The sequence below is a fragment of the Hyaloscypha bicolor genome (assembly GCF_002865645.1).
Source record: "Hyaloscypha bicolor E unplaced genomic scaffold K444scaffold_86, whole genome shotgun sequence".
NCBI classification, from domain to species: domain Eukaryota; kingdom Fungi; phylum Ascomycota; class Leotiomycetes; order Helotiales; family Hyaloscyphaceae; genus Hyaloscypha; species Hyaloscypha bicolor.
Genome location: NW_020194588.1, coordinates 46,571 through 107,518, shown reverse-complemented (window position 1 = coordinate 107,518; position 60,948 = coordinate 46,571). Strand labels below are relative to the sequence as shown.

General features: G+C 34.4%; 9 protein-coding genes across 9 annotated transcripts; 5 read left to right on the top strand and 4 right to left on the bottom strand.

Annotated features, from left to right (window-relative positions):
* The first annotated feature begins 9,655 nt into the window (after window positions 1–9,655).
* On the top strand, window positions 9,656–10,507 carry K444DRAFT_562191 (WD40 repeat-like protein). Its single transcript, XM_024876976.1, has 2 exons — window positions 9,656–10,337; window positions 10,390–10,507. Exon 1 carries the CDS (start codon window positions 9,738–9,740, stop codon window positions 10,311–10,313), a length of 576 nt encoding a protein of 191 aa, XP_024736250.1. The 5' UTR covers window positions 9,656–9,737; the 3' UTR covers window positions 10,314–10,337; window positions 10,390–10,507.
* A 4,193-nt stretch (window positions 10,508–14,700) lies between these two features.
* K444DRAFT_530224 (ankyrin) lies at window positions 14,701–15,483 on the top strand (the record flags this gene model as incomplete). The annotated part of the gene is made up of 2 exons (XM_024874885.1): window positions 14,701–14,793; window positions 15,010–15,483. Coding segments are annotated over 2 exons (567 nt in total), but the record flags the coding sequence as incomplete, so codon positions are not given.
* A 1,456-nt stretch (window positions 15,484–16,939) lies between these two features.
* On the bottom strand, window positions 16,940–19,485 carry K444DRAFT_663784 (HET-domain-containing protein). The gene is made up of 3 exons (XM_024886877.1): window positions 19,388–19,485; window positions 18,785–19,326; window positions 16,940–18,731 (listed from the first exon to the last, which is right to left on the bottom strand). Exons 2-3 carry the CDS (start codon window positions 19,272–19,274, stop codon window positions 17,050–17,052), a joined length of 2,172 nt encoding a protein of 723 aa, XP_024736248.1. The 5' UTR covers window positions 19,275–19,326; window positions 19,388–19,485; the 3' UTR covers window positions 16,940–17,049.
* Window positions 19,486–20,145: 660 nt separating this feature from the next.
* K444DRAFT_663783 (HET-domain-containing protein) lies at window positions 20,146–22,183 on the top strand (the record flags this gene model as incomplete). Its single annotated transcript, XM_024886876.1, has 7 exons — window positions 20,146–20,164; window positions 20,217–20,281; window positions 20,341–20,425; window positions 20,459–20,561; window positions 20,618–21,301; window positions 21,362–21,723; window positions 21,804–22,183. The coding sequence occupies 7 exons, from the start codon at window positions 20,146–20,148 to the stop codon at window positions 21,872–21,874; spliced, it is 1,389 nt and encodes a 462-aa protein (XP_024736246.1). The 3' UTR covers window positions 21,875–22,183.
* On the top strand, window positions 21,854–22,143 carry K444DRAFT_613323 (uncharacterized protein). Its single transcript, XM_024880323.1, has one exon. It carries the CDS (start codon window positions 21,894–21,896, stop codon window positions 22,071–22,073), a length of 180 nt encoding a protein of 59 aa, XP_024736247.1. The 5' UTR covers window positions 21,854–21,893; the 3' UTR covers window positions 22,074–22,143.
* A 12,438-nt stretch (window positions 22,184–34,621) lies between the features above and the next one.
* On the bottom strand, window positions 34,622–35,144 carry K444DRAFT_630140 (uncharacterized protein; the record flags this gene model as incomplete). Its single annotated transcript, XM_024883160.1, has 2 exons — window positions 34,622–35,050; window positions 35,112–35,144. The coding sequence occupies 2 exons, from the start codon at window positions 35,142–35,144 to the stop codon at window positions 34,622–34,624; spliced, it is 462 nt and encodes a 153-aa protein (XP_024736245.1).
* An 825-nt stretch (window positions 35,145–35,969) lies between these two features.
* On the top strand, window positions 35,970–36,811 carry K444DRAFT_723613 (heterokaryon incompatibility). Its single transcript, XM_024888596.1, has one exon. It carries the CDS (start codon window positions 36,066–36,068, stop codon window positions 36,492–36,494), a length of 429 nt encoding a protein of 142 aa, XP_024736244.1. The 5' UTR covers window positions 35,970–36,065; the 3' UTR covers window positions 36,495–36,811.
* Window positions 36,812–42,517: 5,706 nt separating this feature from the next.
* On the bottom strand, window positions 42,518–42,784 carry K444DRAFT_530284 (uncharacterized protein; the record flags this gene model as incomplete). Its single annotated transcript, XM_024874888.1, is given in 2 exon segments — window positions 42,518–42,679; window positions 42,698–42,784. Coding segments are annotated over 2 exon segments (249 nt in total), but the record flags the coding sequence as incomplete, so codon positions are not given.
* Window positions 42,785–47,153: 4,369 nt separating this feature from the next.
* Window positions 47,154–47,614, bottom strand: K444DRAFT_409824 (uncharacterized protein). The gene has a single exon (XM_024872603.1). The coding sequence runs from the start codon at window positions 47,566–47,568 to the stop codon at window positions 47,338–47,340; it is 231 nt and encodes a 76-aa protein (XP_024736242.1). The 5' UTR covers window positions 47,569–47,614; the 3' UTR covers window positions 47,154–47,337.
* Between the last annotated feature and the right edge of the window lie 13,334 nt (window positions 47,615–60,948).

Sequence of the window (60,948 nt, the reverse complement as noted above, 5' to 3'; positions counted from 1 at the left end):
GTCCTTATTTAATAACTCATATAATATTATATAATTAAGGGAGATTAAGGATATTATATTAATCGGAAATTAGCCGTATTTGCATTTAGAAATATTAAAGCTCTATAATTTGGCTTAAGATATTACTTATACTATTAATTATACTTGCCTTACTAGAGGTATAAGAAATATAGTTTTTAAAATTGCTTTTTTAAACTCTATATACTAGATAATAAGAATTAGGCTATTAGAGAATTAGGAAGCTAAAACGGAGATACTTAGTAAAATTGCAATAATTAGACTAATATAATAAAGGATATTAATACTAGTTCCAATAATCTTTAGATATAATTATAATAAATGAAACCCGTTTGGCTTCCGGTATATATTAATAAGCTTATATTCTAGAAATTTTTTTGGATAATAGGTTCTTAAACTTTATTCCGGAATAATATAAGCCTAAGGTTACTAGGCTATTAGTACGGTATTTATATAAGCTTAGTTAGATTACCTTTAATAAAATAGGGCAAATCTGGTATAAGAATTATAGGAATAAGAAACCTAGAATTATATATTTTAAAGTATATAGAGAATATAATAGCCGGAATACTTTATATCCCGTTAGTTTATTTAATACATCCTGTATATATTTCTATACTCTAAAAAGGGAAGTAAATAAGGCGGTTTATATCGAGTATATAAATAATTAGGATTAGTCTATATAGTCTATAGCTTATTAGGTTCTTATAGACTCAATTATATCCTTCCTTATTTGCAAATATTAATACGGCTCCTTTCTACTTTACTATTAGGACTTTTACTATGGTAATATCTTGCTTAATAATGAGTTTAATATTACTAGGGTATTAGATTAGAACGGAGCTCAGACCGTATCCGTTAAGTAGTTTATAGTTTGCCCCGAATTTATTATCTTACCGGGATTATTAGAGAAAGGAAATAGGCCTATTATAGACTTTCGAGCTATATTTATTAAGGCTTAGAAAGAGATAGAAATAATACTATTACTAATAAAGCCGGCCTTAACTATTTTAGATATAATAAATTTAATAATACTAGACTTAGTCTATTACTATAATATAGGCATACCTCGGAACTCTCGAACTATAGTAATAAATACCAAACTTGTACTATATCTATTATATAATAAAGATATTATATTAGAGAATTATATATTAGTCTAGAAAATAAAATAAAAGGTAATAAAGATATTATAAAGTATAATACTACTTCTTTACTTATAGTATTTATAGTACTACTACTATACTATTAGTATTAATAAGGCCGCTATTAAGGTTAAAGGTACTATATACTTAATAGAAGTTAGATCGCCAGGAGATCCTCTTTTCCGGAAACTAGATTATTCTAATAAGTATAGGTATTATTACTAATAAGTATCTAGAAAATCATAATACGAATATTCTAATCCCCGTATATTCTCGGCCGGATTTAGCTAGTACTTAGTATGCCTTATTTCTCTTACAGGCCTGAGTATAAAAGCCCGAGAGTTATTAGTTTAATAAGAAGGGAATTAATTTATTTCTCGTATATTTTTGGCGCTTTCTACTAGTTAATTATATATGTCCAAATTATAGTACCTCTGCGATATAGTAACGGTTTATATTAGAGACTTCCAGGTATTAAAAGTAAATATATCCCTAAATATAGTTAAAGTAAAAAGATTTTATCTATTATATATTTTGAGTTTATAGTAATATATTACTAACTTTAATCCAAACTCTTTAGATTTTTCTCTTTTCTTATAAATATAATAAAGAATATAACTAATATAAATATAAAAATAATAACTAAGATTACTAACTATTATATTTTATAACCGCAAATAATCTACTTAGCTATTATCTTTACTACTAATAATTATACTAATTAACCTATTCTTATAAAAGTTAGAAAGTATAACCTTAATAGTAATTATATCTTAAGTATTATTACTAGCTTATTTCCTAATATTAAGAAAAAGATCCTATCTCTAGCTATTAAAATTTCCTCGCTTAAAGATCTTAATATACTACTTATTAATATTAAGCTTTTATTTCCTAGTAATCTTAGAGAAATTATCTTTATTATTAGATATATATATAAGTTAATTAAGTTCAAATCTATAGAATATATTAGGTTTTCTGAGCCAGATACTAATTTAAGGCTTCCCTAATAGATATGGAAAGGCTTTATAGAGGAGTTTCTAAAAAGATATATAGTACGAGTTATAGAAGCTAAGATAGTTTACTAATAGATAATATAAAAATAACTAGGAATAATAACTAATATAGAACTATAATTAATCCAGTACTATCTAGATAGTAATACTTTAGTATAGTAGTTCGATTTGGTCCCCTATTAAATTATTATATTATACTATCCGAATTAATTTAGTAAGAGCTTTAAATATAGAAATTAAAGTTAGAATATTAAAATAAAACTAAATATTCTAGTTTATTAGACTAGGAAGAAGTCCTGGGCTATTATAAGCTCTGCTCCTAAATAGAGTTATTTACCTATTACTATTTCTTACTATTAAAGTACTTTTTAGCCTAATACTTCTCGTTCCAGTATACCTATCTTCCAAGACCCTTATCCTAAGTCTTATTTGCTTTCTTTTCGTTATCTTATTCCTAAGAATTACTATTACCTATACTAGATATAAATACCTTAACTTTTTCTTTTCTCGAGTTAGTTAGTAGCTTTCCCTTATATAACGAGGTATTACATTTATAACTCCTACTACTTGCGGAATTATTTAAAGGTAGCCGGCAGGACTTTACTACCTCCAAGGTTTTCCTCCTGCCCTCTTTAAACAGGTTATCTAGGGACTTTCGAATTTATATTAAATACTTGTCTTTCCCCTAATTAATAATATTTAGGACATACTTATAAAAGTCTATATATTACTCAGGCTCCTAAAATAAGAAACTCTTTATATTTTATATATAGTAATTAAGCTCATTATACTTTTACGAGATATAGAGCCGCACTTCCGTACTATTTATAGTAATACTAAATACGGTACTATTAATTAGCCGGACCTTATTACTATTATACTACTTTAGCCAGTAATTAAGGTATTCAATAATATTAATATATAATATAGAGCTTCCTAGATACTAATTCGTTACTACCCATATACTTCCAGACCCTCTAGAACTATTAACCTTAAACTCGATAATAAAGAAGAAATATATTAAGTCTTAAATATTAGCTACTATCTCATTTCCTATAGAGAGAAGTTAGGCCTATTACTAGGGAAATACTCTAATACTATTATATTCGTAAAGCATATTAGGTACTAGAATACTAACTTTTAGCTTTAATAAGATATTTGAAATAGTATATTTAGCTATTAGATTTTTATTAATATATTTGAGACTATTTAATAATTTGGGATTAGGGAAGATATTAGCCTTAAAATAATTCTTTATAGTAGGTTCTATATTACTTATTCCCAGATTATATAAATCCGTATCTTGCCTTACTTAATCTAATAACGGGCCTAGAGAATTATAGTCTCTGGCTATATAATTAACTAGATTAATAATATATTCCGGGAATTTTTTATAGGAATAGTATATATAGATATTATTTATACCCAAGTTCGTCCGTTAGTAAGAAGGCTCCTTAATAAGGCTCCTTTAACTTAAACTAGTAAAGGTACTACTAATATCTAATAGTATAATTAATAGGCCATACTAGGATATCTATAAATCGACTTATAAATTAAATCATATATTAACTTCCATATTATCTCTAAATAAGTATAATAAGGAAAATATTAGTAATATAACGAATCCGTTAGTATCCCATATAAACTTCATATTCGGTACTAACTTTATAAGTCTTCTAGGAATTAGATTACAATCTGAATAACTAAGAAAAGTATCCGACCGGTAATATCTTTCTTAGTAGGATTCTAATCCTAAAGCAAACTTGACTTACTAGGAAATAAAACTATTAATAGACTCAGGGCAGTATCTTTTCGGAATAGGACTTAATAGGAGCTAGTTAATAAAGTATTCGAGAAATAATATATACGGATACTTTAGAGAGAGAGGCTTTAGCTATTATAGTATAATCTATATAAACTCTTCTATTAGTTACTAATGGATATAAGGGAATATTATTATACCTTGGCTACCTGCTCTACTTTCTTGACCTTAATAAGCTATTATAAGTTCGTCTATATTAAGCGGGCCTTTTTTATAAGTACCGGAATAATCTCTAATATATTAATTTACCTCTTTCTAGAATATACTAGTAATATAAGATCTCTACTATTAGTAGATTATTATTAACTATAGCTTATATATCCTATAATATTTTATTAATATATCTTATTACTTTCTCTAAGGATATATAGTAGATAATATATATACCTTTACTTTCTCTTATAATAGTATCTAGTAGCTTTTCCTAATAAGTCTCAGATAGCTTTATACGAGAACTACAGATATGCTTTTTTATAACTCGGGTATTTATAATAGGCGGAATATAAAGAAGAATAAAATTTCTATTAGTACTTAATAAGGCTAGCTAAGTTAAGGGCTTCTGGAAGCTTATAGATCTAAAGACATACTAGTATATTTATATAATTAGATATGGTATCCCGATTATAGCTAGAGATAGAACAGGATTTCATTATATCTATTATAACTAGAGCTATTTTCTATAGGAATTAGTTATATAAACTATACCCAATTTGGCTAAATACGGCTCTAACCATATAAAAAAGTAATACAGGGCTCAAATTATACTAATATTATCTAAAAAACTTTAGGAATTAATTACTAGTCTAGATTAATTAGAATAGATAAGATTTACTTAATACTAGCTTTATATTTTGCAAAAACGGCTCAAGTCAGATATTATAAACTACTACTAATTAATTCTATATTACTACTATATATAAAAATATAACTTATTTCGTAAACTCCGTATTTCTAGTCTTCTATTTATACTAGCCCGTATAGTTACACTAGTTTAAATAGCTATAATAACTCGGTATAATAGAGGAAACTAATTAAGTTTATACTTTTCCCTTAGTATAATAGTTCCAAAACATTTTCCGGAAATTTCTATACTAATAGGGAAATCTAGCTAATAGAACTCTTAGAATTTACTAAAATACTATCTCTTGAGATAAAGTAAATCTTCTATATCTTGGAACTATTACCCCAAATATAAAGTATTATAGATATACCCTATTAGGATTAATAATACAATTTTAGAGGCTACTAGTATAGGAAAATTAGCTATTATATTTGTAATTACAGCTTTCCTATTTCTCGAAAACTATTAACTAGCTTTCTTTATAATTACTATCCTGAAAATATACCTTCCTAAGTCTATTAATAGTAGTAATAATATAGTAACTTATTGCAATAAATAAATTCGTAATACTCCGTATAATTTCCATATACTAATATAACTAATTTATACTTTATAAAAGTAGTAAATAGTATCTATTAAACTTTAAGGAGAAAAATCTTCCGGACTTTACTTATATACTCTCGGTCGTCTTTTAAAACACAATCTATTAATAGATAATATATCTGAGATATAATAGTTTATTAATATATAACTTAAGACTAAATACTATAATACTCTTATTAGTAATAGTAGCTAGCTATTATATCCCATTAGCTTTCTTAAGGCTATTATTAGTAACCAGGGTTAGTACCGGGAGATCCTCTCTTTCTAGTAAGATTATCTAGACAAATAGAGGGTATTTGGAAAATAGTTAGAGAGATAGCGAGATTTCCGGAATTACTAGTAATATATAAGGGAGTATAGTCGGTTTGCCGAGTATATTACCGGTATAAAGAACTATCTAGTAAGATATGATTTCATACGACTATTTTAGCTTTATAAGGATCCAAATTAGTAAGATAGGCTAATAATATGAATCGAGTACCTAAACTATAAGTATAGGATATGTAATATTTATATTTATTTAGTTAAATATAACTAGTAATAATATAATAATATCTGGAAAAAGCTTGTTAATTTGAATATATTAGACGCTTTTAAAACAGAGAATTCTATCTGTATAATATAATCTATATTAGAACGTATTTGAGAGGATAATAAGAGATTTATAACCGAGAAAGATATAAGCTTTAAGAAGAATTATATTTATTTTATAACTAGAGGACTTTAAGGCTTGAAAACCCCGAGCCGAGATATTTGGCTTTAAAGGCTAGCTATAGCCAAGGCAGAACTTAATAAAGCGGAATAGTTACTCTTAATACTCAAGAGATAAATAGTCCACATTATAGAGTTTATATAAGAGATAAGGAAATACTAAAGCTAGAAGGGCAAAGCAGAATACTATACTATATTATTATAATAGATTCTAGAACAAGTTCCCTTAATTAAACTCGAATTAAACCTGCCCAAGACGGGTATATATAAATTAGATAGGGAGCCTACCGGGAATATAAAACATAATTATTTAGAGTCACTTTCTCAAATCAACTAGTATAACCCTATATTCCTGCCCTTATTAAGACTAATATGGATACCCGCAGTAGTTAATAATATTTATTCCTATCTTCCTCGGGATAAGAAGTCCGCTGCCTCTTTAAATAGCATTAATACTTTAACTATACCCACGTTCTGCCTATTCTAGTATCTGCCTAACGAAATCCGCTTTAGAATCTGGAAGAACTGCCTCTTTTCTCGTCCTACTATCTACTTCTTTAATCTTATTAATTACCTGCTAACGCAATACCACTAGCACCTTTAGTTAAATAAGGAGTTCCGGCTATATACGTTGCGAGATCACGAGTCAGGATACCTCTATATACTATTACTAATAGGTATATACAGGGAAGCCCGTACCGTCGTCGCCTTATATTACTAGAGGCCGAGTCCCGAGTACTTTACTCTCACTAGTATAATAGTATCTAGCGAAACTGACTATAGTAATACGAGTATATATTCGTAGCGGAACCTCGTACTTCTCGACTAGATCCCACAGGATAACCTTATCGTACTATACCTCCCGCCATAGCAGGATAGCCGATTCCCCGCTACCCATAATATTATACTAGCTAGCCGCCCTCACATAGGCTTCGCTATTCTATTCGAGCTACTAGACTACATTAATACTCTAGTAATATTACTACTACTATTACATAAGCTGGCATGCTTTAAGCTACTATAGACATACCTGCTATTAAGGCTATAGGTATTTAAGGGGTTCCCGAGGGCTTATTGCTCCTGGATATAGCGTGAGGTATACTAGAGCGGGGGTAAAGAGGAATATTATCTAGGTTTATTCCGCCTATAGAAGAGAGTGGTAGGTACGGATGCACCGGGGAGAAGGGGTAAAAAGTAGTGGTTTTAGTAGGTCGGTAGTAATAGGTATGCCGCTATGGGAATGGTACGGATAGGGAATATGGTAGGTGGAATAATATTTGGGAAGATAGTCGAGTTCTAGGGAAAGGTAAATGGGAATAATTAGAGGAATTAGGGACCGGGATTTTGTAATATAGAGAGCTTAGGGTAGATAGTCGAGGGGCGGCTCTCTGGTAGTAATAATTACGAGTAATAAGGGAGATTGAGGTAATATGGTTTATAGTAATTATTAGATAGTAGAAAAGCAAGGCACTTAATAGTTCCGTCCAAATTAAGAATAAATTTCTATTACTATAGAGATATCCTTATTAATATTATAAAGATTTAATCCTAAGAATACTAACCTTTGAGAACGCTATTATTAAAGTCTACTTTAAATCCAAACTAGGGTATGTTTATACCTCGCTTAGTAATTTAGTTTTTAGAAAAAACTTAGAGAAACCGTATTAAAATTAGAGGAGCAAAATAGGAGCGAATATCTGTATTTTATAGCTCTTTTCGATATGGTATTATATAGCTCTCCAGAGACAAAAAGTCTATAGAGATTATACTAAAGATATTATGGTTCTATAGAGGCTATAGCTCTGGAGTAATTATACTAAAGAGTAGGTAGCTCTGTAGCAACCGTACTAAAGCGACCGTGGCTCTTTAGAGACAACGGCTCTCTAGAGACAGATCTAAAGAGAGCGGGGCTCTTCGGAGGCCGTACTTAAGAGCCTGCCGCTCTAAAGAGTCACGTAATGAGGTAAATAACCGGACTCGAGTTCTACTAGAAGGGAGTATGGTACAAGCAGGTAAAGTCTATGTTCTAGAGAAGAGATTTGCTTGGGAAACTCTACGAGATTTTATTAATAATACTATATTTACTAATCTATTTCTTGCCTCTTAACTAAACAGGAGTTATCTAAGGCAGGATGCCGTCTTATTTCTTTAGAGGCTAATAATCCAACTCTAATAAGCTTACTTCGCCGTCTAGGTAATCACGTATAAGAATTCGTAACTCGTCTCGGATTTCCTCAGACCCAGGTATTTCTGATATCTGTTAGAACTCCCTAATAAGCAGGGTAATAAGCCTTACCTGTAATAAGCATCTTGCTATTAGTCTTCCAGATTCAAGGTCTATTACTTGCCGTGCACTTAATGCTATTTCTCTTCTTCCTCGTCCTTCACATATATCTTGTTTATCCACGTCCGTGTTTGAAGGCTATGAATACTAAGGTACTCTATCTAAAGCCTCAGAGGCTTCATAAACGAGCCCTTGCAGATATTAATTCCGACGCTTTACCTGTAAGCAAGCACGCCATTACTAACTCCATTAACCCACGGTTAGTGCTCTGAGAGTCCGCACCTACCTCGTCGCCCGCGTTTAATGTGCCTTAGCGCGAAAAGTCGAGTCTTGGGAGATTATTTCGCAGTACCTATCGGGGGTTCTGACGCCGAATGAGGTAGGACACTTAGTGTAAAGCTATACCCAAGAGAGCGACGTTAGCGGGCGAGATCGAATATCATGAATTTGCTGGCAAGTTAAAAGAGATTTAGATTAATCGGTTAAGAGGAGTCAATAAAATGAGCAAGGCTTGGGAAAATATGTAGACCTCTAGTGGAAGGGTCTCGAAAACGCCCTCAAGACAGAGGCCATAGCCATGGTAATGGTAATGGTAATAGTGATGTAATGTGATGTGATGGTTAATTCGGGGAATACTGTGACCTTCGTTAGCTCCATAATAAGCACACTATAGTGAATCTAGCAGATCCAGGGCCGAAAACAACCACTTTAGCATATAATATAAGAGTCAAAACACTCTCTAATTGTCTCCGTACTCCTTCCCCTAATAAATTCAACCCCTGACTTACGTACTAGTCGCAAAAGAATGCGGTTTTATGATATCTGGGACAAGAGATCACTAATGCGATCGCTTAGGGTCTTGGAACGCGAATTCGGGCTCTGCCGGCCAGCGCGAATAACGTGAGCAATATGGCGAAGATCTAGACCGTCGCTAGCGGGTCAAGCATCGGAGTTAGTCGAGTCATAGAACCTTTATGAACTATCGACGTGATATAGTACTTGGAATCCAGAAAAGATATTACAGTATGCCTTCGTACTCTTAGCTTGCTAAGAGAAGAAGGGGCTTCGAAAAGCTTACCGGAAAGTTCGAGACCGAAACCCGGGTCTAAGTTATCCCGGCCCGATATCACGTGTATTTTATGTTCCATAAATAAATCCGGCAAGCCACCCACATGCGAAAAAGTCGAGTCCGCAAGCCCCTGCGAAAAGTAGAGTTCGCAGGTCCCCCACGACCCATAAATCTGACACCTCCCCCCCGTCCTCCACCTTTATCATCAAACAATCGCGCCTCCAAGCCACAATGGAGATCCCGCCCCACCTGCAAGAAAGAACTAATGATCTACAAGCGCTACAGACGCTCGAGGGCCATACTAACTTTGTCCATTCAGTAGCCTTCTCAGCCGACGGCAAGCAGGTGGTGTCTGGATCAGGGGATGAGACGGTGCGGCTCTGGGATGCGGCTATAAGAGCAGCGCTGCAAACGCTCGAGGGCCATACTGACTTTGTCCATTCAATAGCCTTCTCACCCGACGGCAAGCAGGTCGTGTCTGGATCAGACGATAAAACGGTGTGGCTCTGGGACGCGGCCACGGGAGCAGCGCTACAGGCGCTCGAGGGCCACACTAGCTGGGTTAGTTCAGTAGCCTTCTCACCAGACGGCAAGCAGGCAGTGTCTGGATCAGGGGATGAGACGGTGCGGCTCTGGGACGTGGCCACGGGAGCAGTACTGCAGACGCTCGAGGGCCATACTGACTTGGTCAACTCAGTGGCCTTCTCACCCAACGGCAAGCAGGTGGTGTCTGGATTAGGGCATATATCTGAATCATATGATCTGACGGTGCGGCTCTGGGACGCGGCCACGGGAGCAGCGCTATAGATGCTCGAGGGCCTCACTGGCTCGGTCAGTTTAGTAGCCTTCTCACCCGATAGTAAGCTATTACTAATTATATAAGTAATAAATTATTGGGTAGTGGAAGACGATACGAATATTATTTGGCTACCTCCCGATTATTAGGAAACTTATTTAGCTATTTGGAATAGAACTCTTGTTTTAGGGCATTTATCTGGGAGAATTTTATTCTTTTGCTTTAAAAAAGAAGTAAAGCTTATTATATAGAATTTAAAAAATCCTTATTCCTTAAAAGGTTCTAGGGAACAATTTACTTATATTCTATTTAGAATTATTACTTATTTTTTATTATTTTCTAGAAAGTATAGTATTTAATAGATTTGCCACGAATTTATTAATTCTTTATATAAATAAGATAGGTATTTTAATAAATAAGCCTTAGTACTTAATAAGAACTTGAATAGTTTATCTCTAGTCCCAGAGTTAACTAATAGAGCTCCGTCGCTGCCTCAAGGTATATTGCTTAGCTAATAATATCTGTACTAGGCTTAGCAAAAATACCTAAATTTCCGGTATTAATACGTATTAATACCAGAGTCATAAGGTATTAATAGTATTAATAATAGTATTAATTCCCTAAATCTAATTTTCTTCTTTAATTATAATTAACTTTAGAACTATTTCTCTTATAAGAAAACTTTTGGTAGTATAAATATTTTCCTTAATTTAGGCTTTTTATCTAGCTACTTACCTTATATTTTAGGCTAAAACTAATCTTAATATGGCTATTTTAAGTAAAAATGAGCTTTTGAGATTTTCGTAAGGCTCGCTTATATATTTAGTACCTTAATAAGAAATACGAATACGGGGCTTAATTCTCCAAATATGAGAGGTATTTTAAATTTAAGATATTATTAAATTTTATTAAAAGTAGTAAATAAATTTTTTAATAGAAAGACTAGAAATAAAAGGAATTATATATAAATATATTCTTATATAAATAAAATAATAAAATAAAGAGATAATTTTTAGGGATAAGAATTAATAAGGTATTAATACGTATTAATACCTATAATACCTGAAAAATACCTAATATTATTAATACTAGTATTAATATTATAGGTATTTTTGCCAAGCCTAATCTATATCTTTCTTAAGTACCGACTTGTATATAATAGGTTTCCGGTAATCTAGCTTAAGGGTAGTAGGTAATATGAGACTTTGGCAGATACGAGATAGTAAGGTTAATTTTGAACTTGACTTTAGGATATAGGGTCTCTTATAGTATGTTTATGATTTTGTTTGCGATTTTCGTATCTAACTAATTACGCCAGGTATTAGAGTCATTACTAAGCCGGATATAGCACATTAGGTATTAGGTATTAGAATACCTTTTTTTGGCCTTAAAAGTCTAAGGCTTTATAAATGAAATTACTATATAAATATTATGGTATATACAGGGCTGTTTCGTACTAAGCCAAAATTGCTAGCCGAGATACTAATCTGCATAGTAACCTTACGTGAGTTTGCCCGCTATTATACTTTTCGTATAGTAGTTATAGGGCTAATTACGATATTTTATATAGGGGTAAGGCTTAAAGCTTTGGGTAAGATTTCTTTATAAAGTCTTAGGGGTAGGATAGGCTTGGTAGTAAAGCTATAGTAAAGGAAGTCTATTATACTATAAACGGAGACCCTTTATAAATTAGGTATAAGGGCCATAATGTGAATATAATTAGAGTTTACGAAGTCCGAGAGTAACTATAGAATATAACTTATAAAAATTATAAGAAATATTAAGGTATATATAGATTTTAAGATACTTTAAGTTAAAGTACCTATCTGTTTTTTTAGTATTCCTGTTTTTTTTGGCGTGGCGGAATGGATATTACGTGACCGTATAAGACCCGTATACTAGCATATAATAATATTAAAAAAATCGGCCTTTTCTAACTTTAATTAAAATTATTCCCGAGTATGCAGAATAGGCAGGTTTTAGTGCGAATATTAGGCTAGTTATTACTATAATCCTATAGATAATTACACGTGATGGCACCTTAGCCTATAGTACTAACTAAAGTTAGCCCCGCCTAATGTGGCTAATAAGTCTAGCCCCAAGAAGTAGTGGATTTAGTATTGTGGGGCTAAGTACAGATAACTATATATTTATAATACTAGTAAAGTAATCTTCTCTTATTCTTTACTTTCTCTCAACTCACTATCCCGCCTGTATAATAGAGCTATACTTAATATTATAATAAGCTTTAGCTTTAGTATTAGTGATTTTCTCGCGGTAATCTAGCTAGCTAATAAGATCCGGAAAGAGTTCGTGGATACTTCAAGTTAATTTAAGGCTATTATAGATAAGTACGTGATTTAAGTAATAGTTTAATTACTACTAATAGTTATATTTAAATAGGATTAGAACTCTCTTAATTATTCTTTAGGATACCGATATTACCTTTCTAAATCGAGAGCTTAATAATAACTAGGAGAGAGACTTGGAAGATATTAATAAAGGTTACCGAAATATTCTCGACAAGCTATAATAAATACTAGATAAAAATAGCGAGCTTGGTTCTGAAAGTGGGAGTATTAGTAAGAGAATTATAAGGGTATAAAAAAGGCTTAACTAGAAGCCAGAAGATATCGAGAAGCTACGGAGTTATATTAGTACTAATATTAGCTTCCTAACTGTATTTAATAAATGACTTACGCGAGATAACGTGATTAAGTTAATATAGTACCAAGAAGATTAAGGGCATTAAGCTATCCTTGACTAGCTTACCTTAATTAATTATGCTTCTTAGTAAAATGACTTTATTACTTAGTAATAAGAAGAAACTAGCTAGTGGCTTCTTGACTTTACAGAGTACTAATCCTGGCGAGAAATAGATAAATAGAAATTATTCTATCTAGGAATTCCTGGCGCTAGGAAGATAATTCTCACATTAATTATAGTAGAAGAGCTCACTATACGGTTTTCTAATAACCCGACTATTAGAATTATATATATCTACTATAACTTCCGGTATTAAGACAAGCAGAAAATTAATGACTTGCTTACAAGCTTACTAAAATAACTAGCTAAGAGCCAGCTATCTTTACTAGGTATTATAAAAAAGCTTTATAACTAATATAAGACTAAACGGACATGGCTATTTTTTAATACAATTTCTGGATCTCTCTAGGCCATAACTATCTTATTTTCTCGAGTCTTTATTATTATTAATACGTTTAATAAGTATTAAGTATCTTATAGCTATTATAAGAGGTTCCTATTAGAGATATTTGGCCTCTAAACTAAGACTAGCGCAAATCTCTTTATAATCTCGAGGTTTATTCCGGAAATTACTAAAGAGTTTAATAAAGGCTTGCGGTTAGAGATCCGGGCAAGTAATTAAGATATATGGCGGTACTTAGATAGTTATATATTATAGCTGCCCGGATGTGTGCTTTATAGTTCGGATTTATAAGACAAAATCAAGATTAGTATTATTAAGGTAATTAATAGGATGTGTATAATCCATAATCTTAGTAACTAGCGCTTATACCCGTTAGGTTCTTACTTATATAGCTTTATCTTGATTTATTAAAAGGGAAAAAATCCCTAAAGGCTATCCGTACCGCTTTAAAAAAGCTCTCTTCTGGATTCGAAGTATATAACTACGCGTATAAGGATATTATAAAGAGAATCAAAGGCTAACTTTTAGATAAAGAAAAGCTTGCGAAGCAGGTCCTCTTATGAATTACCTGTATAAAGAGGCCGCTAATTACGTCTGAACTTAAGTATGCCCTTACTATAGAGCCTAAAGAGCCGCAACTTAATAAAGAGAATCTATATTAAGTAGAAGACATGGTCTCAGTATATGCTAGATTAGTTATAGTTAATAAAGAAAGTAATATTATTCGCTTAGTATACTATATAATACAAGAATACTTTAAGCGAATATAGAAATATTAGTTCCCTAATATAGAAACTAATATTATAATAGTCTGTATTACCTATCTCTTATTTAATAACTTTAAAAGTGGAATTTGCGAAAATAACAAGGAATTTGAATAATGCCTTTAATTTAATAAGCTATATGACTACGTAGCACATAACTGGGGATATTATACTCGGGAGGCTTCTATATTAATCCCAGAAGTTATTAGCTTTCTCGAGAGAAAAGCCCAAGTAGGGGTATTAAATTAAGGGTTACTAGCTAAGAAGAGGTACTTATTAGACACGGAGTATAGCTAAAGATTCTCAAAGGATATAATAGAACTGTATTTAGTAGTATACTTTGGGGTTAAGGCCATTGTCTAGCTATTACTTAATATAGAGAAGGTTAATACTGACTCGAAGGACACACGTGGCCAGATGCCGCTATTGTGGGCTGCTATAAACGGGCACGAGGGTATTATTTAGCTGCTGCTCGCGATAGAGAAGGTTAATGCTGACTCAAAGAGTTATAACGGCTGGACGCCACTGTGGGCCGCTGCTGCGAACGGGCACGAGGGCGTTATTTAGCTACTACTCGCGATAGAGAAGGTTAATGCCGACTCGAAGAATTATAATAGCTGGATGCCGCTGTGGGCCGCTGCTATAAACGGGTACGAGGGCATTATTTAGCTACTGCTCGTGATAGAGAAGGTTAATGCTGACTTGAAGGATAATGAATATAGTCAGACGCCGCTATTATAGGCTGCTGGGAACGGGCACGAGGGTATTGTCTAGCTACTGCTCGCGAGAGAAAAGGTTAATGCCGACTCAAAGGATAATGAATATGGTCAGATGGCGCTATTATGGGCTGCTATAAACGGGCACGAAGGTATTATTAAGCTATTACTCGCCACAGAGAAGGTTAACGTGAAATCGAAGGATAGTCGTGGTCGGATACCGCTATTATACGTTACTAGGAACGAGTACGGCGGTATTATTAAGCTTCTGCTCGTAATAGAGAAGGTTAACGTGGACTCGAAGTATAATACTAGTCGGACGCCGCTATTATATGCTACTAAGAGTGGAAATAATACTAATATTAAACTCTTACTTAGTATAAACCGAGTTAATATTAATTTAGTAAACTATTATAACTCGATACTATTATTTATTATAGCAAGAACAGGATATAAAGAAAAGCTAGCGCTTCTCTTATTCCAAAGTAATGCCTTAAATATCCCAGATAATTTCGGTCGGACTCTTTTATAGTGGGCAAGAAGGACTAGGTATCCCGAAATCGCCGACCTTGTCCTTTAAAAGTATAAAGAAAAAGGCATAATTATTTAAGAAGACGAGTTACCTCCTATACTGAATTTGGTTCCTAATAATAAGCAGATTAAATTTTGCGACGTTTGTATTTTAGGTATCTCGGATAAAGATACTTATTATTATTATTGAGTTTATAATAGTGGGGATTTCGATATTTGCGAAAAGTGTTTTATAATAAAAGCTCACTATCTCGATCCGTATTATATATTAATAAAAGAAAGAAACCGGGAGAGAGCCTAGTAATATATAAAGTATTTGAACACGTGATTTTGATGGTTTTCTAAAGCCATTAATATAATAGATTAGTTAATATATATTATATATATTTTTATAACTTTAATAGAGACGAGTTTGAGGAAAATAATATTAATATATTTGATTTTAAAGCTTCTATTACGTGATTTCTATCTAGATTATAGGGTATAAAATTAAGCTCAAGCACATTATTAGAATTAAAGGTGGATTTCTTCTTTTGAATTATTATCTGTTTATGGTCGGTGCGGCGGATAACGGATAGTTAATGGCTTGTATGTGAGTTTCGGGAGGTGCGATAAAAGTGCGAATCGAATTAAGCGATTTGCACTTTTCGCCCTCGATACTATAGGGGAAGTTGCTTACACTAATGCATACCTCAATGCGAAAAATAATTTATCGGATATCTCAAGTGATTAACTGACCGAGTACGTACGTAGAGGTGAGCGTTGGTCTGCACTTGCAGGCCCGTCACCTTTCCTATTATCCGTGTATTCAAGATCAGCTGAGACAATAGTGTACGTACTCCCCGCCTCTACAATTTCTTCGATACTAAATACGTGGTATAGCTATGAGCGAAACTGGTGTCCTGCTCTTTAAACACTCAACGCATAATTTAAACGCACGAACCAGCTAAAGTCGGTGCGGATTAATATTTATCCGTATATGTTACTTGCTGATACCTTGAAATACCCATCACAATTGCCAGCTACTAACATCAAGCAGTAAAGTAGAATAGAACGCCTCCTTGCCATTCTACGACATAATAGAAACATCTGCCTTAGCATCTATTTATCAACCAAAGGGCAAGAGACAACAGGAATGTATGATTGAAGAATCTACCTTACTATCTTACAGCTGTGCAAGAAGTCGGTTTGAACATGGACCACGGTATTGAAAGGTACTTTCATATCCTGGCCCATTTGGGAGGACAGTCAGAGCGTGGTACTGTGGCAAAATTGCAGTGATCAGCCACTAGGACATCATCTCAATTAGTCAGTGCACCTGACTCAGAATTCTTTTTCGCGTTTTTGTAGCAGCGTTCTACAGTAGCTTTGGGAACTCTTCTTATACGGTCTTTGCGTTCTAATTTTGTGATACGTAAGCATTACCTGCTATGTGTGAGGGTCTCATGCTGAGGTTTGACTTGTGAATATCAGATAGAGATATTAATGCAGTACAGGATCCAATTAGGGTTTGTCTAGATACTGTATAAGATGCAGCACAAAGAGAAATATCCTGTTCAGAAACACCCTACACAATGGCAATTGTACGTTGCAGTCCACCGGCGGCAAAGTAGCTTGGCCAGTTTTGCCACATCCCGGAAGGGTTAATCAAATCCTCAGCCAACTCCGAAGCCCGCTCCTGGACAACCATTCCAACACGCTTGTAGTCAGTCGACTCACTTTTGCGGTACATAGCAAGGGCATACTCAAACTCTACCACTTCTTGGTACGGAAAGTAATGTCTGTGTCTTACACGCGCCATGCGCATACAGGATATCCCTTCCCCGGAGCAGTTTGTTTCACTGCCGAGGTGTAATGGGTCATAAGGGTCATCGAAGAGCACTCGGTCCGGAACATTGTGGCGCTGTAGAACTTTCTTCCCTACTGAATCGATAGAAAGCAGAAACATTTCGGGGTTACTGAATTGTTTGTCAATCCAGAGGGTTGCGTCGAATAGCGAGCCACATATTGTGAGTCGAGCACTCTTAACTTGGCCCGTGGGATCACTTGTGGCCAGGCAGGTTTGCGCATCCAATATGGCGAAGTAAGACTCGACCATTTCGCCTCGGTTTATATCATGTTGAGAGTAGTGAGTGTTGCTCAGAGGAAAGATAATCGGTGCATTTAAAGCTGCCCATGACCATGACGGCGCTCGCCACAAAGAAGATCTGCTGTCCAGTTTTCCGTATTCGGACCCGATACGAGCATTTATCCATAATAAATCCAGCTCCAAAGAGTCACTCCACAAGCCCGCTAGGTATTTGGCGTCAGGTCTAAGTCTAGCCATTTGATTAGCTAACCCAGAGAGGGCGGGCAGCTTATCCGACTCAAACGATAGCTTGAGCCAGGAGTACGCTTCAACTAAGTTTTGCCACTGCTTGAGTAGTTTCGTTAAAGAAGGCTGCTTTAGTGATTGATAATATTCCTCTTTTCCCATCGGTCGACTTTCGCCGCATTCGCATACCATCTCTTCTTTGCACTCCCAAATCATTTCAGATCGGCAAATATGCAGGACTCTTGGAGATATCAGACGTTCTTGGAAGACCCACCCTCTTTCCAGTAGAGGCCAACGGTCATTTCGAAACCACCGTTTGGTGTGCTCTGGGTGTGGATAACTTCTGCAAGCCAGAACTCGATATTCAGCGCCAGTAGACGTGGTATTGCAGACATCGAAGAACTCATTCCCGTCTCTCAGATAGAGGCCTGTCTGTGCATCTGACGCTGATGTTGCCGCAATGGTCAGCCAGGAATTCTCGTATATGTCGCACATGGCCGCCGACTCTCGTACCCAATCATCAATATTATCCTGGATGATGCAAAGAGAATCAATCCAGAGATATTGGACACCGAGCTGCCAGACAAATATGATGGCATCTTGGAACGTCCTGGGAATGTCGTTCCACGGTATTGATACGAGATGACTCTTTATATTGTCCTTGGTTGTCCTCAATATTTGTTTACCACCCCAGCAGTGGCTCAAGCAGGTGTACCTGCCGACCAGTCCATTGGTCTTGAAAAGGCGGATTCGGTCGGATTTCGTACCAATATCAAGAACACGACTTGGTAGTTGGGAGTCACGTGGAACTACACAAGAATGGCTTAATCCACACTTTTTAATCCAAGAGGATGCTAGAGCGAAGGATCCAAGCCTAGCAGTTCTGGGGTCGGGAACTAGTGAGGAAGAAAAAATTCCCCAAGGACATGGAACAGCTATGGGATCACCATCAGACATATCGGCATCTTAAGGATGAATTTAATCTCACCAGGATTGCAGAAGAATTTGATGCTGCTGGATATTTCCCATGAAGGCGGGTATGCATCTTGTGGAATATGATATAAGTGAACCGTGAAACGCCGGCCGAAGCAGACGTAGTACTGAGAATCGTCTGGAATGTAACCCGCAATCAACTCATTCAGCCCTTGATATATGACTCGACACACGTCACAACGCGATTGTCGCAGCGAAGACCAAGAGAACACCTCGGTCCACATATAATGGCGACGCCGAGCTGTGTCATCCATCCTCTTCTGAATCGTCTGACATCGGGAACAGAGGAGCTGCGTCAAAGACCCCTTTGTAGGTAATTCTTCGTTTGACGCTGAAAGCGATGTTGGTGCTTTGGCGACGGGAATTGGATTCGCCTCTTCAAACTGTATTTGCGCCGGCGGCAAATTTACACCTGGTTTCACTAGGCCTAAGTAATGTCTTCTTGTTGGTGGGCGTGGAGGACTATTCGTTCGGGCAGGATACATCGCGCTGTCAAGCAAGCTTGGGAAGGAGGGACAGGAGCATATGGCGGGGAAGCTGGAGAAAGTCAGCTAACAGAGTACAGTTTGGATGTGTGCTTTTCTCTGGGGAGAAGTACCTCAGCTGGAAATCATCGTAGCATCGTGGAAAAGGGTGCCTGCTGAGAGCTGGGATAATCGCTTGTGGCACAATAAATAGAGGCTGCGTCGCCTTTTCATTTCTGCCTTACTGCCTGATTCAAGCAATGGTTTGTGTCGGGTCCCCTGAAGTATCATGTGCGGATAAAACTTAATCCGTACTGCGTTTCGCTGGCCCGTGCGCTTAATTACCGCTTTAAGTCTGCGACGAGTAGGACACCGATTTCGCTCATAGCTGTAAAGCTTCAACAATTCAAAAAAGCTTCCCAGCTTGCATGCACTAGCCGAGACGGTTCAGGCTATCTATCCTGAGCTTGTCCGTGTCTTTGTCACTTTTGGCGATAGTGGGGGCAACGACATGCATTAGAAGTGAGGTGTATATAGAGGCAGACTAATCCGGGGAGGTCAAGCTGTGGAGACTAATCTGGGCAGATGCGGAGATGTACTTGGGGGAGACTAATCTGGGTGTCAATCTGGGGAGGATTCTTGGGCAGATGCATTTGATAATTTATTTTGGGGAGATGAAGGGGAGGTCAATCTGGGAGGTTAATCAGGGGAGGTTAATCAGGGGAAATCAATGTGGGCAGATTATTAAGCAGATACATTTGGGGATTCTAATCTGGGGAAGTTAATCTGGGGACATCAATCTGGGGGGATATATATGGGAAGATGGACTAGAAGAAATGTGGTGATTCCTTCACTGCGAGAAATCCTAGATGTGAACAATTAATTCTGAAAGATGGAAGACTTCCTCTACAGTATGCTATTGTATGATTAGTCTATAAGAGAAGATATTACTGTAAAAGATAGGAATCGAGGAAACTGAAGGTCTGCCTTCTGATCAAGTTTGTGGCCGACAGGTTTGCTGCCAACAGGTATGTCGCCGACAGGTTTGGCTGGCAGATCTTGTGGCTGGCCGATTTGTGGCTGGCAGGCTTGTGGCCAATTAGTCATCTGCAATTCTGCACCCGCAAAAGACCCGCCGCGCCAACCCGAGATCTTCGATTCACACACATTTTGTGAGACACAGCTTGCTAAATGTTCTTTCTCAGGGTCAGCAAAAGGGCCTAACAACCAAACCCAGATCAGCTTCCCAGTATTGCCCGCAGCGGGAAGTCCTTTGCGTTTTGCACTACTTCGCGAATGGCTTCAATGGTGTGACAAGTCTCATGATAATTGCAAAAAGCACTATGACGGAAAATTACGACAAGGTTTCTCTACGTCGGTGATCCGGATGATCCAGATTATAACCCGGACGTCCTGAAGCTCGTTCCAAGTGAGGAAATCGGCGGTGAGAAATATGTTGCTTTGTCCCATTGTTGGGGTGACCCTAAGGACAATGAGGTGCCGCTACATTGCACAGCCCTGAAGAATACTGGCGAGCCTAAGGACGATAAGGTGCCGCCATATTGTACAACCCCGGAGAGTATTAGCAAGCGTCAAGAAGGATTCAAGATCACTGATCTGCCACTGACTTTTCGAGACGCCATCGAGGTGGTTCGACGCCTTGACGTAAAGTATCTTTGGATTGACTCGCTCTGTATTATCCAAGGAAACGGGGGAGATTGGGAAGAAGAATCCAAGATGATGGAAGACGTCTATACTTTGGCTTACTACACAATCGCTGCAACATCGGCTGATGATTCGCATGCGGGATTCCTTGGGCGGAATATTGGCGAGCATGTTTATGTTCAGGATGACTCAGGCCGGCGAGTCTATATCGGCACTGACATAGCTGATTTCGATAACGAGGTGGAGAACGCTCGGCTCAATACTCGCGCATGGGTCATGCAAGAAAGGTTCTTGTCTCGCCGAACTATCCATTTCGGCAAAAATCAAATGTATTGGGAATGTGGTAAAGGGGTATACTGCGAAGATCTGACTCAGTTGAAGTGGTAAGTACTGTATGCATATCTTTGGACATGATACATTCTAATTCATGTTTCCCCCATTAGCCTACCACGTAGCGTGAAGCATTTCAAACTCGATCCAGAATTTCCGAGATTACTTTTTGGGTCAGGATTCGGGGCTACTCTACTTTTCCTTCAGGATCTTTTAAAGGGTTACTCAGAGCGTAACCTCTCTGAATGTACCGATAGAGCTATTGCGTTATCTGGGCTAGCAGCTCGTATCGCAAGAGCTCTGTATTGTGAAGAAAATTACGGTATCTTTGGTTTATACCTCTACAGAAATCTTCTTTGGCAACGGTCTGACCCGCAGAGTATAATGGAGCGGATTGAGTACAAATCTCGCGATGTGCCATCATGGTCCTGGATGGCATACACTGGAGGCATCAAGTTTGTAAACGTCGATTTTGGTAAGTTGGACTTGTTTAAGAACCTTAATTTCGACGAAAAGGACAAGCAAGCCTTAGTCACTAATGTATGGGAGTTTCAGGATTGCCATTTGAAAGAGATGGAAAAGGCAGAGTCGGAGGCGGTACGTCGCGATATATTGGATTCGTATGAAACGAAAAGGGGATGGATTATGTATAACGTCGAGGGGAAGGCAGACTTTCTCTCCGAACGAGGTGTTGTTGTGGGGAGGACGGGTTCGGAGGGTCTGTCGGAGTATCACACGTTGATTGTAAGACCGAGAGGGGGAAACAAAAACGAGTATAAAAGAGTAGGGATTGGAATGGTTCAGAAAGGCTACATATCACGATAACAGGCTAACATTCGTGTTTTTTGAATGACTATATACTGGGAATCTGGCACAGCATATGGTTTGGAGGGATAATTCTGTGTTAGGCTTGTCTACTTTATAAATGATTAACCGTTCATTATTTCTTCTTAAATAGTACGCCCTTGGTCAGGTTGAAGTGTGTAAAAAGATAAAGCGGCCTGCGTAGGTACGTAAAGGAATGGGGCCGCGAGGGACACGTCGTCCCAGCTGCAGGATAGCGAAAAAAAGAACCAAAAAAAATATACTGTATCCCTCGGCGCTTTGCGGATCTGTCACAGCCATGCTGAAGCCGATTGTGAAGATATGAGTTCCTGTTATTCCGGTTATATCTCCGTACGTGTGTAGATGTATTAAAATATTGGCCGGAATGTAGTAATCTAATTAGAGTAGCTGTAGGGACAGAGGCAGCTAGCCAGAATCATTCTAGCGTAGACTCTACTCGTAGCGTCTTGACAAAGTGGCTGACCAGAAATTTTCAGAAGAGTTCAAGGCGGAAGCCGATGTTGACCAGAATGAACAACGAAGCTAAGGTTCGTCGATCAACCAGGTCAATCGTCCTAGGGAAGGCGAAGGTGATGAGCTTTGAGGACATCGAGGTGGCACGAGCAGCGCGTGCTGCGAAGGAGGTCATCAAGGGCAAGGGAAACCGTGGTCGGAAGCGTAAGAGTGCTGCACTAGAGGCAGATGAGCCAGAGCCAGATGAGCAAGAACTAGAGCTAGAGTCAGAGGCAGACTCAGAGCCAGAAGTGGCGCGTGTTGCGGAAGAGGTCATAAACGGCAGGGTTACAATCTGCTCTTCTTGACATTTCGCCAGTTTGAAGAGATGCAGCATGATAATGCCGCGCAACGTGTCACACTACAAAAGGCTCCGGCTAAGTCCTCATTTTGTCTTCAAACATTGATCTATCAAACAGCGCTTCCCATCGGCATTCAGTGCTGGCAGTTTATCTCTCCACCCCCACGACCGATTGGGTAAATAATTCTTTCGATTGTTGGTGAGAAGCCGGCGCTGATCTGGTGTTCGCTCGCTGACGGGTCAGCCACACACACCAGCCCCACCGCACCTGGTGCATCCTGTGCGAATGATTACATAATTGAAATTACAGCGTAAATATTGTGGGGCGTGCGGGGTTGGTTTCGCACCAACCAAAATCATCTCGCTTTGATCTGGGGTACAGATCCGCGTGGCGATCATGCATGAACAAGATCAATTTTCCGCCGGAATGCGATGCTGACGAGGAAAGGAAGCAAGCTGCGTTGGGTCTTCCATCGAAGCTCCGACCTGCAAATCCTGACCGGAACAACTTGCGGACACAGCAGTGCTTTCAGCCTCGCGGACTTCAATCATTCTTCGTTCAGACCGCCGAGTTTGGATCGACCGCTGCAGAGAACTCTCAATAGCGCTATCTCCGTGTCATACCTTTCACTCTTGAGCAGTAGCCTAACGCTCAAGTTGCTTGAGCCGCGTTAGGCTTGCTTCGCACTCATCTGTGCAGCCTAATCGGTTTTGAGCGCCGTGTTATCTCTCTTCGGTCGTACCATGAGCCGTTGTCTCGATTATTCCCAGCTTAGACACCTATCTTCCTCATTATCAGTGTGTCAAATGAATAGATTAGATTAGAATACTGGCTAGTAATCTAATTTATTTATCAAAAATACCCACTAATTATATTCTAATCAGATTCTAATTGAGGTAATCATGAATATTCATGAATACTTTGATTACTATACACGTGACTATCTCACGTGATATACTAACCTAATTAGGTATGGCTCCCGATCTAGCATCGTCTTTGGAAGGCTTTTAACCCACTAATTAGGCAGCGAGGTGGCGCTAAGGAGACACTAGAGCGAGATCTCTACTTAATTAGGCTAGAGTATTACGTGCTATAGTCACGTGCAGAGTAATCAAAGTATTATGAATATTCATGATTATATATTCTAATCTAATTAAATTATTTAAGCATTGCGGTAATTATATTCTATTCAAGCTAATCATGAATATTCATGAATATTCGGAATACCTTAATTACTTTTTTGACACACTGCTCATTATCGACGCCCTGTACAAGACAATGATGCCTCGTCGCAACCCAAAGAATCATTGCCGCTCGAAACTTGGAGATGGCTTAGAAGTATTACTATATGACGCAGACAAGGGAAAAGGAACTACAACCGGACCGGTAGGAACGGTCGATAATGACCAAGGATTACAGAATCCCAAGCCTCTTCTAAAACAGCTTTTATGATATGTTTACGAGACGCTTGAGGGACCAGACAAGATACGTACCCTAAAACTGCATGGTACGAAGGCAAGAATCAAATATACTCTCTAGCAAATTAGTGTCTCTAAAGGCGGATATCAAGCGCTCTCTTATATATAGGGAAATCCAGAACAATATTCTAATACTATTGTCCTCGACGAAAACGGATACGCACTTGGATATACCCCTCTTATAAAGAATATTCAAGCTGCCCTGTATAATCTCTGGGAAGCAGGGGAGATAATGAGCAAGATTTTCTGGATTGACCAGATCTGTATTAACTAAGAAGGAGAGGAGAAGAACCACCAGGTAGTACTAATAGGAGACATATATCGAAATATAGCCCGGGTAATAACTTATTTGGGGCCTGCTACCTTAGATAAGGAGAAGGAAAAGTACGGGATTAACTTATTATATCGCTAATACGAACACTTCACCGACGACTATAATCTGATTTATTAGGCCGGCTATCTATACTAAATATATCCGAAAAAAGCAGAGTTTCCTGTAATGATCTTACCAGAAGAATTCCAAGAGGGCTACTTTAACGAGGGAAAATATATGGTATAGGAATAGAGATTATTATTCCAAGTAGTATATAGCGAATGGTTATACTAATTATGGATTATTTAAGAATAGCTACTTAACGAAGAAATCGTAATGCTTTGCGGTTTATTATTATTATCCTGGGATACTATTGTAATAATTCCCGTACTTTCTAATCTAGATCTAATCCCCGAAAAAGTAGCTAATTATTTTACTAGTTTCTGGCAAGAAAATACCGGGAACTTAATTAAAAACTTATATTAAATTAAGGGCTCTATCTACTTCTTATGGTATATACGAAAATAGTAGAAGGAGGCGAAATGGCTCGGTATTAGACTATCATTATTATTGAATATGTTATGGTATGAATCTTAGTATTACTGGGACCCGTACAATCGAGTTTTTAGTCTATTAGCTATCTCTAGTAATATTATAAGGCTGGGTATTACTTCAGATTACTCTATTAGTATAAAGTGCGTCTTTTATAATACCTCGGTCCGAATACTATAGATCGATTTAACTCTGTAAATTCTAGCCTATACTTGCCGCTAGGTAGGCAGTAAAGCATATTCTGAGGATTAATCCGAGGACTTAGATCCTACTACTATTATATTAAGTCCCTTATAGGAGCTTAGGCTATTTTCTTTACTATTGCTACTTAGTATTATACCTAATAAATATATTTTATATCCCCGAACTTCTGGCCTTAGACGGCCTCCTCGATTTCTTCTTAACTCTATTATCTTAGTTCTTAAAGGCAGCTTTATTAACCGTATTTTAATAACTACTTCCGTTATATTTCTTAGTGACTTAGTCTTTGGCGGACACATAGATTTACCGTAAATCTAATATATTTCTTATAGGTAGACCTGCTTCCTCAGAGTGTTCTAGTATCTCGGGACTATAGTTCAGAATACGGCTCGTTTTCCCCGTACTATTACTGCCCTGCCAAATTAGTCTCTGCCTCTATAAGGTAAACTTTCCGTTAAGGAGAGTTTTGCTTTTGCTTTTTTATCCTATTTCCGATATAAGGTCAATATTATTAGAATATACTACCATAGTATAGACCTTGACTTGTCTAATGTAGTTCCAGAATTAAAGCAGTGGGATACTCAGATCCAAGAACTCGTAGTATAGCTCAGTAAGGTAATCGAGCTTGATTCGTACCACCCGGGCAGACCTATTACTTATAAAGAGCGAAGAGCTTACGAGGACATGTCAAAACGTGAATTGATATATGGCCGTTTACTATCCGTTACCGAGAATGGCCGGGTCTGCAGTGCTATGTACTAAGCCAAAGAAGGAGATTTAGTAGCCGTATTCGAAGGGGCAGACAGACTCTTTATTCTTCGGCCTGCTAGAGAGAGGTATTAACTAGTTGGCGATATATATGTTAACGGCTTAATGGAAGAAGAGGCGTATAAGGGTCTTGATTCTGATGAGGTAGATCATGATATCGAGTTAGTCTGATCTCGTTCTTGAACGTATGGTCTAGGATTTCGTTATTCCTGGTAGGATATTAACTTGTGGACAAAAACTGGCATGGCAGTACATCTGCGATCAAACGTGATGTAGGAAATGCCACACATTCTTTAGGAGACTTTCTCGGAAATGATCTTACGAGATATGGTAGGCAGTGGATGGCGATCCAACCTACTCCAGAATTTACCTTCTATGTCGAAGATGAATGGACAAGATGTAACTGGCTTTTCAGTATTGGGTGATGATATCGGACTTGTCTTGCTCCTGCAAGCCTATCCCTTGACTCGTCGCCACGATGTCGGGAACTCCTTCAAATCGTAGGACCTCGTACGAAGTAGACTCTCTCCTTCTTATCTACCAATTGCTTACTGAACCCTGAATTTCTACTTGCAACAACAGCATTCACACTGTTAGATAATCAATATCATTGAGCATCACTATCAATCCTTATCAGTGTAATCTGCGAAGAAAAAGAAACAGTTCACATTGTTGACTTGAACAATACTCACTGGACCAAGCTGTTGTAAGCTCCATAGCTCATAAATTGCCCCTTGAGACTCACAACTGATGATTCATAGCAAGTCGTCTGTGACACGCATGGAGCTGTTCTGACCCTTTTGGTCAGATCATCAACATCAAAAATATTTCGGTCTGAGGCTGACGCATCCGTTTCGCTAGCGCTTTCGAGCGTCTATGGAGCAGATGGTGTTTTTGCAGATCGATCCTCATCAGGATTCTGTTTGTGTTCTCCAATGACAAGTACATTGGACCAGTCGTGCTCGCGGGTCCGGTAAGGCAGTGTCGGCGGGGGTGAGGAAAATGTCAAGCTTGCGATCAGCCTCCGAGCCCCTCAACACTTTGTTCGCTGAGCATATGCAAACGAGCACGTACCATTTGCAGTAAATCCGGCGGAATATATAGGGAAGAAGGTACTAGCTGTACCAAGATGCTATCAGAAGAGGAAGGGGACACAAGATTGTGAAAGGGTGAATGGCTCGGTGGCTGAGAGGGATTGAGAAATGAAACAGGAGAGGGAGATCACCGCCTGTCTGCCCTCTCCGCAGACATAACGTGGGTCCGTAATCCCCGAGACTAGGAATTGCACACTCTGTTAGCCAGCTCAATAGGATTGATTCTCCGCAGGGAAAGATTCCTTAACGGGGTCCAAAATGGAGACCTTATACATGCTGAACATTAAAGGCATAACATGTGGCCCTTGCCACGAGAAGCATAAGTGGAGTAATTATTATCCCCATCTTGAGGCGCCTTGACTCAACTCCCATAATCCCTTTCGTATACCACCACTAATCTTCCTAACCGAAGGCATATTCTGGCTCCTCTACATTTCGCTTACGCCTTAGCACTGTAAATCCTGTCTCCTTTAGTAATAGTTCGCACACGGTCGACGGCCTAGCAGTATGCTTCGCCCCAAAAGTGGATTCTATATAGCCAAAGGATTCGCGTGATGGGTGAGTAGAAGGGTTCCGCATATAAGGTGAATGTAATAATAGTAACACACGAAAGGAAGTATTAATACTAACAAAAATATGCCGTATATACTCCTTTATCTGCTCCTAGGGTTATTATATACAGATTTAGCCCTTTAAGAGAAGCTTGTTCCACGAATAAGCTTACTTCCCACCCCTATATCCGGCCCTGATTTAGCACCTAGTCCGACTAAACTTGATCTAACGAAGAGAGCTAATTCTATTCCACCGAACTTCTGTAATTGGTTTTCGGGTTCGGGCTACGGTATGCATAGCATATTATGATATGGATTTAATCGTCAGAAAATCTAGTTATTTTGCTAATTCCCATTATTTCTAGATAGCAGATAGTAGTTTAATAACCCATTAGTAACATGTTTCTGGAATAGTAACGCAAAATTTGTTAGAAATGCAAATTAACCACAGATACAGTATATTAAATAAGACTAACTGAGCACTTGTCGTATAGTGGTTCTAGTTATACTTTAAGCATTGTAATATAGTACGTTTGCCCACATCACATCTAATCCCCGAATTATTAATTAATTTAAGTCCTATATTATCTAGTACCGGTTCTTAACCCTATTACATGACCTTCTATTACGGTTCTAATTATCTATTATTCGTATACTCAGAAAAGAAGGGTATTAAGTATTAAATATATCCCTACTAGAGTGGCATAAGCGATCCTATCGCGTTTCCTGTTTATACCGGATCAAAGGATATCTCGACTAGAACGCAATACCTATCCGGATATACTATACCGACTTTAATAGCGAGTCTGGATTTAGGCTTAAGCTTAAACTCGAAGTCTAATTCTAATTCCAATTCCAACTCGCCCACGGGTATAGCCCAGGTAAACTCGGGTTTGACTTCCTCTTCCAAATTATCTACCGGTTCTCTTACTAGTATTATTACAGGTTTAATAAGTACTATGGCTACTATTCTAGGTCTAGCGTTTAGAATATATAAGTAGAAGTACCCGAAGAAGTAACTAGTTCAGGAGGGAGACCCAAAAGGCCCGCAATATATACGCAGTAAAACATGATATGGCCCAAAGTGGTATAGACGAGGTTATTAGAGCTCGTTGGATGCCAATATGAGTACGGAGAGCGTAGCAGGAGGATGTAATAAAGATACTACCCGACGCTTGCATTTTAACTTTAATTAGTAGAAAGGAATCGGATGGTTATATTTAATCTATACGTGCGTAGTTGCGGATAAAATCAAGTTTAAGGTTAATTAATTAATTGATTTATTTATATACGGTTCTAGCTATCCGTTTAGATAGCCATACCGGAATAGCCTAGCTTTGGCACTAGTTGCCGAACTATATCTACCTTAGTAAATACACCTTACTTTATTACACTCGTATAACTAGTAACCTTCTTTACTAAGCGGTCTGGCTTCTATCTACGCATATACACATATCCGTTAATAGAAGTGCTCTGTTTGTGATTTTGGTATAAAGCTCTGACTTGGCGACTAACTGTCCTCCTATATCTGCGCTCCCTAGATACCTGGTAAGCTATGGCCATAATAAAGCCATGTTATAACTCCGCTGGCCATAGTAACCGTGATTTCACGACCCCCCTGGTCCTTACGGGAAAGCCCTTCCGAATAACGTTCTCTCTCGTCCAAATCGCCCCTTCCATACTCCCGTAACTCCAAAACCCCCAAGACCCTGATCGTCCCAACTCGTGTGAGTATATGCCCTTGTATAGACCAAGTGCCTGCTACTTGCTCTGTAAATTTGTGGTGTCGTTTCAATGAGGGTTCGAGAACTGTCGGGCAGGACGGCGGTTACAGGAAGTGACAATGCTCTCCCAGATCCACAGAGTTGTGTGTGCTGTATGTTCGTATTATTGTACTGTATATAATGTAACCACATCTGAGATCTGGTTGTCCCGTTCAGAGGTTCTTAATTTATCTGTGGAGCTCAAGGGGCTTCACAATAGGCAGTGGAAAATGTCCGGCAGCAGTCTCGAGCCATGTATAGGTCAATCGAGCTGAAAGTTGAGAAGCATGTCAGGTGTGGAAAGTGGAGGATGGGAATCGAGCGAGGCCAAAATCTAGTAGACGGCAGGCCCCGTCTCGCTAATTAGCCCACCGCATTTCTGCGAGACCATCGCATTAACGGATCACTCAACCTGTAGGCGGACGGGCCGAGACTTACTATTATGATCTCACCTGGTTATAAGTATAACAGTTTATTAGCTGAGATTATAGGTCAGGTGTGATTCCCTTTAATCTTCGCCCTTTCCGCTCCCCGGAGTGCTTACTACTATAGACTATTAATGAAATCTTCAGATGGCTAGAGAGCGACCAAAGCGCCATTACTCATTACTTTGACTACTATCCTTCTATCCGCCGTTTATTCTTAGATATAGTATAACGGGTCGCCGGCCGCAAATCCTTAGTAACTCCGGTCGCAATCCTCTCGGAGAACGCTCTGGATCGCAAGCCTACCGTTTCTAATTCCGAGGAGGTTACTAATTAGACAGGTTCAATAACCCACGACGAGGTAGAAGAGAGAGCTTATGATAAAGCAATTGATATCACAAATGAAGTCCATATAAATATAGAGGATCTCCTGGTATAAAGGCTATAGTGGAATAATCCTAAGTCGAAGGAAATACCTTAGTACTTGATAGTACTAACTAACTCTATAAGCGTGGATAGTACGGTCAGTCCCTTTACTAATAATAAATACATAGACAAGTCTTTGTAGGGGCCTATGGATAGATGTATATAATAGGCTGGGAGAGATAACTAACCTGCCCTCGAGACTTCCCCGGCTATTAGTAATCTGGAGGCCGTAACCCTTGACCTTAGTAAGTATATAGCAGATAAGCCTCTACCTTGTTCCTATAGTACCGACGACTAAATTTGACTTTGCAGAATCCTCGTCCTATGGTAACCTGACTTAAGTTAATACCGTCCTATAATAGTAAGCAGAGCGAAAGCAAAAGCGAAAGCGTCCGGTATCCGGTGTCTTAATACATTAAGGGCAACTAGCCAGTAAGACTAATATACTATCTATGCTTCCTTGCGGCATATTAGATAAGTGGGACAGGATTACTAGTAGAGAAACTCTTACCTAATTATGGCTCTGTCTTTATGTAAAGAGAGAGCCGGCTTTAAATAAGGAACTAGAAAGCCTACTCGAGACCCTAGACCTCTTAGATACAAGTATAGAAGGCTAGCTAATAAAATACTAACTTTAATATTAGAGAGATATTAAAGGAATCTCAGAGAAATATAAACTGCTTGCCGAAATTCCATGGCGATTATACCTGGCAAATATAATTGGCTTCTACCTGCAGGAGAAGGCGGTATGAAAGATAAAGAAGAGACCGAAAAGAAATCGAGGTCATAACCTAGTTACTACGAGTATACCTCAAGTCTTTGTATATAATATCTTTATTAATTTCCTTCTTCCTAAACTACTATAAGAGGATACTAATATATATGAAAATGCTAAGATAAGATTTAATAACTAGATATAATATAAAAAGCGGTAGACTAAACTAGTTAAACGCTTTGGCTCTGGTATTCTGCTCCTAATACCTTAGGATCTAACTAATAAAAAGTGAGTTTGTTTCTTTATAATATGTCCCTTTTCTCGGCTATATAATAGTTTAATTCCTGACCTTAATAACCGTAGCCTTCGAAATATAATACTACCTAAAGTAGATATTCTCGTAGAATATCTGGATTCTTATTAGCTATCTCTAACGGCTAATATTAAGAACCTTATATCTCTTCTTTTACTATTAATTAAAGATTAGGGCTTGCCAGATTAGAGGCTAAAGCTTGAGATATTGACCGAAAGTCAGATTATATCTGGAGAGTACGTAGCTCAATTATTGAGAGAGTTATTTGAATTCTCTAACGAATTCTCGTCTTTCCTAATAGAGACTACTATTTCTGATCTCTCTCAGCTTAATACTAAAGCTTCTTTACCTTACCCTTGGGTGAGCCTTAGAGAACTAGCCGGCGGGAATGCGGCCTTGCCAGGTCTTAATATCCTTAACCCTAATAACCCAAATATTATATTATATATAGATTATCTTATATCTCCTATAAGTGGGGGAAAGATAGACCGGTTTGGAAAAGATTTTTTTTTAACTAGTATATAGAGTAGTATTATATATATTTTTGATATAATATTATAACCGCATTATCCTTAATTATGTCTCTTTTATACTATCTGATATATAATATTATCCGAGAGTAGTATAAAATCTCACTAAAGTAAAGTAGGGCCTTTAATCCTAAAGCCGCCCAAGTATATCCCACTATTTTTTATCTCCGTATTACTAAACCACGATAGAAAAGCGTTACGCAAGGAGAAATAAGGATACTGTACTAATAATAACTAAGGTTTAGCCCGTAACGGATACCGACCCAGGGTTTGCATATCTCTATGGCCCCAAGCCACAAACGTTAGCGGTATTTGACCCCGCAATTATGAGCCGCAGAAGCCCTATTACAGACCTGTCGTCCACAAAGGTTCCCTCAAATAATTAACTTCGGGAAGAAAATCATTAAATTATCGCGTAAATTCAAGTTGAATTGCGTTTTGCCGGTCGCCCTCGAGAATTATCTGTAATAGTGGCATTATTAACCATATCCTTTGGGAAATCCCATAGAATATGATCATGCGCCTCTATTTATTTGGCAGTCAGATTAGCTATATACCCCCGAACCGTAACGGATAGCAGGTGTTATTGCAAGCACTAGTATACCAAGTACAATTTATTAGAATACGGGAAGTCAGAACACCACAAATAAGGATTTCTAGAGGAGTATATGCCAAAATTAAAGGATTTCGCTAGTTTGTTTCCTGATCTGGGACGGGAAGGATTAGTAATTCTTGTTTTGAATCTCTCAAACTTAGAATCATTTAAGCTTGAGCGTATTAACTAGCTATTAGCATTATTTATATAAGTAATAATAACTTTTAATTACAAAATCTATTAACTATTACTCCTAACTCTTGCTAAATAATTAGTAGAATACCAATGCTCCCAGGAGCCCGGTGGCTCCTGGGAATTTTATCCTAGGACCTACAAGCTTCTAGGAACTTTCTCCCGGAAGTATATAAGATCCCAGGAGCTATACGGCTCCCAGGAATTTTCTCCTAGAACCCTACGAGCTCCTGGGAACTTTCTCCTGGGAGCGTACAAGATCCCAGAAGCCACTATACTCCTAGAAATTATCTCCTAGGATCTATGCGACTATACGTGACTCACGTATATACCCCATAGCCAAATAAGTTTATTTTAGCCGCTCTTACTAGAGTGGTTATGGATATTTATGGTTTGCCCTTCTGCCTAATAGAAAATCGATATGGCTCTTAAGACCGGCAGGCTCTTTAGTATAGTCTCTAAAGAGGCTAGCTAATCAAGAAATAATCGTTTGAAAATATTTAGCGATTTAATAGCCTAAAAGTTAGTAATTATTTACTGAATATTTAGCGGTCAATAGCCTGAGATTTAATAATAAGCATACTAAAAATTTAGCGACTAATAGCTACTTAATACTAAAAACACCTTATTAAACTAATATATTAATATAGTACTAGAAACAGGAGATATCTCGCTCTATACTCCAGTTATCTAGTACTATTACCTATCTAGTTCTATTACCTCGGCACTAGATATCTACTAGTACTAGGATACTATAACTTAGGTAAAAGTACTATTGGCCATAAATCTATTATTTATAAACCTATTAGCTATAAACCTATTAGCCACAAACCTGTCGGCTACAAACCTATTGACCTATAAGCCTATTAGCTATACGTTAATTAAACCTACCTTCTTCCCGAATATATTCGTATTCCTTAATTAAGTATGGCTCCTATACGAAAACGTACCGGGGAGAACTCTCGAAGACGGAAGTATACTCTAATTAAAAAAGCTCATGAATTTGCAGAGATAAGCGGTACTAATATAGTATTTTTTATTTACTAGTCTAGGCATTAGTTTATATACAGATCTACTAACCAATAGTCATTCCCTCTATTATGGGAATAGATCATAAGTATTATAACGAAATATATATATAATACTAATAAGAAAATAGTAAATATCATATTCACTCCCGATAAATCTGCTACTACAGGATTTCCAATATCAAAAGCAGGATTATTACTATTGTTTTTAATATTATTATTCCATAATTTGCCAAATAGGAAGATATTAGGTTTGAATTAACACGGCTTGTTATATTTTGAGTTTGGGAATAATACGGGCCGAAATCCTCCTTTAATCCTAGCACCAATTAGCAAGAGTTATCGCCGCAAATATTCAAGAATAGAATCAAAAGCATATTATCTTATTATTCTTTATATACTATTATCTTCCTATACGCCCAACTTCACGTATTATCGTCTTCCTGATCTGAAAACATAGTAAGATTAAAAGTATAAACTAAACTTTAAAGTTTCACCTGGCAGACAGCCTTATTATTCAATCTAACTAGGCATCGACCTGCAAGAACACGTTCCAATTCACGAACCAATATGCATTCGTTCTTAACTCTTGTCTCAGCCGAGTACGATCAATGGGCAATTACAAGCAAGGCTTTAGTGCATCGGCAGGCGGGCAGTCAGCCTCAAGACGAAATCGCCTATGGCTTTCGCGAGCTACCTGCCAAATGCCTCAGAAATTAGGCAAGACGGAGCAAAAATGGAGCTAGGCAGATATCTTCATAGCAGAGCATCAAATTGTCGGGCTTCCATTTAGGGGTCGCTCATAGCAACGTCGTCATTAGAGCTATCATTATCATCCTCGGGGCCCAAGTCAGTAATAGCACTGTCGTGGTCATTATCGCTATCGAAGCCAAAGTCGGCATCAGCGCCAACTTCAGTATCGTCAAAGCCCTCGTCATCCGTATCATCAGCGCAAGTTTCGTCGTCATCGAGGCCGGGAGTCCGCCTCCTCATCTTCTTCTTCTTCGCGTCAACCAGCTCCATAGGCCGGCATCCGGTAGCAAAGAGGAGAAGCAGGATCAGTGCAAACTGCACGCGGTACCGCTCCGTAGGGAAGGTAGAAGTATCGCGTGCCCAGTGATAGTTGAGCAAGAGCAAGAGGTCGTCGATACCGAGGACGGGCTTCTCCCTGACCGTGATATCGAGCTCGAAGTCCGTGGTCAGCTTACCGAAGATGTACTAAACCCACGTTAGCATCCGTACGTCAGGAAGATAATTATTAAACAGAACAAGCCCCTACCGCGAGAGCCTCTGTGGCGTTATTGGTATCCATGTGGCGGCCGTTCTCCCGATTATAGGAGCATTTTAAGCTGCAGATAATATTGGTGGACCGACCTCCTCTTCTTTACCCGATCCACCTCGCAGATATAGATAAGAAATACTATTGTAGTCCCCTTGGAGCAGTTCCGGATCACCGTACGCCAGTCCTGACCCATATGAGCACAGAACCTAGATCAGAAGTCAGACCAACTATTGACTCGAGGTCTTTAATCAAGTATTTATTATCTTATCTATTAAACTTGTCGATAATGCCTTGGAGGTTATCTTTAGTGGTATCGGCATAATTGCACTTTATAGTCGTCTTGTTGTGCTAGTCAATCAGATTCTGGTAATATTCGGGAGGGCGTTATTGGATCTTCGGTTTAGGGCGGCGGCGTTCTTATTTAGGCGTGCGAGATTCGGTAGCGAGGTTTGAGGCAGTTGTGCATTGACCTTGGAATAGGTTCTTGCGACCATGGCGAAGGCAGGATCGTTCGGTCTTGGGGTGCGGTGGTCCAGAGCTGGATGTCGCGCGCGGTGCTGCGTTGAGAGGTGGGAAGATGGGGATGAGGATGCGGATGGGGAGGGTACGTATATGAGCACGAACGATGGGCAGTGCCATGGTGACTGACAAGATGGGGAGCCATCGTTCCACCCCCCGTTTCCGGGGGGGGTGGGGATGGAAGCAGAAAGTCTACAATTGGGAACAGAGAAACAGAAGGGGTCGACTTTGATGAGCCGGGGTGCGCAAGCGAGCCGCAACACGTGATGAGTTTCCGGGGTCAGAGGCTGCTTAAAAACAGCGGCCGCACCCCCCCAAATCCAGCAGCCTCAACACCAGAATCCCGCGTAGTTTTCCAACGAGCGAGTTGTCGTGTTCGCTCCTCTCCGCCGTACTGCCGTCAGTTGAGGTCATCAAACTCCGCGCAAAAGAATGCGTCTTTTACAACGCGGCAACGCTGGCGAGTTCAGCCTGACTAAGGACCTGGTTGGCGATAATATTCCCCCGTATGCGATACTTTCGCACACATGGGGAGCAGATACAGAAGAGGTCACCTTCAAAAACCTGATAGATGGCACCGGCAAGGGCAAGGCTGGCTATAACAAGATCCTGTTCTGCGAAGAAAAAGCAGCTAGCCACGGCCTACAATACTTCTGGGTAGACACTTGCTGCATCGACAAGTCAAGCAGCGCCGAGCTTCAGGAGGCTATTAACTCTATGTTTCACTGGTACCGCAATGCGGCTAAATGCTACGTCTATCTCTCGGATGTTTCGAGCCCTGCCTTCGACGCCGACGATAAATTCAGCCAGCTGCCCTGCAAATCGGCTTTTCTAGCGAGTAGATGGTTCACTCGGGGCTAGACGCTCCAAGAGCTTCTTGCTCCGCGTTCGGTCGAGTTCTTTTCTCGAGAAGGTAATCGACTCGGTAATAAGAGATCTCTGGAGCGACAAATTCGCAAGATAACGGGAATCGCTATTCTAGCACTTGAAGAAGCCCCTTGTCTCAGTTCGGCGTTAATGTGCGATTGTCATGGGTAGAAAACCGCTAAACCACGCGCAAAAAAGACAAGGCGTACTCGCTACTAGGTATATTCGACGTCTACATGCCGCTCATCTATGGCGAAGGGGAAGATAATGCGTTTAAACGGCTCCGGGAGGAGATCAATAAGCCTTCGAAGGGTAAGCACGCAGCTCCGGTTCATATCTAATATGGCAGTCAAGGGTACGGAGCGCTGACCGGCAATAGCACTCGACCGACTACCGTACGCTATTGAGGCGCCATTCAATTCATATACGAAGCAGCACTCTCCCTCTTGCCTCCCTAATACCCGCATCGAGCTTCTTCGAGATATATATATCTGGGCTAATGAACAAGATGAGCGCTACATCTTCTGGCTAAACGGCTTGGCCGGAACGGGAAAGTCCACGATCTCCCGCACGGTCGCCCGTAGATACTTTGAGCAAAAACGCCTCGGAGCCAGCTTCTTCTTCTCACGAGGCGGTGGAGACATTGGGCATGCCGGAAAGTTCGTTACAAGCATTACAGTACAGCTGGCGAGCAGCGTACCGGCTCTCTATCGGTTCGTTTGCGATGCTATTACGGAGTATAGCGACATTGCAAGCAAGTCTCTTTACGACCAATGGCAACAGCTCGTCCTTAGTCCCCTATCGAAGCTGGACAGCACCGGCTGCTGGACCTCGTATATTCTTGTCGTTAATGCGCTTGACGAGTGCGACAATGAGAACAATATCCGGATCATTCTACAGCTCTTAGCTAAGGTTCGATCGTTAGAGACAGTCCGACTACGAGTCTTCCTAACGAGCAGACCTGAAATTCCAATCCGACACAGCTTCTACCAAATATCTAAGACCGCGCACCAGGACTTCGTGCTTCACAACATATCGCAATCGATTATTAATCACGATATATACATTTTCCTACAGTATAATCTGAGGCTTATCGGGCAGGAAAGCTGTCTAGGCGCCGGCTGGCCGGGCGAAAACACCGTTCGGAGTCTGGTTCAAAATGCAAGTGGGCTGTTCATCTGGGCTACAACCGCTTGTCGGTTCATTCGTGAAGGCAAACGATTCGCTAAAAGTCGACTAGATAAAATTCTTAAGAGCGGCAAAACTTCTATTACTGCACCGGAGATAAGCCTCAACGAGATATACAACACTGTCCTGAAGCACGCTATTTCCCCGGGCTACACAGATAAGGAAAGAGAAGAGTTATATCTTATACTAAGACACACGCTTGGCAGTGTGGTGGTATTGCTCTCGCCGCTATCTGCCTACTCCTTAAGCAGGCTACTTCATCTACCGAAGGAAGAGGTCGACCAGACACTAGAGGATCTTCACACCATCTTAGATGTCCCAGAGGATCGAACCCGCCCACTCCGTCTGCATTATCCCTCATTCCGGGACTTCCTTCTCGACAAAAACAGATGTGGAGATTCGAACTTCTGGGTAGACGGAAAGCAAGCGCATCAGACGCTAGCCAGTAACTATATACAGCTTATGTCGAAGTCTCTTAAACAAAACATCATTAGAGTAGACTCTCCGGGAGTACTTGCTACTAATATAGAGAGCAGTCGAGTGGAGCAGTGCCTCTCTCAAGAGGTTCAGTACGCATGTCTCTACTAGGTTGAGCATCTGCAGAAGGGTGGCTCCCAGCTCCGGGATAACGACCAAGTGCATTAGTTCCTAAAGGTATACCTCCTCCATTGGCTCGAGGCGCTAGGCTGGATGCGCAGGGTCCCTGACGGGATTTATGCAATCACTTCTTTAGAGTTAATTGCGCTTGTAAGACAGCTCCTCACATCTCGAAATAACTAGCTAACGTATAGTTAAGGCTAGCAAGTGTCCTGATCTCCGGGCATTCGTCCACGATATAAAGCGATTCGCCTTATCCTTTAAAGCAGGAATCGAGCAGGCTCCTTTCCAGACATACTATAGTGCTCTTATATTCGCACCGGTAATAAGTATGGTAAGAAAGCAATTTAAAGGTTATGTGCCTCGGTGGATGCGAAAATTACCTAAAGTAGCAGAATATTGGGATGCCTTACTACAGACGCTTGAAGGGCATGGCGATACCGTTAGGGCGGTCACCTTCTCTCCTGACGGCAAGCAGCTAGCGTCAGCGTCGGTCGATACGACGGTCAGGCTTTAGGATGCCGCATCGGGAGAGGGATTGAAGAAGCTCGAAGGGCACAGCTCCATGGTTAATGTGGTTGCCTTCTCTCCTGACGGCAAGCAGCTAGCGTCAGCGTCGGTCGACAAGACAGTTAGGCTCTGGGACGTAGCGTCGTAGGGGAAGGTAAAGAAGCTCAAAGGGCATAGTGCTTCCGTCGACGCGGTCGCCTTCTCTCCTAACGGCAAGCAGCTAGCGTCAGCGTCGGCTGATAACACGGTTAGGCTCTGGGATGCAACGTCAGGGGAGGAGGTGAAGAAGCTCGAAGGCTACTGCGATAGGGTCTGGGCGGTCGCCTTCTCTCCTGACGGCAAGCAGTTAGCGTTAGCGTCGATCGACAAGACGATCAGGCTCTGGGACGCGGCCTCGGGTGAAGAGGTGAAGAAAATCGTGCTACAGACTAGCATCTCGAGTCTACGTTTCTCCAGCGACAGTCAGCGCTTAGAGACTGATCGAGGGATCCTCACCATCTCTAGCTCCTCTTGCCTCCTACCGTTTCCGCAGAAAGCGTCGGATCATATCTTCTATAATGACGAATGAATAGCTCGAAATGGCCAGAACCTTCTTTGGCTGCCTTGTAATTATCGAGGGACAAGGTCAGCATTTAGAGGAAACCTCCTTGTTATCGGACAGGAATCTGGTACAGTAAGTTTTTTCGAATTTACGTAGAAGATAGATAATAAAGCAGGAGAGGATCAAAATGTTCGAAGTCTTTGAATATGTTATAACTAATACTATTTCTTTTAATCTCTATTTCATATGGGGTTCCTAGGGCCGACATAAATATATAATGGAAGGACTCGCCGCTCTGGTTCTCGAACTTTCTAAGTATTAGTATGGTGGTCCGAAAAGTTGAAGCTGAGCTGAATCAGGTCAATGTACATTTGGGGATACATAGCTAGACTTTATTACCTGATTTGTCCTGCTTCGCCCTTGTGGGGAAGTAATCCAATCACTTTTACAAATTCAAGGCTAGTAGATTTCTACTGGTCGTACGGAGTACAAGCCGGAAAGGCGGATTGGTATGACCAGTAGATTTCTACTAGCCTTGGATATATTTTAGAAAAAAGGAAAGGGTCTGTATGAGCAGTAGATTTCTACCAGTCTTTGGAAATACTTAGAAAGCAGGAAAGCGGTTTCGGTATGACCCGTAGATTTCTACTACTCTTTGGAAATACTTAGAAAGCAGGAAAGCGGTTTCGGTATGACCCGTAGATTTCTACTACTCTTTGGAAATACTTAGAAAGCAGGAAAGCGGTTTCGGTATGACCCGTAGATTTCTACTAGTCTTGGAAATACTTAGAAAGCAGGAAAGCGGTTCGGTATGACCAGAGATTTCTACTAGTCATACAGAAGCCCTGTAATACTTAGTACGGAAGGGGTCTCAGAAAATCAAGGTCACCCCCCCAGTTCTGCCATCGCTTAAGACAGGAATTTACGGGGCAAAACTGACTAACCTCGATAATTAATTGGCTGGAAATCTCACCGCCTTACAGGGGGGTGACCTTGATATATTGAGACCCCCTTCCGTACAGTACCCGCCCGGGGAAAAGGAAAATGCTGTCTGGTTCCCTAAATGCTAAGGTGGGGCAAGCGACCCTGGAGTTCATCCTGCCTGCGTGATTGGCTGTCCAGATTGCTGTTTTCGACTAACAAGTATCGCTTACTCGGAAATGCGTCTGCCAATCATTTCCTGTCACTGCTGAAACGCGCGCCTGCAACGCCAGTCAAAGAAGAGACTTCACTTGGGAACTGGGAAGCGGAATGACTTTCTTTCCGCTCATCTGTAGGCGGACTGTTCCATTGCCCTTCGAAAATGCGCAAGTCGCAAACCCGTGTCCAGAGCAAACTTTCCGAACTGGCCACCGAAACCTAACTTTCAGTACTTGACGGAGCTGATCAGAGTTAGGATAGTTAAAAGACGAAATAAGATTAATAATGAACTAAATATCTTAAAATACATATATTATTTGTCTTTGGATGATGTCGCACAAATGCAAGACGCCGTGGAGGATTAGTGGACTTCCAAATGCTATAATTAGAACGCGGTAGGGGAGCCGGTTCAGGCAGCGAAGCACGCTAAAGTGGCTTCAAGCGGCTCTAAAATCAGTAGCAGGCCACGGCGGGGAATGGAAAGCACTTCTCCCAATTCAACTCCAGCCATTACAATGAAAAGAACTCTACAGCAGCCGCTCGTACACTAGCAGATTATCAGTTCGCTATGACCCCCGACTCGAAATTCTCACCTCTTCGGTTCTTCAGGTATAGGCCACGATCTGCAGAGCTCACATTCGCCCTTACTCTTGGGATAGCTGAGCTGATGCTTGATAACCCTAGTTCTGAATGCACTTCCCCACGTCTTGTGCTCCTTGCTATAAGATTCGTAGCATTTAACGTCGAACGTACGGCCACGATAGTTGAACTAGTCCTCGACTGCCTGGTGGAATCTTCCTTCCATCTTTAAGTTACTAGTCTCAACTAGCGCCGGGAGGTCACCAAAGATCTGTTCGATGCAAGAGACGTGATAGTATTGATTCGGATCTGGACGGGACGAACTATGATTAGTAAATTTACACGAGTATTCTCAAGTAGGAAACATCATGACTTTACTGTAATACTGACCCGAGAAGTCCTTTAAATTAAGGCGCACGAGAGACACAATATGAGGTCTGCCGGTCAATTGCCTTGGTTGGGGACATCCTCGAGGACTAGAAAGGTAGTCCTTGATTCCAGTTAATGGTTAATTATCCTTCTCGCGGTGACTTCTTTCCCGAAGAGCCGAGCACTTGTTTGCTGAGCGAGGTACTTGCGCGCGTGGCTGGGGTGTCTCATATTAATGGATTGCCTATTGAGAGAGAGAGAGAGAGAGAGAGAGTGCCAGCTTTGTAGTAGCACCATATATACTAACTAATGAATTAAAGTAGTTATCTTATTGAATCTGAATAAGGAGAAATCTGTTTATGTAAAGTGGAGTAGTCTATTTTGTCGAACGCACAAACCTTGACTCCCGAAGCGTGACGCCGTATACGGTCTATATATGGTTTTTGAAATACTGTATGTATTCGAGAATAAGCCTCTGAGACTTGTACGTTGGGTAATAATACTCTATCCTGGCCTCCGGATCTTTTCCGTTAAGGTGATTCCGTTTAACGTAATCTATTATTTTTGCAGGGCAGCAAAAAGAGCCTATCCGCTCTTTGTAGCTCTTTGATTCGTCTCTAATATAGAATAGGTACTAAGTCTTACTACAGACGAGGGGAAAAACAGGAGCAAGGGGTCCGATTTCAGGAGACTTTTTTTTGAAAATAGTTAGTAGAGGAAGGGTAATGCGAAGTCGGTATTATAGGGCTACCTTACGATAGCCACAGAGAGCCTGTATGAGATCGGCGGTCTGAATCCGGTAATTAATAGTATTTTGCGGGGTAATGTTTATAATACGAGTATAGATAAGGTCAGCTAGCTATATCCTATAGGAGATCTAATACTAAACTACTTGCTCGATATACTCTTTCTCCTCCTGTCTACTATTCTGCTTCTCAATGTCTTCCGTCGGGCATTAGCGGAAGTAGTTTGCCCGGTATTCTTTAGAGATAATGTTTCGACGCCTGCTCCTAGTACTACCGATTACGGTAGTAAGTCGCCGGACTTCTGCCTCTACGTCTGTCCCTTGAACTCTGTATGCCCCGGCCTTTAGCTATTCTCGCTCCTGCTTAAGTACGGTAATATCTGGATCGGGAGGAAGTATAGCCAGGATATTATTAGGGACGTGAATCGGGGTGCGGGGATCATATATGAGACTCATATGTGTTAGTATACGAAGGACGCCGTCTGCCGAGGGGCGCTCGAGGACGGCGGACTAGACATTAAATTATACCCGCTTATTAATATAGGACTTATTATATATGGCCGAGTTCGGGTTATATCGCATGACCTGGTCCCGAATAGTATTAGTGGCAATACCTAGAGACTAAGGACGTTTACGTTAGTACGGCCGTCTCTTTTTCGAGTGGCTACAAGATAATTTATAATTAACGATATTTGCCGTCCTATATTAAAAGTAGTAGCTACTCGCAGGCAATTCCGCACCCAGTTCGGGCCAGCTCGCTAAGCTCGCTGGTTGCAGCAAGTCCGACATTGCAGCAACTCCGACATCGATTTTTAGTCGTTTTTATTATATTAAAAAACAACCATACATCCGATTAAAATAATTTTTTTATATAATTATAGCCCTTACTTAGACTAGTAATTGCCTAATAGAGTATTTTTTAATTAAAGCGCATCCGGTTATAGTAATAATTAATTAAGTAAATTATCGGAGCTTACCGAGCGGCCTCGGCATAACCTTACGCGTAAAAATCGCATCCAATTTACTCCTCAATACCACTCTGTTCCCATCCAAATCATTAAATACGCTACCATGCCTAAAGCCATACGCCGCATAGCGAGAGAGAAGAACGAGGAAGTAGTTCAGAGGCTCAAAAAACTCCTATAGTACAAGACGGTTTAGTATATAGTATAGGAGAAGCGGATAAAGGAGGCTATATATACTTGGAAGGACCCTGCAGAAACCGAAATTATAAACCTATAAACCTCTGCCTCCATATTTGACGTACCTTACTCGATATGTTTCAATTAATATAAGGGGTCCAAGCCTCTTTCGGAGAATAGAGGGCATAATATATGTTTGAATAAGACCCAAAAAGCAAGCTTAATATAGTATATGAATACATATATTAAGAGGAATTACCCTTTGCGATACGATATGGTTACTGCGGTAGCTATATTAATTTTGAAGGCTACGGATTAAATACTCTCTCCTGCGAACCGAATTAGAAATATATGGGCCCTTCGTTAGATAGAAAAACAGAGGAAATTAGGCCGGTACCATATAGTTTATACTAAGCCTATGGACTATAAAAGAAAGGACGCTTTTATTCCCGAAATTATTACAAAGTACTTTAATAATCTAAAGGCCATAAAGAAGAAGTATAATATCTATAAAAGTAATTAATATAATATAAACGAGATTGGATTCCGGGTAGGATATATGCAAAGTACTACTATAATTACTTATAAGAATATAAAGCATATAAGTAAAAAACCACCCTATTAAAAATGCCCCTAAAAATATAACTATATTAACTAAGTTCAGGTATTTATAAAGGATCCTATACGAAGAGAGCTAGTTATAGCTATAGAGTATATATCCACTAGTTTCTGGGAGCTTAATCTATTTATTATTATACTAGATAGTATATTTATATAGAAGTATTTTAATAATAATCTAGCCCAAATATTAAAATCATAACCTCTAAAAATAGATATACGGACGACGAGCTAGCCTATAAGTAGCTATGGTATTTCTACTACTAGACTAAGTTACGAGTCAAGGGCAGATATCATCTTCTAATATTTAATAGATATAGAAGCCATATAATATACGAATTTATCTAAGCTATAGAGTCTTTGGATATTATCTATTTCTGTCTAATTATATACTCTATATACCTGTATTAACTATTAGATATTACGTATTTCTAGCAGGAGAAGTACTAGTATTTAAGAGTAATTAAAGACAAGATTTATAAGAATAGAAATAACTTTACGAAAATGACTTTCCTGTAGTATTACGAGCAAATCAGAGCTCTAGCTTTTATTAAAAAGAATATATATTTGGCTTTTGCAAAAACTAGTATTTACCTATTTAACCCTAATATGGTTTTAAAGGCTCTTGAGAAGCAAATAGCCAAGAAACTAGGTAATAAGAGTACTAGAGGACGTATTTATAATTATAGTAAGACTAATCTATTGCTTGGAATTTATATATCTTTATCTAATAAACCATAACTCCGAATAAAGCCTAGGAGATTAATAATATGGGAGTAATAGCCCGAATTATATAATGCCCCTGAATCCCTAAGCAAGCTTAATAAGAATAATAAAGACGATTTGGAGCTTTTATTACTTCCTGGGGCTTTAGAAATCGAAAACGAGATTGGAAATACTATAGATAATCTAGTAGAACCCTTTTCTAAAGCTAGGCTTACTAATTATAGTAAGGAGAACTCAGGAATTCGCGGACTAGACAATTAGTAGTATACCAGAACCCCCTTTTTCCAGATACCCTATAGAGTAAAGGGTATATATAAGTATACTACCTTTTTGGAAAAGTATAAAGATGAGATATCCTCGCCTTCTAGGTAATTATCTAATTATAAGTTCAGGAAAGGAGCCCAGATTAAGGCTAATTTGGGTACAATTATATGCGAGAACCTTGCTAAGAAGAATAAAGAGAGTATATAGGCTAAGCCTTCTCTTTTTATAGATAAAGAGAACCTTTAAAAGTACGTAAAGCCACTAGGGGAAGGTCGAGTTATCTTATCTGGGGATAGTTTATATTAAATTAAGGCTCATAAAAAGTAGGAGGAGGAGGATACTTTGACTAAAGCTCGGAAGGAGCTTGAGAGGGCCGAACGCCGCCATTAAGCTAAACTTGATAGGATTAAAAAAGAGAGGAAAAGGGAAAAGGATATTACTTGTAAGGAGCAGGAGAAGCTTGAAAAGGCCATAAGAAGAGAACAAGAGAGAGCTAAAAGGAATAAGAGAAAGAGAATAGAAGAAGAAGCAAAGGAGGCTAGAAGACAGGAGTTACTTGCTCAGGGAAAGAAGCCTAGGGGGAGAAAGTACAAGATTAATACTATTAATACCCAAAGTACGGAAACTAGTATACAGGCTAGTATATAATATTAATAGGAGGCTAAAGGAACTAATACTATACGAAATAAGAGTGATTCCTGTACTTGACTCTTAATATATAGCAAAAGTGAATATAATATAATAATTTTAGCCTAAAAATTAATACTTATCTCCGTATTACAAAGGCTAAAATAGGTCATATAAGGCCCATATTATATCATTTTGACAGGCTAATTGAGCTCTATAATAATATAAATTTTTTATTGCAATATCTTATATGGTTACATTAATATTTAATTAATTATATAAAATGTCGGAGTTGGTGGTATGTCGGAGTTGCTGCAACCGACGAGCGTAGCGAGGCGGCCCAAACAGGGTGAGGATTAGCCGACGAGTAGTTAGCGTCTCCTTAAAGCCCGCCGCAAGCCCGAGGCAGTTAAGGCTATACTTAAACTAAGAGTATGGGAGAGCTCTCTCTAGTAAGGGGTTAGTACTGCCCTTATCTCGACGGAAGATAGGCGTCTTGAGCCTTTCCTGCTTCTAGTATAGCAGTATATATAAGACTGGGCCTTAGACCTTATACTTAAAGATTCGCTTGGGAGTTATTAGGCTAGGCGCCTCAAACGCACCGTCTGCGAGGGTAAGGGAAACGAGGTATATAATAGGATAGAAGATCGGGTTATCTACTTCGGTAAAGAAGAATATTATACTATAAGTGTCCGTTAGTTTAATATTAGAGTATATACTCGAGGTAGTTAGTTAACTCATGGCTTGGGGCGTCTTTTATATTCTTTGTAGTAAGCTATTATAATTTCTATAGCAAGTATATCTTGCCCTCTACTACCGGGACTATATATAACTAATAGGCGTATATCCTTATAGTAGATCGTATTATAATATCTTATGTTTTCTTTAACCGTATTTAAAGTAGTAATGCCTTTAAGAGTATTATTATTGCGGTTACTAAAGTCCTAATTATCCTCGGTACCGAAACCGTTATTATTCTTGTTAATAGTAAGAAGATTATTATTATTAAGATTACTGTTCTTAGAACCGGAATCCTTTCTATTCTTTTTTTTAGTATTAACTAGCTTTATAGGCTAATAGCCGGTACCAAAAAGAAAGAGCAGGATTAGTATAAACTATACCCGGTACCGCTTAATAGAGAATATAGAGGTATTACGGGCCTAGTAGTAGTTAAGTAAGAGTAGCAGGTTATCTATATCTAAGACGGGCTTTGACTTAATAGTATTATCGAGCCCGAATATATTAATATACTATAGATATTAGTAACTATAGATTAAATAAGTAATAGTAATTAAGGAGTAGCTTATCTTTAGGGCCTCTTTCCTAATATTAGTATTTATATAATAGCTATTCTCTTAATTAAATAGTATCTTGAACTATATAATATATTATTATATTATATCTCTCTTACTTATCCTGTCCTTATTATAGATATACTTGAAGAATACTAGTATGGTTTCCTGGAAGTAGTCCCGGATTATAGAGTACTAATTCTTCCTAAGCTTATTATTATAGAACCTACTCGAGAGTCAGGATAATTAATTATACTAATAGTACTTTAATTTAAGAATATTATTTCCTTATCTAATAAACTTGCTTTTAATACCCGAAAGATTATTCTTGGTTATATTGGCATACCTATATTTGATTTTAGTCTTCGGGTTATCGTACCGCTCGATAAGGTTCTGGTAATACCCAGGCGGCCGCTGAGTCTTTGGTTTAGGTCAATAACGTTTAATATAATAATAAAGGAGTTAAAGGCCCTGTACCGAGGTATCTAGTAGTCGTGGGTTAACGGGCGCGTACCGTATTAGGGCCATGAGGATGACGGGGTCGTTCTGCTTTAGTAGGGAGTGGTCTTGATAATACCGTCGTCATAGAGAGTGACGGGTGCAGAGGAGTAGAAGGACGGTATTGTGGTCGGCGAGAAGTGATGGTTGCGAGAGAGATGGGGGAGGGATGAGGATATATAAGTAGGGTCGGAGGGCAGAGGACTCGAAGCGCCGGAAGGGTGACCGCCATGGTGACCGACCCCCCGTTTCTGGGGGGGGGGGAATTATTGAGTCCAAAAGAGGTACCTCAAGAGTTGATGGTTGCAGGAGGGATTTCAAGAGCTAACGTTTTGGAGTTCTGGAGTAGCTTCGTTCCGATGATTAGCCGCTTGATAAGAGCCAGGCCCGATATGTAATGGATCTTCCCGGGGTTCGACCCTGTATAAAATAGTGACCAAACCTGCCGAAAACAGCAGGTCCAATACTATAATATTGCCTAATTCTATAAATATTATTTTAGAATTATTTTACTTATAATAAATAAATAATATTATATATTATTATAGGAAAAAAACCTAATTTAAATTAATAAAAAACTAAAATTTACTTATATTTATATTATATATTTAAAAAAGTTTTATTAATATTATAAAATCTTATTTTTCGAAATTTTTTTAATATAAATTATATTATTATATCTTGTTTTAATTTCTTTTAAATATATTTTTATAAGTCTTATAATATTCTTTTTTTCTTAATAAAAACATTTAATTATTTTTATTTATTTAATATAATTAATAATAAAATTAGTTTTTATAAGAGATATATAAATTCTATAATATATAATAAAACAAATATAAAAAAGTAATAATTACTAAAAATATAAATATAAGTAAAAATAATAATAAGTTTATTTCTAGTTTTTTCTATTTATAATTTTATTTAATAAATATTTTAAGCTTTTATATAATATAGGATTTATAATTAAAAAAAGCTAAGGATATTAGTATTTAAATATTAAGTATTATAAATATAATATTTAAGGCTTAAAAAGTAAGGTAAAAGGTCTTTTATAAAAATAATTTAAAGCTAAAAAAGAGAAAACTAAAATATAAAAAATTATAAGAAAATATATAAATCTTATAGTATATTAGCTTATAAGAGGCTTAGTATTCTAAAGATTTCTAATATATTTCAAGTATATTTCCTTTAGTAATATAAATATATTATATATATAATTATATAGTTTAAAAAGTAATAAAATATAAATAATAATATATATATAAGATATAAATAATAAAATATAAATAATACTAGTTAAATAATTATATTAGTTAATTAAATAGAAAGCCAAATTATAATATTACTTTTCTTTTTTTAAATAAGCTTGTTTTTAAGATTTATAAAAGCTAAGATTTTATTTTATTTTTTTATTATTTTTCTCGGCCTTTTAATATCTTATATATAATTTAAAAGAATTTTTTATTATTATAGTATGATTTCGGGCAAGTATTATTTTTTATATAATTTAGCTAATATTATAGGTTTTAAAGAAATTTAAATAAATCTAATATATTAATATTAATATTATAAAAGTATTATAAAGCCAGGAAGCTACTATTTAATACTAAAGCTAAATATTATTCAGAATTTCTATTTTAATTAATTAATTAGATTTTATATTTTGGCTTATTTCTTATTAGCTTAAATATTGTATTTTTATTTATTATTTTCTAGTATTATTAAAAGTAGTTCCGGATTTGCTTAATTTAATAAAGAATTATAGAGATTCTTTTATAGCTTCTTTATATAAAAAAAGTAAATATATTTTTATAATTTCTAGTAAATTTAAAAGAAATAAATAATTATACTTTTCTAGAAATTTAAATAATCTCTTTTATTTAATTCTTAAGCTTTTAATTCAAATAATTAGATTTCTAGTACTTTATAATAACTTATATTTTATTCTCGACTTTAAAATTAATTAAATAGTAATATTTATTAACTTATATTATATATTATTTTTATATTTATTTTATATAATTAATTTACTAATATCTTGACTTTGTTTTTATTTAGCTTTTCTTTAACTAAACTAAGTTTAATAAGAGAGTTTTAATTAAAAAAAATACGAGATTTATAGTTTCTTTTAATTATAAATAGAAACTAGCTAATAGTTTTATATTAAAGGAAAACTTATTAGTAATTAATTATATTAATTTATTTTTTCTAATAATTTTAATAATAATAATTAATATATAAATATAATCTTTAATTAAAGTACTAATTAATAATTTTTATTTAATTTTTATTTAAGGGTAATTAGTTATTAATAACTTAAGCTTAGTATTAATTCTCGTATAAAATTTGCTTTAAAAATCAAATTTAAACTAGAATTTCTAATCTAATATAATTATTTCTAAAATATTTATTTAGTATATTATATAAAATAAAAATAAAAATACTAATTATTTATTTATAATTATATCTTATATAAGAATTATAATTAGATATTTAAATAAGCGATTTATAAAAATAATAATTATATTATAGCCTAAATTACTTTTAGAATAACTCTTGAAATTTATAATAATATATTATTAAAAGTAATTAGAAACTAAAAAGAAATAAAATAAACTAGGCTTTTTATTTCTTAATATATATAATCTTTTATAAATATAATAATTACTTTAATATTAATTAAAATTCTTGCTTATAAATAGCTAGTAATATTACTTTTTAAATAATTAATAAAGCTTTATATATTTATAATATTTAGAAAGGAATTTATTATATATTTTATAAATTAAAGTAATTTATAAAAGTGATTTGTAATTATTTTGTTCTTTATAATATAAAGTTTTTATAAAATAAAAGAAAGCTATTTTATAATATTTAAATATTACTTTTAGCTTAAATTATTATATATAACTTCTCTAGCTTTATTAATATATAATTATTTTATAAATTTTTTTTATTAATTATAAGCTATTATATTTAATAAGAGCATTTAATAATACTTTTATAAGGGCAATTATAATAAAGGATATTAGTAAAGCTTTTTTAAAAAAAAATCTTTTTTTTAGAAAAATCACGCCTTTAATAATAATATGCTTTTTCGAGAAATCTTTAATATATATTTGATCTTTAAAACTAAATTTTGAATTAAGTAAACCGACTTTATAAAATATTATTATAAGTTATAAGTTATATATAATTTCTAAATTAATTTTATTTTTAAAAAAAAGTACTTGAATTTATAATTTCTTTTTAATTTAGCCTTAAGTATTTATTTTATTTTATTTTTATAATAAAGCATTTATTTACTTATTTAATTTTCCAGAATATATAAGTTTAAAATAATAGTAAAATAAGAGCTTAGCTTAGCTAGTTTAGTAAATAAGTTTTTTTTAATAATTAAAATAGACTTTAAAAAAAGTATTTTAAAAGCCTTTTAGTTTAGCTTTTTATTTCTTTAATACTTGTATTATAATAAGCATTTTATTATTATATATATTATAATTAAGCTTAATTAATAATATAGTTTTAAAAAAAATAAGCTATAAGATATTATAGACTTATTTCTAGATCTTATTAAAAGAGTAAGCTAGTAATTACTTCTTTAAATATATTTATTTCTATTATTATAAATAAGTCTAAATTATAATATTATAAAACTAAAATAAAAATTATAGCTTCTTTTAAGTAATTAAAAACCCCTTAATATTATTTAGTTTATTTAAAAGAAATATTCTTTTTTATAAATAAAGTAAGGAATTTAATAATTCATTTATTCTTTTTAATAAAGCCTTTATAAAAGTTATAAAAGTCGAGAAAGAATTATATGTTTTTAATTATTTTTAGAAATTACTAATTATATATTATTTTAATACTAGTTATAAAAATAATAAAGCCTAAATATTTAATATATATAACTTTAAACTTTAATTTCTTAATATTTATTTAAAGTTTAATAAAATATAAATAATATAGTATTTTATATATATATTTTTTATGTTTTACTAAATTTACTAAATAAATAAAAATATTATTAAAATAAATTATATAAAAGTAATATATTAAAAAACTAGTTATATTACTTAAATTATTTATAAATATTTATAAGTAATATAATACCTTAAAGATTTAAGTAAAATAAAATATATATTTATAAATAATATAAATAATTTAAGTAATTATTATATAATTATAATAAATTCAGATTAACTTAATAATAATTAAATAATAAAGGTATTTATTAAATAGCTTTAATAAAAATAACCTGGAACTTATATAAACCTAGCTAAATACTAATTTTTTATAATAATAAACTAATTATTCTTTCTAAAATCTTGATTTATTTCTAATTTATAACTTATTTATTAAATAATACTATTATTTAATTAGATAGTAAGAAGGTACTAAAATAAAAGCAAATAAGAGGCTTATTTAATTAGGCTAGCCTATTATATATATTTATTATAAGTAGTTTAAATAAAATATAAATAAAATATAAGTAAAACTTATTATTTTATTTTAATTTATTTATTTAAATACTTAAAAATATATTATTTATATAATATTAATATATAGCCGGGCTATTTATAAGGCCTTTTTAGAAAATATTATATTTATATACTTTATAATAAAGATAAAATATTCTTAGTTTTTAAAAATTCGAGTTTATAGTTTTATAATAAAAAGTATAATAAATCTTGGCTTTAAATAATTAATTTAGGGTCTTATTATTAAATAAAAAGAAATATTAATCTTTTTAAATAATATTATTTAGATAACGGAAATTAATATAAAAGAATAAATCTTTATTAGCCTTTTTTATAAAAAGAACTAATAAAATAAAGAGAGCTTAACTAGCTTAATAAAGCCTTTAGCTAAATTATTTTCCAAGAAATACTTGATTTTCTAAAGCTCTTAAATAAATTATTACCGGAGAAATTAGTATCTAATACCTTTAATTTCTTTTAAATCTTTAATTTAAATCTTATAATTATATAATTTATATAAAAAAAAGAATATTAGATTTCTTTTTAAAGAAAATAAAGGTATATTTCTTAAGTTTCGGAAATAATATTTTTTTAAAGCTATTAAAGCTTTATTTCTTTTAGTTATTAATTCTTTAATTTAGGAATAATTTCCTTTTTTCGAGCTTTAAGCTTTTTATTAATCTTATAAATAAAGATTTAACTAATAATACTTTCTTTTTTCTTAATTATAAAATCAAATATTATTAAGATAAGAATAATTAAATCTAGTATTTGCTTTTTATTAAGGGTTTCTTTTTATTTCTTTAGCTTTTACTTAGGTATTATATTTTAATTAAATTATAAAAGCTTCTTTTTTATAATATTATATAATATTCTTTAATTAGTTTAAAAGAAAAAATAATTACTTAAAAATAATAAATTTCTAAAAATAGCTTATAATAATATCTCGCTAATTAGCGTCTTTTTAATACTTTTTATTAGATTATTTCTTTAATTATTATTAAGAAATATTAATAATATAATTGAATTATATATATTTAGGCTTATTCTTTATTTATATAACCTTATATCTCTTATAATTAACTAGAATATTAAATATATAGCCTATTTTTTATTAAGAATATTCCTATAATTTTTAAGATTTAAAATAATTATAAATATCTTAATATTTTATTAAATAAAAATAAAACCTCTAGATATTTCTCAATAAACTTAGCTAGCTTTTTATTAAAATTATATATAATATAAAATAAATAAAGAAGTTATAATTTCATTTTTAAGAATTACTTTATAAGCTAAATAAGCTTTATATTAATAAAAGTATAACTATTTACTCTAATATTAATAAAAAAGAAAACTTGATTTCTAATTTATTTATATTAATAATATAAGATATTATGAAAGTATTTCCTCTTATTAAATAAATCAAAATAAATCTTTATTAAATTAATATTATAAGTCCCTAAAACAATAACCTTTTTTAAAGATATTTATTTTCTGGTTTTATATTATAATTAAAGCCTAAATTCTTTGAATTCTTTACTAAAATAAGAATTAGGCTTGGCTTAATTTTAAAGAAAGCTATTTTGGTTTCCTTATTATATTTAAATAAATAAAACTTAATATAATAGCCGAATTTATTATAATTAAAGTATTTAATAATTAAAGAATTATTAGTTTTTATAAGAAATTACTTATATATTTAATAAAAGTAATAAATATAAGTTTCTTGAATTTCTTTTTAAAAGTATAAAGAAATATAATACTAATAATTATTAGTATAGCTATTTCTTTAGAAGTTATATATATAGTTACGGGATACGGGATATAAGTAATAGGATATGAGATACGAGATATAGTTATATAACCTCGCGTTCTATAAGTAACTCGACTAGTAGACTAGATTTCTTTAGGCTTAGTAAATTTAGGAATTATATATTAATACTATAATACTATAATTCCTATTTCTAAATAATAATAACTTTACTAACTAATATAACTAGTATTTTCATGCCTATATAATAGTATTATATATTACTAGTAAACTAATACTAATTAGTTTATATATATAGATTAGAGAAGATTTTAGATTAGTTCTAAAAATATTTAGTAGCCTAAGACAAATCTAGTCCATTTTATATTAAAGAAAAGAACTACTTATTAACTTTATAAAAGTATTTAATAGCTTATAAAAAGTAATACTAGCTCTTACTAATTAATAAGCAGTTAGCTATTTAATTATTTATCTATTTAACTTTTATTATTCTTTAAAACTAACTTCTTTTGGCCCCAAGGCTACTTTCTTAGAAACTATCTTTTCTATTTATATAATACCCGTATTTATAGGACTTTCTCTCCGGAATATATATCCTATATATGCCCTTAAAGCTTATTAACTACTACTTTGATTTTATTATTAAATTGAGTTCTTTAAGCTTTAGATCCTCCCGGAATTATAATATTTCACTTCCTAAATTTCTTATTATAAATGAAATATTTAAGGGCGAAATATTTATTTTAATATTCTTACTAGATATCTGGGTATCTAGTATCTAAACTAGATATCTAAACCAGATATCTAGTATCTAAATCAGGTATCTAAATACTTTTATTACTAAACTCTTTCTATAAACCTATTACGAACTATCTTACTTTTAAATCTTTCCTGCTATAAATCATATATATATATATATATTAGAGAGAACCTAAACTTGGTTTAGTATAAATACTAATAAGAGAAAGAAACTAATTAAGAAATAGGAGAATAGTATTAATCTAGTAATTATAATAAAGGCTAATCTTTAGAAATATCTAATTACTAAGATATATTAGTATATCTTATATAAGAAAAGTAATAATAATTTATAAGATCTATTCTAGAATAACTTTAAAAACTTTAATATTATAATATATAGTCTAATTAATTATATACTTATATAAAATCTTCGAGTCTAACTTTAGTATAATAGTATTTATATTAAATAGAATTATAGAAACCTTATTATTATATAATTCTTTATTAATCTTGCCTAAAAGAAAATAAAGAATATCTGAAATAAAACTAATATTATTAATAATAGTCTAATTAGAACAGATTTTCTTTAGGGACCTATTATATTAGTTTATTTTATTCTAGATAAAACTAGATATAAGGAAACCAGATACTCTTAGCTAAGAAATTAAGGCTATTTATTACTTTTACTTTTATTACTTTTACTTTTATTACTATTAGTATTATTACTAAACCCGAACTTCTATTAATTAATGCCTACTATTATTACTAGGAAGCTTATTAGAGAAGTAGTAAAGATATATTCTAAAGTATAAAAGTATAACGGAACTAATAATAGTTTTAATTATAAACTTACTATTTTCCTTAATATTTACTAATATATAGAGCTTCTAGAAGAAGTATTAGTAAGAGCTTTTCCTACTATATTAAAGGAACTAGTATAAGACTACTTCTATAATAACTAGCTCTTAAGCCATATATATAAAGAGGCCTATATAAATATTTATAGCTTTTTTAAAGGCCCCGGTTTCTATTATTGAAATTTAGATAAATGAAATACTATTACCTTAGTAATTAAAATAGTAAAAGATCCTAAAAAGATAATATTTAAGCTTATCTAAATACTAATTAATAACTTATATAAATTATAATATAGCCTTACTTCTATTTTATAAAATACTAAATTCTTATATAATAAGATTATTATTTCTTATTAAGGCTTACTAGTATACTAATATATAGTTTTAGATTCTTCTAATAAACTCGGCTAGCTTATTAATAAGCTCTAATTATCTATTATTACCTATAAGAAAAAATAATAAATTAATATCGAAGCTTATTTTACTAATTAATAATATTATTCTTAAAATTCTCTAAGTTACTATTTATCTAGGAATTATTAATACGGACCTAGCTATAACTTCGAAACCCGTAATAACTTCTCTAAGCCCCGTAATTATAATAATTATATTCCGAAGTTATATTTTATATATAAGAGACCTAAATACTATTTATAGAAGTATATACTAGAAGAATAAGAAGCTAAAAAGGCCCGATTTAAGAATAGAAATATTTACTAATTTAGATCCCGAAATACCCGTAATTTTAATAAATATTTTAGTAATACTTATATATAGTATATTACTGAATTTAAGGAAAAAGAGAATAATAAAAGTAATAAAGGCAAACTAGTAAATAATGCTTTTAAAACTTTACTAATAGAAATAAATAAAGAAAAGAAATATTACTTAGATTCTTACTTTATTTCTATTAAGAGCTTCTTAGCTACTTCTATTATTCCTGCTTTTACTATTCCTATAAATAATATTCTTATAAATAATCTTATTTCTCTTTTTTATATATATTAGATAATAGGCAAAAACTATATTTTAGAACTTATTAAATAAATAAAAGATACCTAGATATTTATAATTAATAATATATTAAGATATAATACTTACTGCTTTTATAAAGTCATAATTAATACTAGAGCCTCTAGATTCTTAACTACTAGTTCTAACTAATTCCAAGCTTTATAATATATTAATAATAGTATCTAACTTAATAAAACTATTAAAAGTTAAGTTAATATCTAGTTTAATATTAGATCTATATTCTTTATTAGATCTATAATAGTAAGAATACTAATTAGGCAAATATAATTTTATATTATATTTATAAAGACTTTATTTCTATTTAGTTTAGCTAATATAAATAAGCTAGAAATTTACTTTAATAATCTTACTAATTATCTCATTATTTTTACTAGATACTTTATATTTATAGTATAATGTTTTAAATACTTTTTCCTGCTTTAGAATACTATATTATAAAGCTTTATTTCCGAATTCTTTATTTATAATTCCTGCTTTCTTATAAAAGTCGAATTATAATATTTATATTATTATTTTAGTTATTTATTTATTTATAAGCTCTGAAATATACTAGAATAAGCAGGCTATAATATTAATATAGAAGCCCTTAAATATCTTATAAAGTATTATAAGTAATATTAGAAATTCGAATAATTACTAGAATAATTCAAGTTTAATCTAAAAGATAATATTAGCTTTAATTATTCTATTATTATTAATATTTTCTATATTTTCGGTAAGCCTATACTTTATATTATTAATAAAGGTACTTAATATTAAGCTAGCTAATAGCTTTAAAATATTAGTATATTATATATTTGAGATATCCTAAAGTAGTATTAGATTAATACCTATTTAGGTTCTCCTAATTAGATTATAGTAAATACCGGAAAGAAGTTTACTAATAAGAAGTTTATTTAACTTATAAATACTATAGGAATTAAAATTAAAATTATTTCTATAAAAGCTTATAATTTTATTAGAATTATAAAATACTACTATAGCCCGATTTAATATATATATCTTATTATTATAGCTGAAATTAATAGAATTAATAAAGATATTATATTTCAAATAGCTTTTCAAGCTATTAATAATTCTATAGGACTTAATAATATTATTCTAATTCTCTTAGTTTATAGTACTTTATTTCAAATAACTAAATATAATACCCTATTACTAATTATATTATAGTAATTAATAGTACTCAAGAAAGTAATAATAGAAATTTAGAAGCTTTAAGCCAGATACCAGATTACAAATACCTTAAATACCTAAAATAGTTCTAGTATTACTAATATTTATAAACTTCTTTAAATTCGGATATTTTTATATAATATAAAGGAAATACTAGTTAATCTAGTAATTAGAATAAACTATATAAGCTAGTAGTTATTAATAGAGAGAACTATATACTAGCTCTATTATATAATAATACTATCTTCTATTAAATCTTTATAAAGCCCTTTTATATAGGGAATATTAAGGTTATTACTAATAGCCCCGAATCTAAACCTATTCCCGAACTTTATAATAAGGCCAAAAATAATATAAATATAATTTCTTTTACTATTTCTACTATTTTACTAAAGTATAGCAGAAAATACCCTTATAAGACCCTAGATATTACGGTATTCCTATAGAATAATAATCTATATAAGAACTCTCATTAAGTTAAAGTTACTAGCTTTCTAGAAAAAAACATATTTAAGATTACTTCTAGATCTCAGATACTAAAAGAGATACGTATCTTTAATTCCCGGTTTATTAATAAGATTAAGAATAAGAATATAGAGAGAGAGTTTAAGAAATCGAGACTAGTTATTTAAGCTTATAATAATAGTAAGAAATATATAATATTAATATAATTACTTATTATTTAATATATTAGCTAGAGAATTATTCTTAGTATTATTATTATAATAATAGATACTATAAAGTTATATTTATATAATATCTCGCAAGCTTATATATAATTAATAATCTTGCTTAATTATAATTTTTATATTAACCTATCTTATAAACTTATTAGAGAGCTAAATCTAAAGAATAATTCTATTCTAAAGGTTATAAAACTACTATATAATATACCGGAAGCTAGGAATTACTAGTTTAAGACTTATTATTTCTATTATACTAATGAGCTTTCTATAGAATAGTTAACTTATAATTCTTGCCTTTTTTATAATAAGTAATTCTTTGAAATTATTAGCCTTTAAACTAATAATATTCTATTTATTAGAACTAATAATTTTATAAAAATAAAGTAACTAAAGCTCTAAGAGACTAAGTTCTTGGCTAAGAAATATAAATACCTTACTATTAATTATAATCTCAAATTTAATAGAGATATTATTTATATGAATATTACTAGAATTATTCTTATATAAAAATACTAGTATAAAAACTTCCGAATTATTTCTATAAAGAATATTACTATTATAAGTAATAAGGATACTATTTATTAAAATCTTTCTATTAAAAACTAATATATTACCTAATATACTAGAGAAGTATATATTATATTAGTCTATTAACTAGAAGCTTTATATAATCTATTAATTATTACTTAAGCTATTAAACTCTCGGAAACTAATATAAAGGCACTTAATAAATATATTTAATAGTAAATTGAGAATATTATTAGAGAACTGAAATTTATAAAGCTAGTAAAGAAGTTCTTATATTTAATTATTTTTACGAATGCTTTATTTATAAATAATAAAGATCTCTTTCCCTAAATCGGATATATTCTAGTTCTAGTAAATAGAACTAGATATACTAATATTATTTACTAGTTCTTTACTAAATACAAGAGAGTTATTAGAAGTATTCTAGCTTTAGAACTTTATAATATAGCTTATGGCTTTAATATAGGCGCTTTAGTCAAATTTATAATTAATAAAATACTAGAAATAGAACTATTACTAGTAATCTATATAGACTCAAAGCCGTTATATAAATGCCTTATTAAATTAGGAACTACTTGAGAAAAGCATCTAATAATTAATATAATATATCTTTACTAGATATATAAATAACGAGAGATTACAGAAGTTAAATAAATTAAGAGAGAATTAAATCCTGCTAATTTTATAACGAAATTAAAGCTAATAAATACTCTTAATTACCTAATTAATACAAATACTATATAATTAGATATAAAGAAATAAGTTAAGTACAAATAGAGCAGAAAATAGATATATAGAATAGGAGAATATTATAGAAGGAAAAGTTATATATAAAAGGCTATAGCCTTTAGTATATAACTAAAACCTTAGAAATAATATAAATATATAAAGTATTTGGGAAATCTAGTACTAGGCCAGATTAGGTAATTTGTATATAATTAGAGAAAGGTATTATTTTTCGCGTTTTTAGAGAGTTTCTAGTATTAGTATAGCTATTTCTTTAGGAGTCACGTGCGTAGTCACGGGATACGGGATATAGTTATATAACCTCATATTTTATAAATAACTCGATAAATAAACTAGATCTCTTTAGGCTTAGTAGATTTAGGGATTATATATTAATACTATAATATTATAATTCCTATATCTAAATAATAATAACTTTACTAACTAATATAATTAGTATTTTCACGCCTATATAATAGTACTATATATTACTAGTAAACTAATAATAATAAACTTAATTAGACCGACTTTTATTTTATTATATTTCTTAATCTTTTTATATATAGCTTTAATTTATTAATTATTAATAATATAATCTTAAATAAAGCAAATAATATTAATAAAAAAGTTATTATAATATATATAAATTAATTTCTAAAGTTTTAATAAAAGCTTCTTATTTAATTTATATTTAATATCTTAAAAATTAATATTGCCTTATATAAATAATTATAAAAGAAAATATAAAACTTTTAAAATATTTAACTAAAATATATTTAAAGTTTATAATAGCAGGAATAAAGTAATAGAACGAGGCTTAAAGATTAATAATTTCCTATATCTTGAGAATTTAAAGCTAAAGAGAAAGAAGTGAGGTATAGTAGTAGATAAGTAGGTATAGCTAAGACTACTAAAACGCCGAGCTTTGGAAGCGAGCTTGGTTTGAACTATAGCTTGGAACCTTAGCTAAAACTAATTCCTTTAGCTAAAACCAATTATATAATACCAGCCGTTATAAAGTTTATTAAAATTAAAATAAGTATTTTATATTTTATTAGAATTAAAGTATAATTCCTTTAAATAAGAATCTAACTTTAAAAGCTAATAATATTAATTTAAATTATTCTTATTTATATAAGAACTAATTAGAGCAAAAATATTATATATAAGTTTATTAAAAATATAAATTAATATTACTTTATAGCTTATTCTTAATCTGAATTAGCTAATTATTAAAAATAATATAATTTCTAATAAAGAGAATTGACTTTAAAAACTTAGTAACCTTAATATTTCTAAAGAAAATATAAGATATAAAAGATTTTAAATAGAAATAAAAATAAAATAATTCGGGAAATTTTGAAGAAAGTTTTAAAAGAATAAAAATAACGGGAATAGTAGAAATAAATAAAGTAAAAGTAGCTAGAATTATTATAAACTAATTTGCTATAATTAAATAGTACTTAATATTTTCTTTGAATTTAATATTATAAAGCTTAATATTATTAAAAAGGCTTTTAATATTTTTATAAGAATTCTTATATATAATAGTCTTTTAAATATTCTTTTAATAATTAATTATAATTATATTAATGTTTTTAA

What these genes read in the sequence shown, in the direction of transcription:
- K444DRAFT_562191 (XM_024876976.1), top strand. Translation starts at nt 9,738, where the DNA reads ATGGAGATCCCGCCCCACCTGCAAGAAAGAACTAATGATCTACAAGCG.
- K444DRAFT_663784 (XM_024886877.1), bottom strand. Translation starts at nt 19,274, where the DNA reads ATGTATCCTGCCCGAACGAATAGTCCTCCACGCCCACCAACAAGAAGA. An exon ending in CAAATTCTTCTGCAATCCTG is followed by an intron (nt 18,732 to 18,784) that starts GTGAGATTAAAT and finishes GTGATCCCATAG; the next exon opens with CTGTTCCATGTCCTTGGGGA.
- K444DRAFT_613323 (XM_024880323.1), top strand. Translation starts at nt 21,894, where the DNA reads ATGTATAACGTCGAGGGGAAGGCAGACTTTCTCTCCGAACGAGGTGTT.
- K444DRAFT_723613 (XM_024888596.1), top strand. Translation starts at nt 36,066, where the DNA reads ATGCGTCTTTTACAACGCGGCAACGCTGGCGAGTTCAGCCTGACTAAG.
- K444DRAFT_409824 (XM_024872603.1), bottom strand. Translation starts at nt 47,568, where the DNA reads ATGGCGGTCACCCTTCCGGCGCTTCGAGTCCTCTGCCCTCCGACCCTA.